Source organism: Globicephala melas, chromosome 1 (assembly GCF_963455315.2).
Source record: "Globicephala melas chromosome 1, mGloMel1.2, whole genome shotgun sequence".
NCBI lineage: Eukaryota > Metazoa > Chordata > Mammalia > Artiodactyla > Delphinidae > Globicephala > Globicephala melas.
Genome location: NC_083314.1, coordinates 172,646,108 through 172,717,429, shown reverse-complemented (window position 1 = coordinate 172,717,429; position 71,322 = coordinate 172,646,108). Strand labels below are relative to the sequence as shown.

Genomic DNA, 71,322 nt, shown 5'->3' with positions numbered 1-71,322 from the left:
TCTTTCACCAAGGAGAGTTTGGGAAGCACCAGATTAGACCAAGGATCTGCACAATTTTCCTGCAGAAGGACACACATTCTCTGTCGCAACTATTCGATTTTGCTATTGTAGCATCAAAGCAGTCATGGACAATATGAAACCAAATAAAACTTTGTTGATTGCCACTAAAATTTAAATTTCATATCATTTTAATGTATGACAAATATTATTCTTCCTTGGATTTTTTTCAACCATTTAAAAATGTAAAAACCATTCTTAGCTTGTAAGCTATACAAAAAGAGGCAGTAGATAGATTTGTCCAGCAGTCTGTAGTTCTCCAGTCCCTGGATTAGACTAGATTGTCTCTAATAATTAGTGTCTGTCTTAGGGAGAGGAATGTTTGTATGTGTTTGATGATCCTAATTTTTTTTGAATAGGAAATACATTCATAGGGCTAGAAAAGCAAAACAATATGAAAAATGACATATTGAGAAATCTCCCTTTATCCCATCTGTGCCCCCCACATTTCCCTATAGCCAGCCCTGCTCCCTATAGACAACCACTGAAATTAACTTCCTGTCTCTTTTATAACTGTTTATGTCAATATTAGCAAATACATGTTCATATTTCCACCCTTTCCTACATAAATGTAGCACACCATTTATATTCTTCCACCCTGCTCTTTTCACTTGCTGTCATATCCTGGAGATTTTCTATACTGTGACAGAGGAAACTTCCCTCATTAAACAGGTGTATTATATTCTATTTTGAGGTTGTATTATTGTTAATCTAACTCGTCCTCCCTACATGGACACTTGCGGTATTTTTTATTTTTATTAAAAAAATTTTTTTTGAATTTTATTATTTATTTTTTTATACAGCAGGTTCTTATTAGTTATCCATTTTATACATATTAGTGTATATATGTCAATCCCAATCTCCCAATTCATCACACACACACACACACACCCCGCCACTTTCCCCCCTTGGTGTCCATACATTTGTTCTCTCCATCTGGCACACTTGCGGTATTTCCAACCCAATTCAGAACAATGTGGCAATAATAAAGCTTGCTCATGAATCACTGTGCATGTGCTTGTGTGTGTGTGTGTGTGTGTGTGTGTGTGTGTGTGTGTGTGTGTGCCTTCATAGGGTACATTTCCAGAAGTGGAGTTGCTGAGCCAAAGGACAAATGCATCTCAAATTTTGATCGATATCGTCAACTTGCCCTCTGTGGGCGTTTTGCCCTGCTACCAGCCAGTCTATGAGAGGGCTGGTTCCCCATACAGCCTTGCCAATAGCGCAGCTAGTCACACTTTGGGATTTTTATCCATTCTAATAAATCAAAATGGTATCTCAGTGGAGATTTCATTTGCATATCTCTTATTATGAGTGAGAGTGAACGGGATCAGGGCTACCACTAGCAAATGCAGCCTCTTTTTGCAGAATTAGAAAAAGGCTCCCAGAAACTAACACAACATTGTAAAGCAACTGTACTCCAATAAAAAAAAGACTCCCATTCTGAGAAGATGAATTACAGAAAGGCACTATCTTTGGGTGAATGCAGAGCTTGCTAAAGTTCAGCTCCCATCCATGCCCCGTAAGCAGGGTGCCTTTGTGGGATCCACAGCCAGCAGCCCTGATGATGATTGTTAGAGAATTAGGTGTGGCTGGTCCAGGTGGGAGTATCTTAGAGGAACCCTGGATGACAAGAGGGGAAGTAGCATCCAGGTAAGGGTAGGACCAGCTATCTAATTTGTGGGTCCCAGTGTAAAATAAAAGGTAGGATTCTACGTCATTAAGAATCTTGAGGGCTTCCCTGGTGGCACAGTGGTTAAGAATCCACCTGTCAATGCAGGGAACACGGGTTCGAGCCCTGGTCTGGGAAGATCCCACATGCCGTGGAGCAACTAAGCCCATGCGCCACAACTACTGAGCCTGTGCTCTAAAGCCTGTGAGCCACAACTACTGAGCCCTTGTGCCACAACTACTGAAGCCCGCACGCCTAGAGTCCATGCTCCGCAACAAGACAAGCCACCGCAATGAGAAGCCCGCGCACTGCAATGAAGAGTAGCCCCTGCTTGTTGCAACTAGAGAAAGCCCGCGTGCAGCAATGAAGACCTAATGCAGCCAAAAATAAATGAATAAATAAATAAATTTTTTTAAAAAAGAATTTTGGGATGGCTGGGGCAGAGCAGTAAACTAAGTGCAGTGCCCACTGGGACTCTGCATGGGTCACAAGCCCAGGAAGCCAGCCCTGGGTGAGGGGATAAATGCCGTGAGAGTCCCGCTGGTGGCCAGCATTACGATGACCCACCTTCACCAGGCTGGCAACATAGAAGAACGTACCACACAGAACATGTGGACTATAGCACCCCCAGACGTCAAGAACAGTACTGCTGTTTTTCTCCAACAGGCCAGCAGGAGCTGCTCTTGCCCAGGGAAGGAGAGGTAGATGGCTGAGTTTTACTTGTAATAATAAGGACAGATGCAGACATGCCAGACTCAGTGCGTTACAACCATTATCCTTTTTACTTCTCCAACAAGCCCATGCACTTTGTACCAAAGCCATCTCCATTTAGATGAGGGCACTAAGGCTCGGGGAAGTGGAGGTGGTGGAGTTTTGACTCAGCCAGTCTGACTCTAAGGTTTGTATATTTAACCCCCTACACTCTATTGCCTTTTACTAGTTTGTTCTCACACCAGAAGTGCCTGGGGCAGTGTGTGCACCACACACACACACACACACACACACACACACACAGTCACATACAGTTTGCCAAATGAATTGCTTTATTCAGAAGAGCCCACCAGGATTGTAGCTGCTACCGCTAAACATGACATTGGACTTGAAGAAGAGTGGAAATGGGGAAAAAATCTCCTGCTGCCCAAGGAAGCAGGGGGAAGGGGCCAGGCATACACGCGCAGAATTGGGGCTTTTCCTTCTGGATAGAAGGCTTCTATCTGGGGAGAGAATGGCTCCTGGCTTGTCTTCAGGATGGGAGAGGCAGTTTCCTTCATTTGCCAGGGAACTTGCCTAGGGTGGGGAGTGGGGTGCTAGAGAAGGAAGTTCAGCACTGGGTGGCAAGGTCTCCGGGATCAGGGGCCTCTCAGCACCGGGGGGCCATCCCTTTGCCCTGCAGGTTGTAGTATTGGAGCTTTTGATTATAGGCCTTCTGGTTTCTCACAACACAATTGCCAGCTATTTTATCACATTGACACAGTTGACTCCTACAGTAGTCCTGATCACAAGAAAATAAACACGGGAGAGGGGTTCGTTAATGTTCTATGGTTTCTTGTGGGAATTCTGGGGGGAGAAGACACAGCTCCTGTTCTCCCTGGGTTTCTAGTCTGGGACAAGCACCTATGTCCCAGATATTTCTGACTGGTGGGGAGACAGAATTCCTGCCCTCAGGAAGCCCACACCCAGTCTGATGGGGACACCTGCAGCCGTGCACTGGGATTCTGTTAAAAGCCTTCCTGTTAGCTATTGTCTCTTTTTTCTCCCTAGCAGATGTGTTCAGGTGCAAAGCCCCTGGTCCCTGGGGTCTGGGAATGGGTCTTGGTTGGTGTAAACCAGTCATGGTCATCTCATTTCTTTTGTGGTGATTAGTCTCTGGGTAGCATGTGACCTTGCTCTGGCCATGGAGCCACAAGGGAAAGTCTGCTGTGGGCTTCCGGGAATGATTAATTTCCTCCCTCAGAAAGAGAGATATGCAAAGGGAAAGCCTCTTTTGTAGGGTGAAGCCATAACCCTTGGAGCTGCAGCCTGTGCCTTGGCATTACATTGCCAACATGGCAGAGTAGAAGGCTGGGAAAAGGCTGGGTCCTTGGCAACATAGTTGAGAAGGTGTGCCAGCCCTGGCACTGCCCTCTTCCAGACTTCTGTTATGGGAGATATAGACTTCCTCAATGTCTGAGCCTCTGTTAGTTGGACATCTTATCGCTTGCCACCCGAAGACTGCTAAAGACACATGACCTATGGAAAGGTCATGATGGGGAGACCTTATATCTGATCTTAGAGAGCTCAGGCTGTTGGGGAACTCACGCTTTCTCAAAATCCTACTCATGGGTCAACTGTCTGGGGGCACTGAGCAATCCCTTCTGGCCACCACCCATCTCTCTCCTCCCCTTCACAGCCAGATGTGCTCCAGAAGGGTGTCTACACTTACTACCTCTGCTTCGCTTCCCACCCACCTTCCAACCTGCTCTAATCTGGCTTTGGCCTCACTGCTCCATGGAAACAGCTCCCACTGGTGTCCTCAGTGGTCTTCCTGCCTCTAAATCCAAGGAGCCGGCTCAGCCCTTATCCTGGAGGACTCCTCTGTTAAACTGGCTGCCGTTAATCATCTCCTCTTGCCAACTCCTTGACCTTCTTGGTTCTTCTCCTCTCTCTCTGACTGTCCCTCCTCTGTCTCCTTTCTCGGCCTTTAAACATCAAATAAAGGAGTACATCCAACTCTCAGCTCTCTGCTGCCGCCTCCTGAATGTGTGTCCAGACCCTGCCCTTGAGCTGCGAGTTCCTTCATCCAGCTGCGTGCTGCCCATCTCCCTGGGTGTTCTGGAAGCCTCCAAACTCAACATGCTCCCACTGGAACTCCTCTTCCCCTCACCCAGGACATAGCCACTCTTGAAGGCAGCCAGCGATAAGGGACTGGGTATTAATTTCCGGGTATTTACTTCTCAGAGGATCCCAAGTTGATATCTCCAAGCGACTGCCTTGTTTCTTCTGAACTCCAGTTAAACAGCTGATCCCTCTGGGATCTTAGGAGTTGGTGGTGCAGGGGAATAGGGTGGGGGAATGGCCATTGGTGGACTCAGAGTTTGGCATGCCTCTGCCCCTAGGCAATCCTCATTTTTCCCCCTCATCAGCTGGCAGGACAGACTGAGGATGGAAAAACCTTATGTGCTGTTAGCTGATGCCAAAATTTTAGATTGTTTTTTAATCTTTCCCGTGGGCCTCTCTCCTGAGTGAATAAAGCCCCGTAACCAGTTCTGGGTATGACCCTCCTGAACCCACTTCCAGGAGAGGGCAGGGACCATCCGCTGTTGATCGGTTCCTTTCTTCGGCTAAATCTTATTCAGGAATAAGAAACAGGGCATTTAGTGTTATTCATTTATTCGATCTATCAGTCATTCACAGGAAGTACATACTAAGCCTCCGCAAAGTGCCAGGACCCATGAGAGCCTCTCAGCAGGTGATGAGACTTGCCCTTTCCCCAGGGACCCCGGGGACCCCAGCAGGGGAAGGAGTGCAATGGGGCAGATGGTCCCTTCCCATTGACTTGGATCAGCACCTCCACCTTCTCTTCTTACCCCTCTTTCTTCTCTTCTTCTTCCTCCTCCCCTTCTGGAAAAAGCCAGAGACCGTCCTGGAGTTTCCCCTCCACGTACAGCCGCCACCTCATCCCCAGGCCTCACCTGTTTGGAGACGGAGCTGATTGACGCTCCTTGGATCTATTGCTGTTTCTTCTTCAGCCTCAGGGAGACAGTGACTCTAGCTTTCATTTCTAAAACAGATGCCTTTTTTCCTGCCCTTCAATATTGCTAAGAATTTAGCTCCCATGGCCTTCAGTTAACTCTCCCCAACACCCGTCCCCAAACAGCCAGTGTGGCAGAGGCTATGGTGGTACCTGTCACCATTCCACCTGCTCCCCACATTCTCCAGGCCCCCCTCCAGGTAACAAGGCCAAGGAGAGTGAATCTGGCCAGCAAAACGTATGCATCAGTGCTGACGGCCACTGCCAGGCTGAAACAAGGTAAAAACCACGTGCAATGCTCCAATCTTTCTCTGCTCCTCATGGTGGAACCAAAAGATGGAGGCAGCTTGGATCCCTGAGTCACAGCATGGAGGACACCCGTCCGGGAAATTCCCGCAGGTGTTCAGCAGTCTTTGTGTGAGTGAGAAATACACTTTGGTTGTTTTAAACCACTGATATTGAGATCAGTGACTAGTAAACTGTTGCCTGGTGGTTTCAGCCTATCAATAACCAGTGTTTTGGCTGGACCAGCCCTTATGGTTTTTATGACTGCAAGATGCCCCTCAGCAATTACCATCCAAAAACTTTGACAGAATAAAGGTTTATTACTTACAGGACCTGGAAATTCCATGGTACACCTGGGTCCCCACAGCGAGGTCTTGGGTAGAGAGCAGGAGACCATGGGCCTGGGGTTCTGCTTTTATTGGGGTTGAGAGTGGGGGGCTAGGGTTTTGTGTGTTCTCTCTTTACAGGTGAATTTAAAACACATGAGTGGTAATGTAAAGCATGGGATGAGATAAAAACAGGTGGCCCAAATATTCGGATTAACCAAAATCTGTAAAACAAAGGAGCCTCAGTGAGGGGAGGCAGCCTGGCCCTCTATGTAGTCGTGTGTGGCTGGCAATGTGTTTATTCAAGATCGCCGTCTTTGAAGTGGACGCCTGGCAATCAGAGGTTATCAGGCACTAATCAAAGTTGTCAGGCACTAATCAAAGGTTAAGTCAGGCGCTTACATTACAAAAAACCAAACAAACCCCCAAAACAACTGTCAGGGTTTCCACTACAATAACCTAATCTACACCGACTAACCTCACCCCAGGCAGCTTTCATGTTGAAGATACAATTTCCTTGAAGTGCTAGACCTGTATTATGGGTTGAATTGTGTCCCCCACCCAATTCCTATGTTGAAGTCCTAACATCCAGTAAGACCTCAGAATGTGGCTTTATTTTGAAACAGGGTCTTTGTGGAAGTGATTAGTTAAGATACTGTTATTAGTGTGGGCCTTAATGCAGTGTGACTGGTGTCTTTAAAAAGGGGAACTCTGGGGCTTCCCTGGTGGCGCAGTGGTTGAGAGTCCGCCTGCCGATGCAGGGAACACGGGTTTGTGCCCTGGTCCGGGAGGATCCCCCATGCCGCAGAGTGGCTGGGCCCGTGAGCCATGGCCGCTGAGCCTGCGTCTCCGGAGCCTGTGCTCTGCAACGGGAGAGGCCACAACAGTGACAGGCCCGCGTACCGCAAAAAAAAAGGGGGGGAAATTTGGACACACACACACACTCACACACACATCTTCACTTGAAGATGCAGGCAAAGATCTGGGTGGGGATGCTTTTGTACACCAAGAAATCCTAAAGATGGCCAGGAAACCACTAGAGCCCCGGGAGTGGCATGGAACAGACACTCCCTCTCAGCTCTCAGAAGGAACCAACCCCAGTGGCACCTTGATCCTAGACTTCTGGCCTCCAGAACTGTGAGACCAGAAATTTCTGTTGTTTAAGCTACTCAGTTTGTGGTACCTGTCCCCTGGTTCAAATTCTTAGCAAATTAATACAACTTCCGGGGATCTCTGTGGGCCTTCACAATCTGGGATTTGTGGACAAAGAATGTTACCTACCATCTCAGCAAACAAAGGATGCTGTGGGCATCAAGCCATCGGTCACCCCTGGTGGTGCATCCTGAGGGGATACAGGATGGAGAAAAACAGGGTTCTGGCCCTCGATAGGTAAGGTGCATATCACAGGAGTGATTTCGTTAAGCATAGACGCTTGTATTCTCTAATACAGAGAAAAGCACTAAATTCATTAACTTGAGATGTCTGGTTTTTCTTTAATTAGCAGTAATCTTTTGATGTTTGACTACTATTTTTTTTAAACTCTTATTTATCCTGGGTCTTCCTTACCTCTTCAGGAGCTTTCTGAGAGGCTGTATCCTGAGCATAAGTCCTCAGTAATGCCCCAAATAAAATAGAATTCTCAGCTTTTAGGTTCTGCATTTTTTTTTCAGTCAACAGATTTTTGTTCCCATGCCATTTGTTTTAGGCCTAAATGAAGGTTCAGAGGTGATGGGCTAGACCTTGGCCTTTTTATAAGCACCTCAGCTTCAGAATACTGTTGTTTCTAAGACAGGTAAACTGCCTCCCCTCCGTATAATCTGGGTGAGCATTGCTACCTGGATATCACTGCTTCTGGGCCTTCTCAGCAGTCAAAGTTGGGAAATCACTCACACACACACACACACACACACACACACACACACACACTCACATGCACTCACACAATTAGTTTACACTGATATCTCCAATTCCAATCTGACACCGCAGGGTTCAATGTAACCTTCCCCTTTTTCCTGTTTAGAACTCCTTTCTCTAACAAGAGCTTCATTATCCACAACATATTTACTTATTTATTCAATTCTAGGACAAATCAAGTAGTTTCAGAATTGCAAACCCATGTCTCTGGGAGAAAAAAAAATTATTAGCTTTTGTAAATATTTTCTCAGAGTCTGTGTCTTGTCTTCCCATTCTCTTGACTGTCTTTTGAAGTATAGAAGTTTTTAATTTAATGAAGTCCAATCTATTTAAAAAGTCATCTCCAAACCCAGGATCATTTAGATTTTCTCCTCTGGTATCTTCTAATTTGATCGGTTTATGGTTTGCATTTAGGTCTATGATCCATTTTGAATTTTTACAAAGCGTGTAAGGTCGGTGTATAGATTCTTTTTTTTCATGTGCAAGTCAAGTTGTTCCAGCACCCTTTGTTGAAAAGACTATCCTTTCTCCATTAAGTTGCCTTTGCTCCTTTGTCAAAGATCAGCTGATTATATTTGGATGCATCTGTTTCTGAGCTCTTGATTCTGTATCACTGATCTATTTGTCTGTGCTTTGGGCAATACTACACCGTCTTGATTGCCGTAGCTTTATAGTTAGTCTTGAAGTCAGGTAGTGTCAGTCCTCCAACTTTGTTCTCCTTCAATATTGTGTTGGCTATTCAGGATTTTTTTGCCTCTCCACATAAACTTTAGAATTGGCTTTTCAATATCTTCAAAATAACTTGCTGGGATTTTTATTGGAATTGCACTGACTCTGTAGATCAAGTTGGGAAGAACGGACATCTTAACAGTATTGAGACTTTCTATCAATGCACACGAACTATCTCTTCATTTATTTAATTAGTTGATTTCTTCCATCAGAGTTTTGTAGTTTTCCTTGTTTAGGTCTTGGACATACTTAGTATGAGTTATATGTAAGTATTTCATTTTTTGAGTGCTACTGTAAGTGATATTAAAATTTCAATTTCTAATTGTTCATTGTTGATATATAGGGAAAGTAACTGACTTTTTTATTGAAGTATAGTTGATTTACAATATTATATTAGTTTCAAGTTATAGCATAGTTGTTCAGTATTTCTCCAGATTATACTCCATTTAAAGTTATTACAAGATAATGGCTATAATTCCCTGGAAAAGCAATTGACTTTTGTATATTAACCTTGTACCCTACAATCTTACTGTAATTGGTTATCAGTTCTAATAGTTTTTTGCTATTGTTGTTGATTCTTTGAGATTTTCTACTTAGACAATCATGTCATCTGTGAAAAAAGACAGTTTTATTTCTTTCTTCCTAATAAGTATACTTTTCTTTTTTTTCCTTATTACATTAACTATGATCTCCAGTATGATGTTGAATAGGAATGGTAAGATGGGACATTTTTGTCTTGTTCCTTTTCTTAGTAGGAAAGCATCTAGTTTCTCATCATTAAGTATGATTTTAGCTGTAGATTTTTTATAGATGTTCTTTATCAAGCTGAGGAAGTCCCCTTCTATTCCTAGGTTCTGAGAGTTTTTATCATGAATGAGTGTTGGATTTTGTCAAATGCCCTCTGCATCTATTGTTATGATCATGTGGTTTTTCTTCTTTAACCTGTTGGTGTGATGGAGCACATTGAGTTTCAAATATTGAACCAAACTTGCATATCTGGAATAAATCCCACTTAATTGTGAGGTACAGTTCTTTTTTAATATATTATTGGATTTGATTTGTTAATTTTTTTAAAGAACTTTGCACCTATGTTTATGACAGATGTCAGTCTGTAGTTTTCCTTTCTTGTAATGCTTTTGTCTGGTTTTGGTATCAGAATAATGTTGGCCTTATAGAATGAGTTAGGGAGTTTCTGGAAGACATTTTCTGGAAGAGATTGTAGAGAACTGGTATAATTTCTTCCTTAAATATTTGGTAGAATTGACCAGTGAAATCATCGGGACCTGGCTTTTTTTTTTTTTGGAAAGTTATTAGTTATTGATTCAATTTCTTTAATAAATATTGACGTATTCAAATGATCTGTTTCTCTTGTGTGTGTTTTCATACATTGTGCTTTTCAAGGAATTGGTCCATTCCTCCTAATCTATCAAATTTGTCACCATAGAGTTGTTCATAATATTTGTTTATTATCCCTTTAATATCCATGGGATCAGTAATGATGGCCCCTCTTTCATTTAAGACTTTTTTTTAATAGATATTTATTGGAGTATAATTACTTCACAATACTGTGTTAGTTTCTGTTGCACAACAAAGTGAATCAGCCGTATGCATACACATGTCCCCATATACCCTCCCTCTTGAGTCTCCCTCCCATCCTCCGTATCCCACCCTCTAGGTCATCGCAAAGCACTGAGCTGATCTCCCTGTGCTGTGCTGCTGCTTCCCACCAGCCAACTATTTTACATTCGGTAGTGTATGTATGTCGATGCTACTCTCACTTCGCACCAGGTTCACCCTCACAACCCATGTCCTCAAGTCCATTTTCTATGTCTATCTCCTTATTCCTGCCCTGCAACTAGTTTCATCAGTACCATTTTTTTTTTTTTAGATTCCATGTATATGTGTTAGCATATGGTATTTTTTTCTGTCTCTCTGACTTACTTCACTCTGTATGACAGACTTTAGGTCCATCCACCTCACTACAAATAACTCAATTTCGTTTCTTTTTATGGCTGAGTAATATTCCATTGTATATATGTGCCACATCTTCTTTAGCCATTCATCTGTTGATGGACACTTAGGTTGGTTCCATGTCCTGGCTGTTGTAAATAGTGCTGCAATGAACATTGTGGTACATGTCTCTTTTTGAATTATGGTTTTCTCAGGGCATATGCCCAGTAGTGGGATTGCTGGGTCGTATGGTAGTTCTATTTTTAGTTTTCTAAGGAAACTCCATACTGTTTTCCATAGTGGTTGTATCAATTTACATTCCCACCAACAGTGCAGGAGAGCTCCTTTTCACCACACCCTTTTATTGTTTCTAGCTTTTTTGATAATGGCCATTCTGACTGGTGTGAGGTAGTTTTGATTTGCATTTCTTTAATAATTAGTGATGTTGAGCATCTTTTCATGTGCCTCTTGGCCATCTGTATGTCTTCCTTGGTGAAATGTCTATTTAGGTCTTCTGCCCATTTTTTAACTGGATCGTTTGTTTTTTGATATTGAGCTCCATGAGCTGTTTGTATATTATGGAGATTAATCCTTTGTCTGTTGTTTCATTTGCAAATATTTTCTCCCTTTCTGGGGGTTGTCTTGTTTATGGTTTCTTTTGCTGTGCAAAAACTTTTAAGTTTAATTAAGTCCCATTTGCTTATTTTTGTTTTTATTTCCATCACTCTAGGAGGTGGGTCAAAAAAAGATCTTGCTGTGGTTTATGTCAAACAGTGTTTTTCCTATGTTTTGCCCTAGAGTTTTATAATGTCTGGTCTTACATTTAAGTCTTTAATCCATTTGGAGTTTATTTTTGTGTATGGTGTTAGGTAGTGTTCTAATTTCATTCCTTTACATGTAGCTGTCCAGTTTTCCCAGCACCACTTATTGAAGAGGCTGTCTTTTCTCCATTGTATGTTCTTGCCTCCTTTGTCGTAAATTAGGTGGCCACACGTGCATGGATTTATCTCTGGGCGTTCTATCTTGTACCATTGATCTATAGTTCTGTTTTTGTGTCAGTACCATACTGTCTTGATTACTGCAGCTTTGTGGTATAGTTTGAAGTCAGGGGAGCCTGATCCCTCGAATTCTGTTTTTCTTTCTCAAGATTGCTTTGGCTATTTGGGTTCTTTGGTGTTTCCATACGAATTGCAAAATTTTTTGTTCTAATTCTGTGAAGAATGCCATTGGTAGTTTGATAGGGATTGCATTGAATCTGTAGATTGCTTTGGGTAGTATAGTCAGTTTCACAATATTGATTCTTCCAATCCAAGAACATGGTATATTTCTCCATCTGTTTATGTCATCTTCGATTTCTTTCATCAATGTTTTATAGTTTTCTGAGTACAAGTCTTTCGCCTCCTTACGTAGGTCTATTCCTAGGTATTTTATTCTTTTTGTTGCGATGGTAAATGGGAGTGTTTCCTTAATTTCTCTTTCTGATTTTTCATTGTTGGTATATAGGAATGCCAGAGATTTCTGTGCATTAATCTTGTATCCTGCAACTTTACCAAGTTCATTGATTAGTTCTAGTACTTTTCTGGTGGCATCTTTATGATTTTCTATGTATAGTATCATGTCATCAGCAAACAGTGACAGTTTTACTTCTTCTTTTCCAATTTGTATTTCTTTTCCTTCTCTGATTGCTGTGGCTAGGACTTCCAAAACTATGTTGAATAATAGTGGTGAGAGTGGACATCCTTGTCTTGTTCCTGATCTTATGGAAATGCTTTCAGTTTTTCACCATTGAGTATGATGCTTGCTGTGGTTTTTGTCATATATGGCCTTTATTATGTTGAGGTAGGTACCCTATGACCATTTTCTGGAGAGTTTTTATCATAAATTGGTGTTGAATTTTGTCCAAAGCTTTTTCTGCATCTATTGAGATGATCATATGGTTTTTATTCCTTAATTTCTTAATGTGGTGTATCACATTGATTGTTTTGCATATACTGAAGAATCATTGCATCTCTGGGGTAAATCCTACTTGATCATGGTGTATGATCCTTTTAATGTGCTGTTGGATTCTGTTTGCTAGTATTTTGTTCATGATTTTTGCATCTATGTTCATCAGTGATATTGGTCTGTAATTTTTATTTTGTGATATCTTTTTCTGGTTTTGGTATCAGGGTGATGGTGGCTTTGTAGAATGAATTTGTGAGTGTTTCTCCCTCTGCAATGTTTTGGAAGAATTTGAGAAGGAGTGGTGTTAGCTCTTCCCTAAATGTTTGATAGAATTCGCCTGTGAAGCCATCTGGTCCTGGACTTTTGTTTGTTGGAAGATTTTTAATTACAGTTTCAATTTCATTACTTGTGATAGGTCTGTTTATATTTTCTAATTCTTCCTGGTTCAGTCTTGGAAAATTGTACCTTTCCAAGAATTTGTCCATTTCTTTGTGGTTGTATATTTTATTGGCATATAGTTGTTTGTAGTAATCTCTTATAATCCTTTGTATTTCTGCAGTGTCAACTATGATTTCTCCTTTTTCATTTCTTATTTTATTGATTTGCGTCCTCTACCTTTTTTTCTTGATGAGTCTGGCTAAGGGTTTATCAATTTTGTTTATCATCTCAAAGAGCCAGTTTTTAGTTTTATTGATCTTTGCTATTGTTGTCTTCATTTCTACTTCATTTATTTCTGCTCTGATCTTTATGATTTCTTTCCCTCTACTGACTTTGGATTTTCTTTGTTCTTCTTTCTCTAGTTGTTTCAAGTGTAGGATTAGATTGTTTATTTGAGATTTTTCTTGTTTCTTGAGGTGACAGTGTATTGCTATAAATTTCCCTCTTAAAACTGCTTTTGCTGTGTCTCATAGGTTTTGGGTCGTCGTGTTTTCATTGTCATTTTTTTCTATGTATTTTTAAATTTCTTTTCTGATTTCTTTAGTGATCTCTTGGTTATTTAGTAGTGCACTGTTTAACCTCCATGTATTTGTGTTTTTTACTGTTTTTTTCCTCTAATTGATTTCCAATCTCATAGTGTTGTGGTTGGAAAAGATGCTTAATACGATTTCAATCTTCTTAAATTTTCCGAGGCTTGATTTGTGACCCATGATGGATCTATCTTAGAGAATGTTCCATGTGCACTTGAGAAGAAAGTGTATCCTGCCAGTTTGGGGTGGAATGTTCTATAAATATCAATTAGATCTATCTGGTCTATTGTTTCATTTAAAGTTTGTGTTTCCTTATTTATTTTCTGTTTGGATGATCTGTCCATTGGTGTAAGTGGGGTGTTAAACTCCCCTATTATTATTGTGTTACTGTTGATTTCTCCTTTCATGGTTGTTACCATTTGCCCTATGTATTGAGGTGCTCCTGTGTTGGGCGCATAAACGTTTATAATTGTTATATCTTCTTCTTGGATTGATCCGTTTATCATTATGTAGTGTCCCTCCTTATCTTTTTTAACAGTTTTTATTTTAAAGTCTATTTTATCTGATATGACTGTTGCTACTCCAGCTTTCTTTTGATTTCCATTTGCATGGAATACCTTTTTCCATCCCTTCACTTTCAGTCTATATGTGTCCCTAGGTCTGAAGTGGGTCTCCTGTAGACAGCATATATATGGGTCTTATTTTTGTATCCATTCAGCCAGTTTGTGTCTTTTGGTTGGGGCATTTAATCCATTTACATTCAAGGTTATTATCGATATGTATGTTCCTATTACCATTTTCTTAATTGTTTTGAGTTTGTTTTTGTGGGTCTTTTTCTTCTCTTGTGTTTCCTGCTTAGAGAACTTTCTTTAGCATTTGTTGTAAAGCTGGTTTGGTGGTGCTGAATTCTCTTAGCTTTTGCTTGTCTGAAAAGCTTTTGACTTCTCCATCGAATCTGAATGAGACCCTTGCTGTGTAGAGTAATCTTGGTTTTAGGTTTTTCTCTTTCACCACTTTAAGTATATCCTGCTACTCCCTTCTGGCCTGCAGAACTTCCACTGAAAAATCAGCTGATAACCTTATGGGGATTCCTTTGTGTGTTATTTTTTGTTTTTCCCTTGCTGCTTTTAATATTTTTTCTTTGAATTTAATTTTTGTTAGTTTCATTAATATGTGTCTTGGTGTGTTTCTCCTAGGGTTTATCCTGTATGGGACTCTCTGTGCTTCCTGGACTTGAATGACTATTTCCTTTCCCATGTTAGGGAAGCTTTCAACTATAATCTCTTCAAATATTTTCTCAGACCCTTTCTTTTTCTCTTCTTCTGGCAGCCCTATAGTTTGAATGTTGGTGTGTTTATTGTTGTCCCAGAGGTCTCTGAGTTTGTCTTCAATTCTTTTCTTTCTTTTTTCTTTATTCTGCTCCTTGGCAGTTATTCCCACCATTTTGTCTTCCAGCTCACTTATGCATTCTTCTGCCTCAGTTCTTCTGTTACTGATTCCTTCTAGTGTATTTTTCATTTCAGTTATTATGTTGTTCATCTCTGTTTGTTTGTTCTTTAGTTCTTCTAAATCTTTGTTAAACATTTCTTGTATTTTCTCAATCCATGCCTCCATTCTATTTCTGAGATTCTGGATCATCTTTACTGTCATTACTCTGAATTCTTTTTCAGGTAGATTGCCTGTTTCCTCTTCATTTATTTGGTCTTGTAGGTTTTTATCTTGCTCCTTCATCTGTGACATATTTTTCTGACGTCCCAATTTTTTTTTTTTTTTTAATGAGTGGGACTGTGTTCCTGTCTTACTGGTTGTTTGGCCTGAGGTTTCCAACTCTGGGGTTTGTAGGCTATTAGGTAGAGCTGGGTCTTGATGCTGATCACTCCAATGAATATTCCCTGGGGTCTGAGGTTCTCTGTTAGCTCAGTGGTTTGGACTCAGAGTTCCACTGCAGGAGCTTCGGCCTGACCCCGGGCTTGTGAACCAAGATTCTGCAAGCCCCCTGAGGTGGCCAAAAAAAACAACAAAATAAACAATAACAAAGTAAAAAATAAAATTAGACTAGGAAACTAACAGATGTGTTAGGAAGAATATAAAAATAAAAATATAGATGAATCAACCACTGGAAGGTACAACAGTACCACAATAGTAAAAAGGAAGAGGAGGGAAAGGAAAAAAAAAAAAGTGGGGGGGGAAGGCCTTGGCTGTGGAGTGTGGGGCCTAAGCAAGGGTGAGTTTTGGGTAGTGTGCTGGGCCAAGGCTCAGGACTCACAGGGCTGGAAAAGGCCCTGGGGGGTGGGGCTTAGGCTCAAGGAACAGAAGGGGCCCAGGCCTGTCCCCCACCCCTGGTCTCAGAGGACAGGGGGCCTCACCTGGGAGCCCAGCAGGCTCCCTGGACCCGAGTGGGTGGGGCAGTCACCCTCAGCTCCTCTCCTGCTCTTCCCAGAGAGTCCCTCCCTCCTGCCTCTCCTGACTTCCCCAGCCTCAGGGGCGCCAATCCTGTCTGGCCTTCACTTCTCCTCCCCCCTCAGTCCCCCTACATCCTACCGGTTTACCTTGGGGTTCCTCCCATCTCCTTGGCTGTCAGAGTCCCTCACCAGCAGCCAGCAGGCGCCCTAGTTTTGGGGAGACGCTAACTCCACGTCTTCCCACGCCACCATCTTGACTCTGCCTCCTCCTTTAAGATTAATGTTTGTATATTCTCTCTTTGTTTGGATGCCTCACTAGAGGTTATTGATTTTATTAATCTTTTCTTTTTTTTTAAATAAATGTATTTATTTATTTATGGCTGTGTTGGGTCCTCGTTGCTGCACGCAGGCTTTCTCTACTTGCAGCGAGTGAGGGCTTGTCTTTGTTGCGGTGCGCGGGTTTCTCATTGCGGTGGCTTCTCTTGCTGCAGAGCACGGGCTCTAGGTACGGGCTTCAGTAGTTGTGGCGCAGGGGCTTAGTTGCTCCGCAGCATGTGGGATCTTCCCGGACCAGGGCTCGAATCCGTGTACCCTGCATTGGCAGGTGGACTCTTAACCACTGTGCCACCAGGGAAGCCCTATTTTATTAATCTTGTCAAAGAACCAGCTTTTGGTTTCATTGCTTTTCTATACTGATTTCCTGCTTTTAGTTTCATTGATTTCTCTCATTTTTGTTATTTCTTTTCTTCTGCTTACTCTGGGTTTTCTTTGTTTTTTTTTTTCTATTTCCAAAGGTGGAAGATTAGACTATTGACTTTAGATCTTTCTTCTTTTCTACTGTATGCATTTAATGCTATAAATTCCCCCCCCCAACACTGCTTTCACTGTATCCCACAAATTTTGAGGGGCTGTGTTTTCATTTTCATTTAGCTCAAAATGTCTTTTAATTTCTCCTGATGTATTATTTAGAAACTGCAGTGTTTAATTGGCAAGTGTTTTGAGATTTTTCAGCTATCTTTCTGTTGTTCGTTTCTAGTTTAATTTTAGTGTGGCCAGAGAGCATATGTTGTATGATTTCTGTTCTTTTAAATTTAAGGTGTTTTATGGCCCAGAATGTGGTCTATCTTGGTGAATGTTTCACAGGATTTGGGGAAGAATGTGTATTCTGCTGTTGCTGAGTGAAGTACTCTATAGATGTCAATTAGGTACAGTTGATTGATGGTGCTGTTCAGTTTTGCTGATCTGTTGATAGGGACATACACAATAAGGATTGTTATATCTTCCTAGAGAACGAATCTCTTTATTATTGTGTAAATGCCCCTCTTTATTCCTGATAATTTTCCTTGCTCTGAAGCGTGTTTTGTCTAAAATTAATATAGTTGTTCCTGCTTTCTTTTTATTAGTGTTAGCATGGTGTATCTTTCTCCATCCCTCTACTTTTAACCTGTATGTGTCTTTAAAGTGGGTTTTTGTAGACAACATTCCTGGACTCTTTTGCAGCTAGGTTTCTGAATTAGATATAGGTTCTGTAAATAAGTTACAATCATATGAGTCTTGAATTCAGAGCGGATTTAATGGGAGAGAGAGCTGGGGTCTGTGGCATCCATGTGGCTGGAGAAGCTTGTAGCAGGGGCATTGTGATTTGGGAACTGTAGCTCCAGCAGCAGCTTCTCGATCTGACAAGTCAGTTTCCTGATTGTGTCCGGGGCTGCAGGTCCCTCTGTGGCCTAGTTGGGAGATTAAAGATATTAGTGTCCAGGTAAGGAGTACCTTCACTAGGGTATGCAAAATTGGTTCAGTTAAACTGGAAGTTAGTTGCATATGGAATTACCACATGGTCATTTTGGGGTCCTTATGCCACTGGAACAATAGGCTCAAAGGGAGACCACTTAGTTGAAAGTGAAGTACAGATATGGGAAGAAGGGTGTGTATAGCACTTGAATAAACAAAAAGACAGACTGTAGAAGATATCTATGAACTGGCTTGCTCAGCATCTATTTCATCTCCTTCTAGTGCACTGCAGAGGCCGGAAAACTTAAATAAGACTTCCTTGCAGGTAAGATTCCATGTGTTTTAAGATTCTGCCTATCAGGTATATTTGCCTGAGATTTGAAATCAGAACTGAGTGAATGGGAAAAGAGCAAGATGTAAGGCATCAATCTACTGGCAGAGTGTTCTAGTGAAGGCGTGATGTGACGACAGCTTCACCGTTTGACAAACAGCTTCCTGTTGTGGCAGAAGCAGCAGCTCCCTTGGTAGATTAGTTCTGTGGTGTGACTCTGGGAGTCTTTTCTGGAAACTCAACCTGCTTTTCCAGCACCCCCACTCCCAATGATTGCAGGATGCACTGCCCTTCTGGAAATAGTTTTCTAAATAAATTAGACCTCCAATCTTAAGTGGAGCCCTAAGGGTAGTTTGTTGGGGCCAGTCTAGGCAGAGGAAGCTGTAAGCACTATGACTGTGTTCAGGAGAAAGTATGCTGTTGGAGGCAGTGAGAAAAGGCCAGATGGACAAAGCTCAGAGAGTGAAATAATGGTGGAGAGGTCGGAAGGGGCCAGATTACTGCAGCTCTTCTGGCCTTCTTGGCTCAACCTATGGCACATTGAAGCCATACTGTACAAGATAGAATTATTGTGGAAGATGGAATTATCACTCTGCCTTTATCTTCAACCAATTCAGTATTTTCAAGAGAGAGGCAGATACAGTATAATGACAGGTTTAAGCTAGATGTGACTCTCATTTTGGAGATGGCTAGTGTTGGAATGACATTTAGAAAGAGGCCAAGAGCCCATTTGGGAGCTAGATAAAGCAAGTCTTTCATTATAGCCAGGGGCTGGATTTAATGACCCCTCGTGGACCCTGCAGCTTGGTGATTCCTTACCTCTCTTCTGGGTTGGTTACATCTCTCCATTGCTCAGACCTCTCTCTGGGGTTTGATCCAGAGACACAGATAAAACCTCCTCTCCATCGTTTCCAGAGAACATACTTCATTCTGTGTTCCACTTTAAAATGTTGCCACTTAGAATGGTCGTCTCACATTTGCTCCACCCTGGCCTGCCTGCTGTACTTATAAATCTCTCAGCACAATTATGATTGTGGGCTTTTCCTTCATGCCTGAATTGAGCAGGGCCTAAAAGAAACGCTGTTTCCACATATCTTATTTCAAAGGACCTCACCTAGGGATTAGTCACCTCTTTTCCTTCCCTCAGCAGTAAGCCAGCCCACTGCTTTTTAATAAGGTGCTGCAAATCTTTGGATATTAGTATTTATGTATCCAATCTTTCCACCAAACAAGGAGCTCTCTGAAGTCTGGGAGCCCTCCAAGCACAGAGCTGTGTATCTCCCTGATGACTGAGAACCCCTTGGGAATATGGAATGACTTTCCCATTAGACATGAAACTCCCTGCATCTCTTAGTCTTATATTTCCTTGTGTTGTGCTCCAAGGAGGTGTAAGAAACTTGTCCCTTCCATTCAAACCACATGGAGAATGCCAGGACACCAGAGTGAGCAGGGAAGTCCTGTGCAGAGTAAAACCTCTGTCAGCATTAGGGAGATCAAGTTGAGCATACCCTTCTCTCCTGAGCTGAAAACTCAGAGGGGACTCGCTACGGGCTGACAAGGTGAGGTGGTCGGCTACTGTGATCTCATTCCCCTAGCACATAGCACAGGGCCTGTTGAATTTGGGTCCATAAATGTGTGTTGAGTGAATGAATGAATGAATGAACAGTAAATATGTTGGTACTGTGAATGAGAAACATTGCCGGCCATAGCAATAAACAAAGGACACGGCAGCCGTCAAGCCATCACATTACAGCAGCCTTGAGGGAACCCAGGATGGAGGCAGGTTGACCCCCCAACTAGCAGTCAGCTGCTGCCACCACCCCAAGTGGTGCACCCTGAGACTCAGAGTGAGAAGCCCAGATACTGGCCCCAGATAGCTGAGGTGCGTATCAAAGAAAAGATTTCAGTGAGCCCAACTCTTGCATCTTCCCATACATAGAAAAGTGCTAAATTCGCTAAATTCCTTAACTTGAGATATCTGGTTTTCTTTAATTAACAGTAATCTTTTGATGCTCCAACTACCTGGTCTTTGCTGCAAAAACTCCTATATATCCTGGCTCCCCACCTCGCCTCATTGGAGCAGTCTCAGAGTTATCTGAGATGCTGTGTCCTGGGCTTAAGTCCTCAGTTTTGTCTGCCGAATAAAACATAACTCTCAACTTTTAGGTTGTGCATTTTTTTTTCAGTCAACAGTACAGAGGGCCCATCCCAGACACCAAGTAGTAGGGCAACAAGATTAACTCTAGGCCCTGCCTGAGGAAGACTCTGAGCTGACTGATAAGCTGCTTCTCTGGGTCACAATTGGCTCACACCTGGACAGAACTATGGTCTGAAGTTTCTAGAGGCCCAGGACCTGCAGCTGAGAAGATCCAAGGAAGGTTCAGGAAATGCCCGCTCATGGCTTCTTGAAGCCATGGTTTGGTTTAAGTCAAGAGTTTGATTTCCCCATAGCAAATAAGGGCTCTGGTTTGAGCCAGCTGCCTCTCTCGTCGTTTCCTCAGTTGACTCTCTGAATCTATTCAATTGTAGCAAAATCTTCTTTGGTTCCAGGATGGACCCAGGAACTTCTCCAGCCAGATGTCCCTCAGGCCATCTGAGATCAGTGGAAAATGTGGTTGGAGGTATTCTATCTGTGATCAGCATCCTGGGGTCTGCCCAGGAGAGGCCACCTGTCCCGGGACTGGATTCCCCTTGCTTTTGAGACATGAAGTCAGGCATCTGGAAGGCCAGAGCCTCATCTGTCTGCTGCTCAATGGACCAAAGGTGGGATGAGCAAGGTGGGGCAGTGCGGAAGCGGGTGGAGGATGCAGCTGGAAACTTGAAGCATTTGCCCTGGAAAAGGAAGATCCAGGCCCTTATTTGGAATGAATGTGCTTAGAATAAAAAGAAGGAATGCAGAGTTAGAAGCACCCTTAACTAGAATGGAGTGCAATCATCTTATTTTACAGATGGGGAAGCTGAGGCGCAGCAAGTTTGTGGCAGGACCGGAACTCTAATCCCCTGAGTCCTTGCACCGTGCTATGGCTGTCTGCAAACATAAGCTTTGTTCACTGCAACCACCTCCCTCTCATCGTGTTTGCCACCTGGCTTAAGACTCTCATTCAAGTAAGCAGCATGTTCTGACTAGCCCCAAAGCAGCCATTGTCTGGGTGACCCCAGCTGTGACCTTCACAGCCTTTAGAACACGGTATGCTCTTGACTTATACAAACACAAATATTTGTTGGCCCAATCGACTGCCGTGGGGTGTTATAGACCTTCTGTTGAGTTTCATTCAGACATACAAACTTCCAATCTCAGATGACTCATTGAGTTGAAGCAAGGAGTTCCAGCGTCTTTGGAAATAGAAACTGAACGTGATTCAGAAAGAAAGGGCAGTGAAAACAGCCCTTTAAAGATGGATTTAGGGGCTTCCCTGGTGGCGCAGTGGTTGAGAGTCCGCCTGCCGATGCAGGGGACATAGGTTCGTGCCCCGGTCCGCAAAGATCCCACGTGCCGCGGAGCGGCTGGGCCCGTGAGCCATGGCCGCTGAGCCTGCGCGTCCGGAGCCTGTGCTCCACAACGGGAGAGGCCACAACAGTGAGAGGCCCGTGTACCGCAAAAAAAAAAAAAAAAACGAAACAAAAACAAAAAAGGTGGATTTAGAAAAAAACACAAAAACACTGGTAGCATTGTCATGAAATTAGATATTTCTTGCCCCTTTATTTAGGAACCAGATTGTAGAGGGCAGAGACTGGGTCTTCCAGTCTTGTTTGTTTGTCTGTTTGCATGTCATGCTCCTCCAAGTATGGACCACATGCCCACAGTATTGGGATCACCAGGGAGCTTGTCTGTAAATTTTCCAGCCTCACCCAAGACCCAGGGATCAAAATCTGCATCTTAAAAAGATCCTTGTGTGATTTGTAGGCACAATAAAATTTAAGAAACACTGCCCGAGAGCATGGAAGCCAGTCAAACACAAAATGGGCTCTGGGCAAAGAGAGAAAATAAAATCTTCGCCATACTTGTGTTGTAATCAAGATAGTCATCACAAGTCATCAGGGAAATGCCAATCAAAACCACAATGAGATATCACCTCACATCTGTCAGAATAGATTTCATCAAAAAGACAAGGGCTTTCCTGGTGGCACAGTGGTTGGGAGTCTGCCTGCCAATGCAGGGGACACGGGTTCGAGCCCTGGTCCAGGAGGATCCCATGTGCCACAGAGCAACTGGGCCCTAGGGCCGCAGCTGCCGAGCCTGCGCGCTGGAGCCCGCAAGCCACAACTACTGAGCCTGCACACCACTACTGCTGAAGCCTGTGCACCTGGAGCCCGTGCTCTGCAACAGGAGAAGCCACCGCAGGGAGAAGCCCATGCACTGCAGGGAAGAGTGGTCCCCACTCCCTGCAACTGGAGAGAGCCTGCGTGCAGCAACAAAGGCCCAACACAGCCAAAAATAAATAAAAATAAAATAAATTAAAAAAAAAAGACAACAAATAGCAAGTGTTGGCAAGGATGTAGAGAAAAGGTAACCCTCCTGCACTGTTGGTGGGAATGTAAATTGGTGCAGCCAAACAGTATGGAGGTTCCTCAAAAAATTAAAGATAGAACTACCATATGATCCGGTAATTTCACTTCTGGGTATTTACCAGAAAACAAAAACACGAATTTAAAAAGATATATGCACCCCAATGTTCATTGCAGCATTATTTACAATAGTCAAGATATGGAAACAACCAAAGTGTCCATCAATAGATGAATGGCTAAAGAAGATGTGGTGTACACACACACACACACACACACACACACACACACACACACACAATGGAATATTACTCAGCCATAAAAAAGTAAATCTTGCCATTTGTGACAACATGGATGGATCTAGAGGGTTTTATGCTAAGTGAAATAAATCAGACAGAGAAAGACAAATAGTCTATGATCTCACTTATATGGGGAAAGTCAAAAAAACAAAACAAAACAAAATGAAAACAGACTCATAGATACAGAGAACAAATGAGTGGTTGCTAGAGGGGAAGGGTTGGGGGTTGGATGAAATAGGTGAAAGGAATTAAGAAGTACAAACCTCCAGTTATAAAATAAATAACCCATGGGGATGTAACATACAACATAAGGAATATGGTCGGTAATATCGTAATAGCTTTGTATGGGGCCAGATGGTTACTAGATCTATCATGGTGATCACTTCATAATGTATGCAAATGTCAAGTCTCTATGTAATACACCTGAAACTAATGTAATATTGTACATCAACTGTATTTCAATATTTTAAAAAAGAATGTGTATAATCATGTAAAAGCACACATTACAATAACAGTTCTTTATAAGTTAATAAACTTTGGTTTTGTTTTTGTATTTAGGAAAGGTTTTAGATTTACAGAAGAATTGTACAGAATTCCCATAAACCTCCTCCCATCCCGGACACAGACATAGTTCCCCCTACTATTAACATCTTACGTTAGCGTGAGACATCTCTTACAATGAATGAATGAATATTGATGCATTATTATTAACTAACGTCTATAGTTTGCATTCAGGTTGAGTCTTTGTGTTGTATATTCTCTGGATTTTGACAAATGGGCAATGTCATGTATCTATCATCACTGTATTTTACAGAATGGTTTAACTGCCCTAAGGATCCCCCTGTGTTTCACCTACTCATGTGCTCTCCCCATCCCAAACTCTTGACAACCAGAGATATTTTTACTCTCAATAGTCTTGCCTATTCCAGAATGTCATATAGTTGGAAACATACAGTATGTAAACTTTTCAGATTGGTTTCCTTTACTTAGTAATATACTTTTGGTTCCTCCATGTCTTTTTGAGGCCTGATGGTTCATGTCTTTTGTTGCTGAATAGTATCTCACTGCATGGAAGAAAAATCATAAAACCTTATTGAAGGACATATAAGAAGACCTAAGTAAATGAAGAGTAAGCCCATGTCATGTTCAGGGTTAGCAAGACTAAATATCGTCACATCATCTACAAAATTCAATGAAGTTCCAATAAAAATTCCAATGGGAATTGTCATAGAACTTGAAAAACTGATTCTAAAATTCATGTGGAGGAATAAGTGTTTAAAAATAACCAAAACGTTCCTAAAGAAGAAGGAGGAAGAAGAGAGATGTCTTCAGTATACATGAAGACTTAAAAAGCCATAGTAATTGGGCAGAGTGATATTAGGGCAAGTGTAGACAAATAGATCAAAGTAAAATAAAGCAAGCCCAGAAACAGATCCAAGCATAGGTGGAAACTTAGGTGATAGAGGGAGCGTTAAAATCAGAAGGGAAAGATTGTACTGTTTGACAAAAGGTATTGAAATCATCAACCTTCCCTACAGAGATACGGAATTCCTACCTCATACCATACTCACCTCCCACCTGACCTATGGAGTATTCTTACCAAAAACGTTTAACCTGATTAACCATGAGGAAACAATCAGGCAAATCCAAATGGAGGGGGATTCTGTAAGACAGCTGGCCTGGATTCAAAAATGTCAATGTCATAAACACAAGCAAACAAAAAAGACTGAGGAATATTCTAGATGAAAGATTACCAAACAGACACAACAGATTGCAACTAAATGTAATGCCTGATTCTTGTTTGGATTCTGGATTGAAAAAAAAATGAAAAAATTGGTTATAAAGAGCATTATTGAGACAACAGGGGAAAATTGGGTATTAGACATTTTTAATGTATACCAGATAATAGTATTCTATCAATGTTAAATTTCTTGAGTGTCATAACTGCGTTAAGTTATGTAAGAGAATGTCTATCTTTAGACGATAGATGCTGAATTATTTAGAATGAAGTCGCTGCAACTTACCCTCAAATGTGTGTGTGTGAGACAGGAGTAAAGCAATTATAGCAAAATGTCAACAATTGGTGAATTGAAGGATTTATGAGTATTAATTACATGAATCTTGCAACTTTTCTGTCGATTTCAAATTTTTCAAGATAAAATTTTAAGAAAACATGTGGATAGTCTATGACCCAACATTGCCTTTTTCATTATTTACCTTCAATCAGTTGTATAGGGATCAATGTGGAGAGAGTGAAAAAAGCACCTTGCAAGATGTTAAGTTCACTATTATTCCATTTGTGTAGAAATAAAAACCAGGAAATAATGTTATTAATTTTGTGGCTACACCTCAATTTCATGATTTGTTTATCTGTGGATAGGGAAGGAAGGCTGGAAATAGGGCAGAAGAAGCGTCAAGGAAGAATTCCAATTCAATCTTTAAGGCTTTAATTCTAAAAAATAAAATAAAATAAAATAAAAGCCAATATGGACAAAATCTCAAAGAAAGAGATAAAAATTATTATTATTTTTTTTTAATTTGTGCTTTTATTTGCCAGTATAACTACAGTAACCTGCAAACTTTTTTATTCTAAAAAGCACATTTTACATTACAGTCCAACAGACACATATATAATGTGTATACATATATAAAAGTGAAACAAAGGTTTTGCCAAAAACGTCTACCCTGAGTGTTAATTCTTTTTAAGACTTTTTTTTTTTTAAACTAAGGCTGAACTGCACTGACATCATAATCACCAAAGTCCCTAGTTCATCTTAGGGTTCGCTTTATGAAGTGAATAGTGTTGCACGTTCTATGGTGGATTTGGACGATAGTATGATGACATAAAATCATTATAGTGTCATACACAGTATTTTCACCGCTCATAAAAACTTCTGTATTCTATGTATTCGTCTCCCCTCCCCCGCAAACTCCTGGCAACCACTGATCGTTTTATTGTTTCCATTGTTTTGCCTTTTCCAGAATGGCATATACACAGAATCTATTTTTCTTTTTTCCTTGAAGAGAGGGGTTCAAAGTCTTTATGCCTATAACACCACTCATGGCCCAGCCACACGTGGACCGGACAGGCTCCAGGTGGCAAACTCCCCCACTGAATACTGTAGCTTTCCTTCCAGTACTGAGCCCTGTCCCACTGGTCCTGCCCAGCAGCCACGTGCAGGTGAAGGGGGGATATGTGTTGGGTATCTGTTCATAGGAAGGCCACAAGTTTTGTGCCCCTTGTCACAATGAACCCTGATTCCTGTCGGGTGTGTTGTAAACAGACGAGCCATTTCTTCAGACTCCCTGCTCTGATCACACCCCAAAAATTATTTTTAATCAGAGTTATTTTAAATATTATTCTTAAGAATAGAAATCATTCTGAAAAGTGGTTATCTTGAGTGGACTATGATTCACTTTTAACTTTATGCATTTCTGGATTGTTTTTTAAGGCTTTTATCTCCCTCTCTGATGATGAGAAAAAAAAAGACAGTATCTGTATTGTGTCAAGGACTATACCAGTCAAAGCAGGGCCTGCCGATCTGAATAAAGGGTTCTTCTAAGCTCACGGGAGGCTCTGGTTAGCTGTGTGACCTTGGCCAAGTTCCTGGATCACTGTCTGAATAGCCCTTTCCCCCACGGAGTTAATGCCTATGTTAGACGGGATAAATCATGTGTTGCACTTAGCAGGGTGCACAGTAAGTACCCACGAACGTTAATTCTACCATCATTATTGTGGCTGCTGAGTTATTAGTCCCCAGCCTGTGCTGGCTGGGCGGGGCCTCCCTCTCCCCGTTGCTGCTCCGGGCGTATCTATCCCGGCACTTCTGCAGTGTTTTCGGTGGTGTGCTCATTCCTGCTCTGTCTCCAGCATTAAACTCTGAGTTCCTTGAGAGCGAGGACCTTCCTGCACCGCCCCCTCCATTATTCATCTCTGTACCTGCCTCTCAGCCCAGCAGCTGGCACACAGTAGGTCTTCAGGAAATAATGATGGTAGGTATTCAGAAATGAATGACACCACCTGATTTCTGGCCACTGGTCCCCACTCTCAGAACTCACTTCCAGAAGTACATTTGCTTCCCTGACGGCTCCAGTACCTCCCCCTCAGACCACCTTCCTCCCCATCTGTTTTCCTAGGCATCCCATCCATCCCCAGGCTCTGTGTTCAGGCCTCTGCCTCCGTCAAGACTGACGACCCCAGGGACTAAAATAGTCGAGTTACTTAGCAGACTGTCGGATCCTTAAGAAAGTTCTGAGCTCAGGACCGAGGAGGTGGGTGGGTGGGGGTGATCCCTCCAGGCTTGAGGAGATTAGCAAAGCCTGTGAAACCGGATAAGGCTGTGACCTGGATAATTCAGGACTCACATCAACCCTCATTGGAATTCTCTGGGTGACTGCCCAGGCTTGTTTGGCAGGAGAGCCAGTTCCAGGCTCCAGGCTTTTGCTGGACTTCCTGCACCTGCCAGGGCAGCTGTGGGCTGAGCAGGCGGATGCCCGGCTGGGTCTGGGCAGAAGTTCCTTCTCACCACCTCCAGGCCTGTCTTCACCACTCGTTCTCATTCACGACTTTAAGAATCTGGAAGCCTAGAATCCATTGGGATCCGCAGCCCGTGGACCCCAATGTTGTGGCTGCAGGAGGGGAGCCAGCAGGGCCTGGGGCTCCAGGCTCTGCCCGATGACGCTGCTCGTGGGAACAGGAGCTGAGGCCAGGCCAGAGAGGTCAGTTGCGGGCATGGAGGCTGCAGGCCAACCAGCTGGAGTGGGTGAGACTGGAGAAGATGGGGTCCAGGAAGCCAAAGAGGGGGCCCTGGGAGGGGTGGGCAAGGCACAGACCCTGTAAGAGGAGATCCCTCGGACTGCAGGGTCCTTTACCCAGAATGTGTCAAACCTTGTGAGCTGTGTCATTCTTAAAGATGCAAGGCCATACCTAAAGGGAGATGGAGGTTACCCAGAAGATCATTCCTAAGATTAGGGGCAAAGCTGGGCAGGGTTATCCGTAGGATTCAAGTTGGGACTTCTGTTCGTGTTAATCTGAGGCCTTGCCGGAATTTCTCTTTAACTTAAACCACACAAAACTATTCCTTTTTGGGAAAAGGAATCATCAACATCTACTTAATATTCCTTAACTTTTACTAAACTTCTCTGTATGCCATACACTTTGGTACATGTGGAGAGGAATACAGAGATGGGGAAGATGCTGTTCTTGGCCCGTATAGGGAGATCTTTCTTCTCCTTTCCTCTGTCTCTCCCTACCCCTCCCTCCCTCCACTCCCAGGCTGTCTTCTCTGGAAGGCAGTTTAGCTTTGGGCTGAGCAGACATGGCCTTGGGAGTCAAACTAATGAGGTTCAACTCAGAGCTTTGCCACTTAGCAGCTGTCTGGTTTGGGTGAGTCATTTCTTTTCCTTTGAGCCTCGCTGTCCTAATCTGCAAACTGCATCCGACAGTAGTGCCTCCCTCATAGGATCACTTTAAGGAGAAATGGGGTAAGCCACATAAAGGACTTAGCATGGTGTCTGTGCTTAATAAGCATTAGCTATTTCTATTAGTCATTCAACAAACATTTTTTTTCTAGGGCCCAATCTGTGCCATACTGTGTACTAGATGCTGCCAGGGGTAGAGATGAATGAGACATCCTCCAGGATTCATAGCCTAGTTTGTTTATTCATTGATTGATTCCATTAGACAGTCAATAAATATGTATTAAGCCCTATGCTGGGTGCTGGAAAGTCAAAAGTCCCCAAGTTGCTCCCTGTCTGGTGGGGAGACGTTGTAATGTACTGTGATTGATGCTATGATGTGGGAGCTCACAGGCTGCTGGGAGAACACAGAGAAGCAGAACTTTTCCAGTTTGGGGCAGGACGATGGCTCCAGAAGAAGGCTTTTTGGCAAAGGTAGACCTAATTTCCTTATTATTTCTCCAACTCATAGGCATGCTTCTGTTCCAGGACCTTTGTACTTCCTTTGCCTGGAGCCTTCTTCTCCAGGGTGTCCCCACAGCCTGCTCCCTCCCCTCCTTTATGTCTCCTCTGCCCTGAGATGTTTCCTGGCCACCCTATTTAAACTGTCTGCTCCCACCATCAGCCCTCTTCCCCACAACACACAGACACACACACACACCACTCTCCTCCTTTCCTGATTTTTCTCCACAGTGTTTATCAACACCTGCCAAACTCTATATATTTTATTTATTGACTTGTCTATTTCTGTCTGCTCCCACCAGAATGCAAGGTCTCTGGGGGCCATGAGCATGGAGTTCTCATCTGTTTTGTTCATTGCTTTTCCCCAGAACAGAGCTTGGCACATAGTAGGTGCTCACAAAAGAGTTACTGAATGCTAAGCATGTTAAATCTAGAAAGAGGAGAAGGAATAAAGGAAGAGAAGAAAGTGGGGGGGGGTAAAAGAAGAAAGAGAAGGAGGAAAAAAGAGAGAGAGAGAGGGAGGCGAGTAGGGGGTGGAGAGAGAGAGAGAGAGAGCACAAGACGGTGTGTCTGAGAACTGGAAGGGGTTGGCATCAGTCTTCTTCCCAGCAAAGCGCTGGGTTGTGTGCGGATCCAAGGCAAGCCTGGAGAGGCGTGGCAGCAGGTCCTGATCGGCCACGGACCTGCCGGGGTACTTTGGCAGCTTGTGGCCCGTGCTATCATAGAGGTGAGACCGATCGACCCAGGAACAGGAGGGGAGGCCGTGAACTCTGCCAGGCAGATATCAGGGAGGCGTCTGGAAGAGGTGGCTCCTCCTCTTAAGCTCTGGGAAGGAGTTCAAACGTCCTTCTAGGTGCCGCGGGCATTCTAAAGCCCTGTTCTCATCTCCCCCATGCTAACAGGCGCCGGATCACCATCTCTTGATTTCGCTTTGCGTCTGTTTCCTTAGTGTCTCACTGCAGCTCTGTCCGCAGGACTTGCTCAGGAAATGGTTGCTGGGTTGGATTGGGGTTGAAGACAAGCAGATTGGCCTGGAATCGTGAGTATCTCAGGATCAGGAGCCTAGAAGCTTTGCTCTTAGGTCTCAGATCTTGCCAGTCAGAGCCATAGGTTGTTCTAGGGTTTCTCCTGCCTCCAAAAAAGAGGTGGCATTACGGCATGGAAGAACAGTAGGCTTTTACCAGGTGAAAAAGAGAGTGATGTTGGTCCCTCCATCGGAGGGACCAACAGAAACAGAGTCAGAAAGGAAGACTCGTTCAGGGAATGTTTCCCGAGAACGAACAGCTGAATTGATTTTTCAAAGATAAAGCAAAACATGTCCTTGCTACCAAGTAGGTGTTTGGATTGCATTTTTAGCAAAAGTTTTGGTGAAAGTTGAACTTGAGCCTGTTACATATGTACCAATAAACTGAGACCAAGACTGGGCTGGCTGTGTGTGTCTTTAGAGCAAACTGCCAACCTACAGAATGGCTGAAATCCAGTGAGGCTGCTACTCCCTCCGGAGTTAATTGGTTTACCGATCCAATTGCTGTTACTCCACAAATAAGTATCAACCAGCGAATATGTATTAGGCTTTGGGCTAGTGGCTGATAATGTGATGAAAAGCAAGACTGACAAGTTTCCTGCTCTCTAGGGGAAGGGGTAGGAGACGGATGTCATAAACAAGTAAAGAAATACATCAAAGAGAGTGAAAGATGATGTCAAAGTGCTGTGAGGGCTGTCGAGTTGTAGAAAGGTGAAATGGGCATGAGAAATTGCTAAATTACTTAGGTTTGGCTAGGTTAATGGGAGAAGTTAAAGTTAGCTGAATGTTGATAATTGGCAAAAGCTTATAAAGGGAAAAAAATCCAATTTAGTAGTTTGTTGAGTTGGGTCAGAATATTTCTATGATTTGTTGGTTTAATCTTAAGGAATATGATCACTGAATGTGAAATCATTTCAACTATATAAAATTTTCATCATTTGTACCTAAGTAGATAAATCATCTGTATATTTGCAGAAAGAAAAAAAATTTTTGTTGAATAATATATTGCATACAACATCAAAAAAAAAGATGGTGGTAAGTGCTGTGCAGGGGGAAAACAGTGATATAGGATTAATGGGAGGAGGAGGAGCTACCTTGGGTAGATGGTCAGGGAGGGCCTCCTGGAAGAGGTGTCATTTAAGATGAGACCTAGAGGATTAGGAATGAAGAGCACCATGTCTTGCTAAGTATCAGTATTCTAGGCAGGGGGAACGGCAAGTGCCAAAGTCCTCAGTAGAAAAGCTTGGAATGTTCAAGAACAGGTTAACATGAGAGCACCCACTGTCACAGAAGGTCGGCCCTGGAGCTCATGCAGCCCGTGTCCGACTTAATGTTGCTATTCGCAACATCCCTGGACATGACTTGGGCGTGAATCAGTGCTGGGGCAGGACCCCCAAGAAGGTGGGGAGCAGAGAATATTTGACAGCTTTTTCCATGCCATAGAGCAACTGAAGGGGTCCTGAGTTTTCTGGGTTTTTTTTTTCTTTTTAATCTTGGTAAAATGTAATATTTTTTCTACACTTTTACAAACCTATGAACCTAATCTTCGTAACTGGCATGACTGACTTCATGTGTTTCTGATGAGGCTCTCGTGTTCCCAACACCTAAAGAAAGCTCCTTTTCCTGTGGAATCATGTGAGGGCGTGACTCCCCCCCCCCACTCCATCCCCCCTGCCCCTACTACAGTTCTGTTCCTAAAAAGTGGTAAATAAAAAGTGCCCCTGGGGACAGGAAACTCACCACTCCCAAGACAGCTCATTATTTCCCCAGGACCCTGGAGTTGCTAGAAAAATCTTTCTTGTGTCTAGCTCAAACCTGACTCCTTGAGGTGCCCACACTTGGGGCCAGCTCTGCAGTGGAGCCACGTGGGACAACGATGCTGCTTTTTACCCCTGAATATCCTTCAGAAGTTTGGAGACAGAGGCTGGGTACCCCAAACCCCCTTCCAAACACCAGTCGGCCCCCATTCCGTCTATCTGACAGGCATCCTGTGACCCAGACACCCCCAGGTTTCAAGAAGCCCTCCTGGAGATGGGGCTCGGGAACAGGCACTCCCCTCCAGGTAAGGTCAGCTAGGACCTCATTCTGGGCACCCACTCCTGCCGTCACTGCCGACACAGCTGTTGCTTTTGTGATCTGACTGGTACCAGGCTTGGGGACCATACATATGACTGCTGAGCTGTGTCACCCACCCCTGTCCTTGTGTGCTTCAGTTCTGGGGATCTTAGGATAAGACCTATTCAGTCTCTTCTTACTGAAGTCACATCATCTTGCTATTGATCGAGGTCATTCTGGGACACTCAGCAGAAGAGTAAAACTCCTTAGCCTGACACCCAAGATTCTTTGTTGACACACCCAGTTGCATCTCTTCAGCTAGCCTTTCCCACCATTCCTAAATTCCTACTGTACACGTAGGAACTTCCCTTTTCTGAGAAGTCAAGAGCGCGCATGTCCGTCTTTCCTAGGAAGAAGAGCAAACATGAATTGAGCCTTTACTCTGTGCCAGCACAATTCTAAACGCCTGCCATGTGTCAACTCAGAACATAGGGATGAGGCAGGTAAAATGATTCACCCCATTATTCAGGTGGGTAAACTGAGGAGCAGAGCACTTGCCCGAGGTCACAGCTAATAAGTGGCACTTCCAGAACGCGGGCTCTTAGCTACCAAGCATCCTTGCCTGGTAATTGTGTGTTCCCAGCTCTACATTCAGTGACATGATGTGAGTTGCATGAAATTGCTCAGGGTGAGAGTATTTACACGACAGAAATTGGCAAATGTTAAAAATCAGGGCTTTTTACCCCCCTGGAGGGTCATTTATTAAATATTTAATAGAATATTGCTGCCTAATACCCTCAGCTACCCCGTCTGTTTGCAGTTCCCTGAATGAGCCCTTATAATTCATGCCTATGAGTCCTGCATGTGCTGTTCCTTCTACCTGAATGCCCTTCCTCACATTCTTGTCCTGGTGAACTCCAATCCACTTTCTCTCGCTCTCTTTTTTTTTTCATTTTTAAAAATTGTGGTAATATACACATAACCTAAAATTTACCATCTTAACCATTTGAAGTATGTAGTTCAGTGGCATTAACTACATTTATAGTGTCGTGCAACCATTACCACCAGCCATCTTCATAACTCTTTTCATCTTATAAAACTAAAACTCTGCATCCATTAAACATTAACTCCCCATTCTCCCTCCCCCAGCCTCTGGCAACCACTATTCTACTTTCTGTTTCTATGATGTTGATTAAGTATCTCACGTAAATGGAATCATACAGTCTTTTTTTTTTTCCATCAATTTATTTTATTTTTGGCTGCATTGGGTCTTTGTTGCTGCACACGGGCTTTCTCTAGTTGCAGTGAATGGGGGCTACTCTTCGTTGCGGTGCGCAGGCTCTCGGCGCGCAGGCTCAGTAGTTGTGGCTTGCGGGCTCTAGAGCGCAGGCTCAGTAGTTGTGGTACAAGGGCTTAGTTGCTCCGCGGCATGTGGGATCTTCCCGGACCAGGGCTCGAACCTGTGTCCCCTGCATTGGCAGGCGGATTCTTAACCACCGTGCCACCAGGGAAGCCCAGTCTATGTTTTTCTGTGACTGGTTTATTTCAGAATTCCCTCCTGTTTAAGGCTGAATACTATTCCATTGTATGTACACACCACATTTTACCTATGCATTCACCTGTCTGTGGACGCTTGGGTTGCTTCCATGTTTTAGCTACGTGAAGAATGCTGCTATTGTACAAATATCTCTTTGAGACTCTGCTTTCAATGCTTTTGGGAACACATCCAGAAGTGGAATTGCTGGGGTGTATAGTAATTCTACTTTTAACTTTTGAGGAACCGCCATATACTGTTTTCCACAGCAACTGTACCGTTTTACATTCCTACCGACAGTGCACAAGGGTTCCAATTTCTCAAACCTACTTTTAGAGATTCAGTCCAGGTGCCTCCTCTTCTAGAAAGCCCTCAGTGACCTCTTCATCCTGGGATGGGTTCCTTTAATGTGCTTATAGTACATTTACTGAGCAACTACTATGGACTAGGCTCTGAGCTGAGCACTTCAAACACGTGTTTGCAGAAGAGATGGTTTCTGCTCTCAAGGCACTCCCTGTCCCATTACCGATGAACACATGTGGGATCTTCCTGGACCGGGGCACGAACCCCTGTCCCCTTCATCGGCAGGCAGACTCTGAACCACTGCACCACCAGGGAAACCCTACTAATTCCATGTTTTAAAGTCACTTGGTAGGACAAGCAAAGCATTTCCAAGGTCTGGGCTGGGAGTTTATTGTTGCCCTGGGCTGAATGTTTATTGTTGAGTGAGAGTTAGTGCCAGATACTGCTTGACCTGGGATATCTTGGGACATCTGCCTAGAAATAAGACCTAAATCCCTGTACACGGATAACTCACCTTGAGAGAGGGGTAGAGAGAGAGGAGCAGGTCCCTTGAAAACATCTGCATTTGGGGGTCAACAGAGATGGGGGGTGAGCCGCCGGAGGAGAGATGGCAGACTGTGGCCTCTTGAAGGCCAGAGGGAAAGAGTTTCAAGAAGGAGGAGGTGATCAGTGGGATGGAGTGTTCAAGAGAAGCCCAAGCTTGGGCAATGCCAGGCTTTGGGGGATCCCTGAGAGCCGGCTTAGGGATGCAACAAAAGGTACACAGCAAGGGGTTCAGAAGAGAGTGGGTGATGGACAAGAGGAGGTGTCTCTGTCCTGAATTTTGGCTTTTAGAGGAAAAAGAGCTGGAGAGAGGTCAGCAGAGGCAAGCGATGTTTTCCTTTTTTTTTGTTTTGGCTTCCTTTTGTTTGGTTTAGGATGGTGAAGCTTGTATATACCTGTAGGCAGCAGAAGGAATTGGTTGAGAAAAAGAAATGAAAATGCAGAACAGAGAGGACTTTTCCCCACAGCGGTTACTGCCCTTGGACGTACTGTATATTTACTGGATGCCTTTACTATCTGTTTTCCCAACCAGAAGAGAAGCTGTCCTATTCACAGTGGATCCCCAGCAGTAACCTGGCAGGGATTAGACACTCGATAAGTACTTTCCGTATTGAAATGAATTCACAGCGTTCCTGCGGGTGCCTCGTGCTTAGGTCCTGGGAAGAGAAGGGCTCATTGGAGCCCAAGGAGGGGCTCCTCTCTGATACTGCCGTGAGGGGAGGGGGAGAGAAAAGGGAGTCAAGAGCAAGGAGAGGAAGGAGCTCACACCCACATCTTCTCAGAAAATTATGTGTTGGGGGGGGTGTCAGGGAAAATGGGCCATGGATGGAGAATAACCCTGACTGTGGTTATTCCCTCCTCTGTGTCTCTCCCGGAAGCCTCCCAGGCGTCTGGCGTGCTTCAGGAAATAGCTACTTCTGAGCGCAGATGGGAAAGATATCCCCAGGGGTCTTGAGGGGTGAAGTAAGGCTTTCTGTGGGAGTTACCATGCATCCTGGAGCTGGCCCAGGTGGGGTGTAAGAGGTGGGCAGGGAGGCCCTTAAAACCAGCTGGGCCCAGCTCCTGCCTCTACTCCAGACCGAGGACAGAGAGAAGGTGTCACTGGTGAGGAATCTCATTCTGGGGGCTGCCTTGCCCGAGGGGGGTGGGGTCAGGGCCTATAGAGGGATGGGGCTGTGAGAGGAGACCCCTGGCCCCTCATGGCCTCCCCTAGATTTCGGGGAGGTCTCAGTAGCACCTTCTGTGTAGTGGGGGTTTGGTGCTGTTGATCATCTCCATCCAGGAGACATGAACTGGGATGCAGGGGGGTGGTCCTGGGAGCAGGGGGGCCGCTGTATGTAGACTTGGAGGACCTGTCTCTCCAGTGACCCGGCCACTCCCCGGCCCCCATGTCTCCATGCTTCTGTCAGGCTGTCTGTCTCCACTCTCCCCACCTCACATTACCGCAGCCAGAGCTCCACTCCACAATTATCTCTTGGCCTCGCTCATTCTCCTCCGTGGTTGCCTGATAAAAATATCCAACCCCACATCCTTCTGCTGGAAGCCTCCTTTGGGATCCATCGATGGTGCACTTTCCCGGCCTCCAGAGCAGCTATTTCAATGCCTCTGCCACGTCCTCTGTGAAACTTCTTTTGTGCACCTCCTGACTCCTCTGTGTGGGACCTGGCACTGCTCCCTCACGTCAACAGCCATGTCCCAAGATGATCTAATGTGCACCTGGGATTTTGGTTTTCTTCAGGTATGATGAAGGCAACAGATCAGGAGACGATTGCGTTTAAAAGCTAGTTTGTTACAGTTTCCAGGAGAAGGGGACGTACCACACCTAGCAGGGCCACACAGAGAAGCACCAGGGTTGATCAGGAGACAGAAGAAATGAGGGAAAGCATGGCCCAGAGCCGGCATTGTGTCTTCTGTGGCTAAGGCAAGACAGGCCAGGGTAAACAGTTTAGGACAGGCTAGCTTGAATAATTTCAGTGGACTTCAGGCCGTAGGGGTGGTGCCCGGTGGTCTGGTCCCGGCCCTGGGGCGATTTAGGCCAGGGGGAATATTGGCTGGGAGTGTGGAATTGAGATAGAGGAAGTGGTTGGGCATGGGAGTTTAGGATCGGTTAGTTTGCACTTGAAAGCCATGTTCACAGGAGAGTGTTTTGCTTTATCTAGGGATTAGCTAGTCTTGGAGGGGCTGTCTCTTTCCAGCCCAGCAAGGTCCCCAAGATGTTAAAGTGTCATGAAATATAGAAAATGAACAAGATGATTAGTACCCAGGGGCTGTTCAGAAGCAGCGGAGTAGGGCCAGTCAAAGGAGTAGATTCACAGTCCTGAGCTGAATCCTTGGGCAACTCACTTTCCCTTCCTGAGGCTCCATTTCTTCACCTGTAAAGTCAACAACTGCTATTCTCTCTTTCAACAAATGCCTGTTACAGGGCAGACACTGCCAGTAGGTTTCACAGTACCCACGTGTTAGGGTCATCTGCAGGTTTAAGGAGACAGTGGATGGTGTCTGGCACGTCTTAGGTGCCCAGTACATGGTAGCTGGTGTCCTCCTCCTGTCACAGCTCCAGGAAGCAGTGAGGAAGATTGGCTTGGAAGGGTAAGGTCTAGGGTCATTTTCCTTGTCTGTTTAGAGCCCTCAGAGCGGAGGCTGTGGGCGGACAGAACCCTCAGGAATGTTCTTGGAACTCAGAGGAGCTGCTGGACAAAGGATGGCATGGAGAGGCCAGCCCAGCTCCTGGGAGCCCTGGGGAGTTGGAGGTTGTGTGTTTGGAGCCAGGCCACAGGAGGTACCAGGGGCCCGGTGCAGAGCTCTCAGAGTGACCACGGAACTCGGGGATCGGAGACAGCAGGGCATCGGAGTGGAATCCTGGCAGACTATAGGTCAGCTGAGCAGCTCTGGGTGAACAAGGACTTTGGGATCCAGAGAGGGAAGGGAAGCAGGCAGCCACTGGTAAGGAACTCCTAAGAGGCCAAGTTAGAATCCATCACTGGCCCGAGACATAAGGAATTTCCCTTGCCTTCTGGATGTGATTGTTTTGGACTTGCGGCTAGTGATTCATGCGTTTGTCAAAGGTAGATGCTGGGGAGGGAAGCTGGGGCCTCCAGGTCCATGGGATAGAGCATGTGAAGGACCCCAGCCCGCTCCGCTCAGAGGGGAACACATCGCTCTAGGGAGGGAGGATGTATGGGGCAGTGAGCGACGCGCCAGGCTTGGATTTGAACGTCACCTCCACTTTTTATCAGCTGCGTAACTTCTGGCAGGTTGTTTGAGCTCTCTGAGCCTCCATTTCTGCACTGGCAAAATGAGAACTGTTGGGGAGGAAGACATTTTCTACCCTTCTAAGTTCTCTTGGCTGGTCTAAGAATTAAATCGACATGGGATACACTAACAGGAGAAAATCAAACAAAAGTTTAGTAACACGTACACATGGGAGAGACCCAGGAAAACTAAGGAACTCACCAAAATGGCCCAAGCCCTTATCTTAAATACCATCTTCTGCTAAAGACCAGAGAGGATGTTGGGGGTAGGGCTTTGGGACTTCAAAGGGGAGGAAGGCAATTCACATAGAGTTGGAAAAGCAGATGTTTGTTATGCAAATGTTTGCTGGGCCTGCAGAGACTATGGAACACAGGGTCGACTCTGGTTTCTAGGCCCTGTCAAGTTTCTCCAGCCACAGCTATTCCCGTATTCCTTACAGATACCTCTATAATAGTTCTGTTCCGGGAACAGAACCTTTATCTAAATTCTTAAGGCAGCTAAGGGAGAGGTAAAAAGAAAGACTCCCCTAATCTTCTGTTTCTTAAAATTCATCAGCCTAAATTAATCCTTATGCCAAAGAGACACACTTTGGTGTTCAAATTTTGCTCCCCTACAGAACAAGGATACCTACCCTTCAGAGCTGTTGTGAGTACCCAGGGTTGACTTATTTTTGTAGGTAGACATGGTGCCTCGGGCCCATGAAAATGTTTTAATTTTAAATTCTTTTAAAATCAGGAGAAAAAATAATATAATATAATGAACGTATAAGAATGAATCCAGCCTGGATTGTTTTTATACCAACACAGCTGTAAAATATAATTGAAAAAGAATTTTCAGGAAGGAGCGATTGTGTTGGGGGTATTTGCCATGGGAAAATTCTCTCCCATCTCTAATGGGGACAACGACCCAGGGTGCCCCTCTCCTCCCAGGGACCCCTTGGGTCAACTCCTTGAGGTTTTTGCCTCATTTTTCCAGCTAGTATTGCCTGTTTACTGCCCAACTTGAGAGGGTGGGGCCTGGTGGGCCATGGAGTGGCCCTCCCCAGCCAGAAGTGGGTCTGAATGGGCCATGAGGGCCTCTCCCGATCGACATGTCATGGGCTGTGTTTTCTTTTCCAGAACCCTGGAGATGAAGGGCCTCCTCACACTGGCTTGGTTCCTGGCTTGTAGTAAGTGCTTGCCCCAAGACCTCTGAACTTTTGACCTTTCACCCCACAGAAACAATAAGGTAGTGGAAAGGAGACCAGTCTTGGAAGTCCTGACGACCTGATTTTGAATCCTGGCCCTACCCTGACCATGTCGATTTCAGCAAGAGCCTCTGTCTCCTTATCTGTGACACAGAATAATAGTCGACCGGTTGGGCTGCTGCAGGATTCTAGGAGGGGATATGGAAAGATTGTGCCATGTGGAAGACATGGGGCTTGTAGACATGGGAGGCAGATTTTTTACTTTGATGCCAAATAAAATACGATAAAACTATCACAACACAAGATCCTTATATAAATATTCCATTCCACAATTCCTGGGCATTCTCTGCTCAGGCCTGTCCAGGTTTTCTACATGTCCCACCTGCTGCCACCTCCCAGCTGGAGGGAACTGCCCAGCGTGGGGGAGCCTGGCTTTAGGCCTCCCCTGCAGCCCCGTCACCGTGTACACAACCTCTGACAGGCTGTCCTACTGATGCCTTGGCAGATCCCTGGAGACTGCAGGGAGAGTGGGAGAGTGCCTCTGGCTCCCTGCAAAACCCTGGGCAAGTCACCTTCCCCTCTGAGCTACAGTTGCCCAACTGTAAGATGAGGGAGCTGCCTCCAGTGATCTCTACAGGGCCCACACTGCTCTAAGATTCTGTGCCTCCCGTTCCAGATGGTGTCAACCGCGGGGAGGGACGGGTGTATCATCAGGAGACACAGGAAGTGCCTGTCTGCCTGCTTCATACTGATACGATATTCATTATCCTGAACATTTCTTGGTCACTTACTATGTGTCTGTCACTGTGCTAGAAATTTACATACTTTATCTTTTTTCAACCCTCATGACACCTCCAAAAGGTAGGCGTTCATTTTAGGCACCCCCCCCCCCGCCCCTGCATTTTGCAGATGAGGAAACTGAGGCTCTGAGAGATGAAGTGACCTATTCAACATCATACTGTGAATTAGTGGCAGAGCTGGGATCGTCCACGTCCAAACTTCTAATCCCTTCTCTATCTGTTTGCCCTCACGTTTCTCATTCCTCTCCCATGAATGGGGAGGATAAAAAAGGGACACATTGGTCCCTCCAAGCCTCAAGGTGAGAGAAAGGGAGGGAGCACGTGGGAAAGTGGGCCTGGAGCGGGTTTGCCTGGGCTGTCTTTCAGGTGTGCCTGCTGTCCCAGGGAGCTTGCTGCAGCTGAAGGTGATGATTGAGAAGGTGACTAGGAAGCCCGCCCTGATGAGCTATGGCTTCTACGGCTGTTACTGTGGCTGGGGGGGTCAAGGAACCCCCAAGGATTGTACTGATTGGTGAGTTAATTGTCATAACTGCCCTTTATGCTCCAGGCTCTGTATCCACATTATCTCATCTAATTCGATATCAATTCTGAAAGATGAGTATTAAAGCACCATTTTATAGATAAGAAAACTGAGTCTTAGAGAAGTTAACTGACTTGCCAAAGATACATCTAGTAACTCCCTGAATCTCAGTGCCTAATATATCAGTTGATCTATCACTACATAACAAACCACCCCAAAATGTAGTAGCCTAAAGCGATGACAACCCCTTATTTTGCTAAGATTCTGCCACTTGGGCAGGGCCTGGCGGGATGGCTTGTCTCTTCTCCACCTGGCTTCAGCTTGGGCCGCTCCGCTGAGGCTGGGCGATCTGCTTTCTAGAATGATTGATTACTCCTATGGCTGGCAAGTTGTTGCTGTTTGCTGGCTGGGAGCTCAGCTGAGGCTGTGGGCCAGGGGCCTCAGTTCCTCTCACTTAAGCCTCTCTCTAAGGTTCCTCACAGCACGGTGCCTCTTGGGTTTCAAGAGTGAGTGTTCCAGAACGGCATGACAAAAGAGCATGGTGTTTTTGTGATCCAGCATCAGAAATTCTACTGTGTCACTTCCACTGTTCTCTTCCTCAAGGCAGTCACAAAGGCTTTAAGAGAGAGGGGGCCTAGTTTCCACCTCTTGATTGGGAAGTGGCAATGTTCTAGAAGAACATGTAAGATGGGAGAGATTGCTCTTTGAAAAATACAATCTGCTGGGTTAACAATTCTTATACAGCTAGACACGTATAAGGGGATGAGGGGCTTAAACAAATGGAGGGCAGATGGTTGGAGCCAAGCTTGTCGCTGCTGGAGTGGGAGTTTACAGACCAGACAAGCAGGGACAGGAAGCTAGAATGATCTATGTGATAATGGATTAGAGTTGGAGACTTCAGTATAAACTCCTAGTTAGCTGTATATAGATGCAGATGGTTACATATAAAAATATGTAGAGATATGTGTAATTACGTGGGTTAATATAGACACATATTTTTTTTACTCTGTCGTCTGAGAGGCCCTAAAAGAAACAATACCCCAGAAGCAAGAAGCAGCACCTAGTGCCCAGACCTGGTTTCTGACACCATTCTCCAATAAGAGGAACCAAGGCTCCTTGGAGAGATGGCTGATCCTAGGACGAGGGCAGGAAATATACAAGAAGAACCTGGAGCTTTTTGTAGTGCCCCAAATTAAGGAAGGGCTCGAACGAAACAAACCCAAACCAAACCCCTCATTGATAGGAATATGTCAAAGAGCACAGGAGCCAACTGGGAGAGCCCCCTAATGGCCAAAACTGGAACAACATGGGCAGCAAAATAAACCCATAACCCATCTCATCATGACAAAAACATCAAAGAAATCCCAGCATCCTACAAAAGACTTGACCACCATTCCTCAGAATTGTCAAGGTCATCGAAAACAAGGAAAGTGTGACAGACGGCCACAGGCAAGAGGAGCCTAAAGAGATGGGACAAGTACATGTAACATGGTGTCTATCACTGGATCTTGGAATAGAAAAGAACATTTAGGTAAAAACTAAGAAAATCTAAAGAAACTATGGACTTTTACAATTAATGAATCAATAGTGATATATTATTATTTAATTAGTTAACATTTATTTAATAATATATCAGTATTGGTTTGTTAGCCGTAACAAACATATTATACTCATAAAAAGTGTTGATAATAGGGGAAACTGGGTGTGGGGTAAAAGGGGGCATTTGGTACAATCTTCTCAATTTTTCTTAAATCTAAATTTTAAAAAAATGCAGTTGCCCACAGCTATCACAATTGAAGTTTAGTTTTTGCTCATTTGACCATGTGAATCACATATCAATTCCAGGACCCAGGTTTCTCCTGTCTCGTGACTTTCCCCATGGCCTCAGAGTCCTTGGCTGGGTCATCTCCATCCAGCTGAGATGGAGAGAGAGAGAGTGGAGGACAGAGTGGGAATTCTTTTTTTAACATCTTTATTGGAGCATAATTGCTTTACAATGGTGTGTTAGTTTCTGCTTTATAACAAAGTGAATCAGTTATACATATATCCCCATATCTCCTCCCTCTTGCGTCTCCCTCCCACCCTCCCCATCCCACGCCTCTACGTGGTCACAGAGCCCTGAGCTGATCTCCCTGTGCTACGTGGCTACTTCCCACTAGCTATCTATTTTACATTTGATAGTATATATAAGTCCATGCCACTCTCTCACTTTGTCCCAGCTTAACCTTCCCCCTCCCTGTGTCCTCAAGTCCATTCTCTACGTCTGCGTCTTTATTTCTGTCCTACCCCTAGATTCTTCAGAAACATTTTTTATATTTTTATTTTTTTAGATTCCATATATATGTGTTAGCATATGGTATTTGTTTTTCTCTTTCTGACTTACTTCACTCTGTATGACAGACTCTAGGTCCATCCACCTCACCACAAACAACTCAGTTTCGTTTCTTTTTATGGCTGAGTAATATTCCATTGTATATATGTGCCACATCTTCTTTAGCCATTCATCTGTTGATGGACACTTAGGTTGCTTCCATGTCCTGGCTATTGTAAATAGAGCTGCAATGAACATTTTGGTACATGACTCATTTTGAATTATGGTTTTCTCGGGGTATATGCCCAGCAGTGGGATTGCTGGGTCATATGGTAGTTCTATTTTTAGTTTTTTAAGGAAGCTCCATACTGTTCTCCATAGTGGCTGTATCAATTTACATTCCCACCAACAGAGCAAGAGGGTTCCCTTTTCTCCACACCCTCTCCAGCATTTATTGTTTGTAGATTTTTTGATGATGGCCATTCTGACTGGTGTGAGGTGATACCTCATTGTAGTTTTTTTTTTTTTTTTTTTTTTTTTTAAATCTCATTGTAGTTTTGATTTACATTTCTCTAATGATTAATGATGTTGAGCATCCTTTCATGTGTTTGTTGGAAATCTGTATATCTTCTTTGGAGAAATGTCTTTTTATGTCTTCTGCCCATTTTTGGATTGGGTTTTTGTTTTTTGATATTGAGCTGCATGAGCTGCTTATAAATTTTAGAGTTCCATCCTTTGTCAATTGCTTCATTTGCAAATATTTTCTCCCATTCTGAGGGTTGTCTTTTCGTCTTGTTTATGCCTTCCTTTGCTATACAAAAGCTTTTGTTTCATTAGGTCCCATTTGTTTATTTTTGTTTTTATTTCCGTTTCTCTAGGAGGTGGGTCAAAAAGGATCTTGCTGTGATTTATGTAATAGAGTGTTCTGCTTAGGTTTTCCTCAAAGAGTTTTATAGTGTCTGGCCTTATATTTAGGTCTTTAATCCATTTTGAGTTTATTTTTGTGTATGGTGTTAGGTAGTGTTCTAATTTCATTGTTTTACATGTAGCTGTTCAGTTTTCCCAGCACCACTTATTCAAGAGGCTGTCTTTTCTCCATTGTATATTCTTGCCTCCTTTACCAAAAATAAGGTGACCATATGTGCGTGGGTTTATCTCTGGGCTTTCTATCCTGTTCCATTGATCTATATTTCTGTTTTTGTGCCAGTACCATACTGTCTTGATCACTGTAGCTTTGTAGTACAGACTGAAGTCTGGGAGCCTGATTCCTCCAGCCCGTTTTTCTTTCTCAAGATTGCTTTGGCTATTCGGGGTATTTTGTGTTTCCATACAAATTGTGAAATTTTTTATTCTAGTTCTGTGAAAAATGCCATTGGTAGTTTGATAGGGATTGCACTGAATCTGCAGATTGCTTTGGGTAGTATAATCATTTCACAATGTTGATTCTTCCAATCCAAGAACATGGTGTATCTCTCCATTGGTTTGTATCATCTTTAATTTCTTTCATCAGTGTCTTATAGTTTTCTGCATACAGGTCTTTTGTCTCCTTAGGTAGGTTTATTCCTAGGTATTTTATTCTTTTTGTTGTGATGGTAAATGGGAGTGTTTCCTTAATTTCTCTTTCAGATTTTTCATCATTAGTGTATAGGAATGCCAGAGATTTCTGTGCATTAATTTTGTATCTTGCTACTTTACCAGATTCATTGATTAGCTCTAGCAGTTTTCTGGTAGCATCTTTAGGATTCCCTATGTATAGTATTATGTCATCTGCAAACAGTGACAGCTTTACTTCTTCTTTTCTGATTTGGATTCCTTTTACTTCTTTTTCTTCTCTCATTGACGTGGCTAAAGCTTCCAAAACTATGTTGAATAATAGTGGTGGGAGTGGACAACCTTCTCTTCTTCCTGATCTTAGAGGAAATGGTTTCAGTTTTTCACCATTGAGGATGATGTTGGCTGTGGGTTTGTCATATCTGGCCTTTATTATGTTGAGGTAAGTTCCCTCTCTGCCTACTTTCTGGAGGGATTTTATTGTAAATGGGTGTTGAATTTGTCAAAAGCTTTTTCTGCATCTACTGAGATGACCATATGGTTTTTATCCTTCAATTTGTTAATACAGTGTATCACATTGATTGAATTGCGTATATTGAAGAATACTTGCATTCCTGGGATAATCCCCACTTGATCATGGTGTATGATCCTTTTAATGGATTCTGTTTGCTTGTATTGAGGATTGTTGCATTTATGTTCATCAGTGATATTGCCTGTAGTTTTCTTTCTTTGTGACATCTTTGTCTGGTTTTGGTACCAGGGTGATGGTGGCCTCAGAGAATGAGTTTGGGAGTGTTCCTCCCTCTGCTATATTTTGGAAGAGTTTGAGAAGGATAAGTGTTAGCTCTTCTCTTAATGTTTGACAGAATTCACCTGTGAAGCCATCTGATCCTGGGCTTTTGTTTGTTGGAAGATTTTTAATCACAGTCTCAATTTCAGTGCTTGTGATTTGTCTGTTTATATTTTCTATTTCTTCCTGGTTCAGACTTGGAAGGTTGTGCTTTTCTAAGAATTTGTCCATTTCTTCCAGTTTGTCCATTTTATTGGCATAGAGTTTCTTACAGTAATCTCTCATTATCCTTTGTATTTCTGCAGAGTCGGTTGTTACTTCTCCTTTTTCATTTCCAATTCTATTGATTTGAGTCTTCTCCTTTTTTTTCTTGATGAGTCTGGCTAATGGTTTATCAATTTTGTTTATCTTCTCAAAGAACCAGCTTTTAGCTTTATTGATCTTTGCTATTGTTTCCTTCATTTCTTTTTCATTTATTTCTGATCTGATCTTTATGATTTCTTTCCTTCTGCTAACTTAGGGGGGTTTTTGTTTTTCTTTCTCTAATTGCTTTAGGTGTAGGGTTAAGTTGTTTATTTGAGATGTTTCTTGTTTCTTGAAGTAGGATTTTATTGCTATAAACTTCCCACTTAGAACTGCTTTTGCTGCATCCCATAAGTTTTGGGTCATCGTGTTTTCATTGTCATGTGTTTCTAGGTTTTTAAAATTTTCTCTTTGATTTCTTCAGTGATCTCTTGGTTATTTAGTAGTGTATTGTTTGGCCTCCACGTGTTTGTATTTTTTACAGATTTTTTTCCTCTAACTGATATCTAGTCTCATAGCATTATGGTCAGAAAAGGTACTTGATACGATTTCAATTTTCTTAAATCTACCAAGGCTTGATTCGTGACCCAAGATATGATCTATCCTGGAGAATGTTCCATGAGCACTTGAGATGAAAGTGTATTCTGTTGGTTTTGGATGGAATGTCCTATATATATCAATTAAGTCCATCTTGTTTAATGTACATTTAAAGCTTGTGTTTCCTTATTTATTTTCATTTTGGATGATCTGTCCATTGGTGAAAGTGGGGTGTTAAAGTCCCCTACTATGATTGTGTTACTGTTGATTCCCCCTTTTATGGCTGTTAACGTTTGCTTTATGTATTGATGTGTTCCTATGTTGGGTGCATAAATATTTACAATTGTTATATCTTCTTCTTGGATTGATCCCTTGATCATTATGTAGTGTCATTCTTTGTCTCTTGTAATAGTCTTCATTTTAAAATCTATTTTGTCTGATATGAGAATTGCTACTCCAGCTTTCTTTTTTTTTTTTTTTTGCGGTACGCGGGCCTCTCACTGTTGTGACCTCTCCTGTTGCAGAGCACAGGCTCCAGACGTACAGGCTCAGCGGCCATGGCTCACGGGCCCAGCCGCTCCTCAGCATGCGGGATCTTCCCGGACCGGGATACAAACCCACGTCCCCTGCATTGGCAGGCAGACTCTCAACCACTGCGCCACCAGGGAAGCCCTCCAGCTTTCTTTTGATTTCTATTTGCATGCAATATCTTTTTCCATACCCTCACTTTCAGTCTGTATGTGTTCCTAGGTCTCTTGTAGACAGCATATATTTGGGTCTTGTGTTTGTATTCATTCAGCCAGTCTATGTCTTTTTGTTGGAGCATTTAAACCATTTACATTTAAGGTAGTTATCAATATGTATGTTCCTATTACCATTTTCTTAATTGTTTTGGGTTTGTTATTGTAGGTCTTGCCCTTCTCTTGTGTTTCCCACTTAGAGAAGTTCCTTTAGCATTTGTTGTAAAGCTGGTTTGGTGGTGCTGAATTCTCGTAGCTTTGTAAAGCTTTTGATTTCTCCATTGAATCTGAATGAGATCCTTGCTGGGTAGAGTAATCTTGGTTGTAGGTTTTTCCCTTTCATCACTTTAAATATCCTGCCACTCCCTTCTGGCTTGCAGAGTTTCTGCTGAAAGAGCAGCTGTTAACCTTCTGGGGATTCCCTTGTATGTTATTTGTTGTTTTTCCCTTGCTGCTTTTAATATTTTTTCTTTGTATTTAGTTTTTGATAGTTTGATTAATATGTGTCTTGGCATGTTTCTCCTTGGATTTATCCTATATGGGACTCTCCGCCCTTCCTGGACTCGATTGACTATTTCCTTTCCCATATTAGGGAAGTTTTCGACTATAATCTGTTCAAATATTTTCTCAGTCCGTTTCTTTTTCTCTTCTTCTTCTGGGACCCCTATACTTCAAATGTTGGTGCATTTAATGTTGTCCCAGAGGTCTCTGAGACTGCCCTCAATTCTTTTCATTCTTTTTTGTTTATTCTGCTCTGTGGTAGTTATTTCCACTATTTTATCTTCCAGGTCACTTATCTGTTCTTCTGCCTCAGTTATTCTGCTATTGATTCTTTCCAGAGAATTTTTAATTTCATTTATTGTGCTGTTCATCATCGTGTGTTTGCTCTTTAGTTCTTCTAGGTCCTTGTTAAACGTTTCTTGTATTTATTCTATTTCCAAAATTTCTGTTATCTTTACTATCATTACTCTGAATTCTTTTTCAGGTAGACTGCCTATTTCCTCTTCATTTGTTTGGTCTGGTGGGTTTTTACCTTGCTCCTTCATCTGCTGTGTGTTTTTCTGTCTTCTCATTTTGCTTAACTTACTGTGTTTGGGGTCTCCTTTTCACAGGCTGCAGGTTTGTAGTTCCCATGTTTTTGGTGTCTGCCCCCAGTGGCTAAGATTGGTTCAGTGTGTTGTGTAGGCTTCCTGGTGGAGGAGACTGGTGCGTGTGTTCTGGTGGATGAGGCTGGATCTTGTCTTTCTGGTGGGCAGGACCACGTCTGGTGGTGTGTTTTGGGGTGTCTGTGACCTTATTATGATTTTTGGTAGCCTCTCTGCCAATGGGTGAGGTTGTGTTCCTGTCTTGCTAGTTGTTTGGCAAAAGGTGTCCAGTACTGTAGATTGCTGGTTGTTCAGTGGAGCTGGGTCTTAGCTTTGAGATGGAGATCTCTGGGAGAGCTCTCGCTGTCTGATATTATGTGGAGCTGGAAGGTCTCTGGTGGACCAATGTCCTGAACTTGGCTCTCCCACCTCAGAGGCACAGGCCTGACACCCAGCCAGAGCACCAAGACCCTATCAGCCACACGACTCAGAAGAAAAGGGAGAAAAAAAAAATTAAAAAGTTATTAAAATAAAAAAAATTATTAAAAATAAAAAATAATAAAAAAAAGAAAGAAAGAAGAGAGCAACGAAACCAAAAAAGAAATCCACAAATTATAACAAGCGCTAAAAACTATACTAAAAAAAACCCAAAAAACAAAAACAGACAGAACCATAGGACAAATGGTCAAAACAAAGCTATACAGACAAAATCACACAAAGAAGCATATACATACACACTCACAAAAAGAGAAAAAGGAAAAAAAAATATATATATATGAAAAAAATATATATATATAAAAAAGGAAGAGAGCAACCGAATCAATAAAGAAATCTACCAATAGTAATAAACTCTAAATGCTAAACTAAGATAAACATAAAACCAGAAACAAATTAGATGCAGGAAGCAAACCCCAAGTCTACAGTTGCTCCCAAAGTCCACCGCCTCAATTTTGGGATGATTCGTTGTCTCTTCAGGTATTCCACAGATGCAGCGTACATCAGGTTGATTGTGGAGGTTTAATCACTGCTCCTGAGGCTGCTGGGAGAGATTTCCCTTTCTTTTCTTTGTTTGCACAGATCCTGGGGTTCAGCTTTGGATTTGGCCCCACCTCTGTGTGTAGGTCTCCTGAGGGTGTCTTTTCCCTTTTGAGAAGTGTGAGGTCTTCTGTCAGCGTTCAGTAGGTGTTCTGTAGGAGTTGTTCCACATGTAGATGTATTTCTGATGTATTTGTGGGGAGGAAGGTGATCTCCATGTCTTACTCCTCCGCCATCTTGAAGGTCTCCTAGAGTGGGAGATTTTTATGGGTAGGTCTAGAAGTGCTGTACATTTTCCAGGGTGCCAGCCTCGTCATGTGACCACACGTACCTGCAAGGGGGGCTGGGAAATGTAGTCTCACCGTGGGCCCAGGAGGAAAGAGCTGGTCCGTGAACTGGTACATGTGTGGGACAGACTTAATGGAAGAGCAGGAAGGACTCAGCCATATTATGAGATTCTGTCTTGGTCAGATCTCACCAACCATGATGGCCTCTGCTCAGGGGACAGGCCCATTCTGCTCAGGATCTAAACCTCTTGCATTGACAGGTGCTGTTGGATGCATGACCACTGCTACGCGCGGCTGGAGAAAAAAGGCTGCAATGCCTTGACACAGGTGTACAGATACAGAATTGCATGCGGCCTGGTCACCTGTGGTAAGCCTGGGGCTTCCATTCAGGCCACTGGAAGAGCCTGGGTCCCTGCTGCCTCTGAGGTCAGGTGCCCCAAGAGGTCAGCCAGTCTATATCTTGGTGGGGCAGAGATGGGGGCAACAGGGGCAGAATTATTGCAGCTGTATCTGACCTCTAGGGGGCGGGCGGAAACATCTTAGACTCAGCATGTATTAGGAGTCAAGTGCTTTCCATATATCCTTTTGCTCGCTGTGGGGTGGCTTTAGTGTCCCCACTTTACAGATGAGGAAACAGACTCAAAGGCTTGCCAGTGCACACAGCTAGAGTCGGGATTCAAGCTCAGGTCCTTCTGAGTTCAAAGCTAAATCTGGGGATGGTGTCTCCTCTCTGAGAACTGAAGTTCCTCCAGAGACAGGGCTGTCTCCATCACCAGACTGAGAGCTCCCAGTCTGATGGGGAGGGAATGCGTGTCCTCCATCAGACTGGGGACTCCCTGAGGGCAGGAGCTGAAACCTCGCCCTGGGCAGCAGCTGTGCCTCTTCCATCAGGTTTTGCACCCCCAGTGTAGATGCTGTGCCTCCCACGTTAGACTGAGGGCAGGAAGGAGACTGGGGAGTCTGCTCAGGCTAGCAGCAAGTCCGGACTGAAGCAAGTCCAGAGTCAGTGTCACAGAGCATCTCTTCTTCCTCATCCTGCATTTGGTGTCCTGTTTGCAGGACGTGGGTCCCTCTGCCAGATGCAGCTCTGCGCCTGTGACCGGCATTTCGTCTACTGCCTGAAAAGAAACATGAGGAGCTACAACCCTCTTTATCAATACTTTCCCAACTTCCTCTGCATCTAGTCGCCTCAGTGAGCTCCTCCTGGACCAAGATTCTTACACCCTCTCCTACAGCACAGAGCTTACCCACTCTGCTGGAATCCCCAGAGAGGCTCCCAGGTCTGGGACCTCATTCTTTCTTGATGTTCCACTGGGCTCGGAGGAGGCCCACAGCCACACTTCATCCTCCAGAGTTCCAGGAGCGTGACTCTGGTCATTAGACTTGGCAAGGTCAGGGTCCCCGGCCTCCACTTGTGAGATCAGCCGCTCTGGTGCCGAAAGCTCGCCCTTCACTCCAGGCCAGCTGTGTTTCTCCTCATCCCTGAAGACAGCCCTGCTTCTCCAGGAGGGAGGCTTTCCTGGGATGCATTGACTTTTCAGTTCTGCAGTTGGGTTATCACTACCATCCTGTAGAGAATTTTCACAGAAGTGGAAGCAAAAGTGACTCCATAATTCTGCCACATAGCTATTAAATAAAATTCCTTCTCAAGACTAATAATAACCACACAGGTATTTCCCCTGCTGTGGAGGATTGCCTGCACCTCTTTCTCTGCTGTTGGGGCACCAGACCCAGCATTAACCATGTTCCCTCAGAGGAAGAAGGTACAGATTAGTAACTAGAAGGTTTCCTGGGATGAGTACCGAGCCTTCTTTGGGGCTCATCTCCTTAAACCTTGGGTCCACTCGAGCCAAGCACTGGACCTCATTCTTCCTCCAGGGAGCGGGGAGAAGATGATTGGCAATCGTGCCGTCTTGGGCTTCCAGACCAGCGAGCGCCGCATTTGAATGCCAACTTGGCTTCTCCAGCTGTGTGGTCTCAGGCGCATTACTGAACCCCTCTGATTTCTGGTCTCTTTAAAAAAGAAACTGTAGGGCTTCCCTGGTGGCACAGTGGTTGAGAGTCCACCTGCCGATGCAGGGGACGCGGGTTCGTGCCCCGGTCCGGGAAGATCCCACATGCCGCGGAGCGGCTGGGCCCGTAAGCCGTGGCCGCTGAGCCTGCGCGTCCGGAACCTGTGCTCCACAACAGTGAGAGGCCCGCGTACCGCAAAAAAAAAAAAAAAAAAAAAAGAAACTGTAATGTTTTTTGCGATGTAAATTGGGAATCCCAAAGCTACCTTGATGATGACCTGGCGATGCTGAGGTTCTGGGATTTCACAGAGCAAGACATTAAAAAATAGAGTTTGGGCTTCCCTGGTGGCGCAGTGGTTGAGAATCTGCCTGCCAATGCAGGGGATATGGGTTCAAACCCCGGTCTGGGAAGGTCCCACATGCCGCGGAGCAACTGGGCCCATGAGCCACAACTACTGAGCCTGCGCGTCTGGAGCCTGTGCTCCGCAACAAGAGAGGCCATGACGGTGAGAGGCCCGCGCACCGCGATGAAGAGTGGCCCCCGCTTGCCGCAAATAGACAAAGCCCTCGCACAGAAACGAAGACCCAACACAGCCAAAAATAAATAAATATTTTATATATAAAAAAAAAAGTTCAACTATGGGGTTTATTTTTACCAAGGAAGGACACTAAAGAGCCCACCTCATCTATCTATTCATAAAAGAAAGGGTGTTCTAATACCCAGACTGCAGGAAGAAAGGACATATCCCAAAACAAAGGAGAGTCCTTCCAAGAAAGGACATTTGGCTTCCTTCCATTGACAAATCCCAAAATAACCACATGATAAATGGGATCTATATTTAAAAACCTCCAATGTTGAACATTTTCAAAATAAAATTTAATTTTATGCAATTACCCTGAATGTACTAGTGTTTTCCAAAAGTTTGCCATGGACTCGCGTCTAAATTTGACAGAGTAACAAAGAAAGCAATTCAAATGTCCAATTCGCTCATGAAATTTTTTGATCAGAGCCATTTTCCAAATCCATTTTTAAATAGGTATGTAAAGGAAATTGGGAGCTTCACTCTCAATGCCATTTCTCTTCAACTGCGATATTCTGGACAATGGAGAAGAGACCTCAGCCCAGGCTTCTCCCTTCTCTCGTCAGGGTCAGGTGGCAGGCAGGGTGGTGTCTTGCTGGTAAGCTCTGCAGGAGGGGGATGCATTCAGGCCCCTCTTACTGGGGCATCCAAGTAAGCTCAAAGCACTGGTATTCAGACAGGCATTTGTGGATGAGGGATGTTGCAATATTATGAAAGCAACACCACAGGCTGACACGGGTTTGAGCTGGAAGGGCTCATGGAGAGCCTTCATTTATCTACCAAGAAACTGAGGCCCAGAGAGGTTAGGAGACTTTCCCAAAGTCACACAGCACATCAATAGCAGAAGTAGGTTTACACCTCAGATCCTCGTTCCAGACTCTAGGTTCTGACCACTATCCCACTGTCTTCGACTCTGGCCCCAAAAGAGAGAAAATGGAACCTGGAGTGGTTCAGGGACGCACCCACATTGGCAGTTCTTAGGAGAATCCCCTGGATTCAGCCTGAGAGCCAGCTCTATTCTCTGCTCTAACTCCCTCTGGGGATTCCAGAGTCTGTCCTTTGGTGGTTAGACTCGCTGGTGCACTGGTTTCATCCTCAGTAGAGGGGACCCCACTGAGGTCCTCCATGGTGCTCCCCTGCCCCACTCTCACTGCAGTCAGCAGCCACGGGGAAGTGATGGAGTCACGCGATCCCTGTAACCTGGGAAGAGCTGGTCTCCTTGACTGCTCTCTTGACTATTCCTTGGCTGTAAAGAGAACCATCGGGAAGGTCTCCCTTTCAAAATCACATCCCCCACCCTTTCAAGGGAGATACTGTAATGTACAGACCAGACCATAAATGCCTCCCTGGATAGATCTTTATACAGAAGTTGGCAGATGACACAGATACACAGACACTTAAGGACAGGTTGCCTTGTAAGTACAGGCCCTCACTGGCATTTGAAAGTGGGCTTCAGATACAACTGGGACCCCCTCAAACATGAAAAATCATCTGTAGAGCACACGTACATGGGGGTGTGTTAATTATAGCTGTTACCAAACTGAAAATGCACAAGAGACCCAGCAGACCAATGGTTGTTGAGTGTGTGCAGGTAGAAATGTCACATGGAAGATTTCACAGGGCCCTACTGGTAAAGCACAGGGTAAACCCTTAGGATTTTGGAGCAAAGCCCCTCCATTAGCTGCAGATAACTGTTCTCCTTTTGAGAAACAACATCTGGCTAATGGTTCTTCAGGGAGACTGAATTCTTGACCTTGGGTTAACAAGTTATCATGAGACTGGCTGTTATCTGACCCACCAGGTTACGAAACTGGGTGTGCATGACAGCAGTTACATCATCACATCATAATATCTGGACCTAAACAGGAGCTGAAGGCCCAGGTGAGCTGCATAAGTAAGGAGCACAGAGGTCCACGGCCCCTAGACCTGCTGTATTGTCTCCTTTTTCTTAATCTATACCAGTGACTTCATGGGCGAGTTCCCCACAACCAGATGCCCAAGGAAGAAAAAGTTCTGGGCCTGTCTTACAGATGGTTGTCCACAATGTGCTGGCACTCCACGAATGTGGACAGCTGCAACGTTACAGACCTCCTCTGGGGTGGCCCTCCTGTCATGCAGAAGCTGTGTTCATGCAGCTAACCTTACATCTCAGTATCTAAATCAGAGAATATCAAAAGGGGGTTACGACCCAACTGGAATAGAAATGAGCATGACCCAATGATGTGTAAAAGGACTTGGTATCCTCTTTAGGGGATGTTAGTTTGTTTCAAGTTGTACTCGTTATGTTAGGCAGAAACAGGATTTTGCTATTGTCTTTATTTGGAGGTTAAGAGTGGTTGAAAGAGATGTGTGTGGATGCCAAGTCAACAAGGGTAGACTGTCATGGGTCTCTACTGTGTCACTTAGCTATGCTGAAGCTGTATTTCCCAGAATTTCCATCCCTGCAGAGTTCCAGGTTAGCATGGGTCTCTTAAGAGATGTTTGGCCTGAGATTTGGAAGCAGAGGTGGACTAGACGTCACTTGATTTGTACAATCAGAAAGTTGGAGCCCGGCATGGGATACATTTGCGGCTAATGCACGTTGTCCTGTATCTGCTGGCTCACTGTGCTGTTGTGGCGAAGAAGCCAGGGCTGCAGCAACTCTGGGTCCTGCCCGATCGCCTCCTTTATCTTCTCTGGGTGAAGACTTGAAGGTGGTGAGATGCAGAAGGGTGTTCTAGGCTTTCCTCTTGGGCTCCACCTATCCTTGCAGTTCCAGTTTGCCCTGCCACTTGGGCTGTAAGATTTCAGGCAGCCAGCAACAGCACAGAAGGGAATAGCCTCTCACAGACTGTTTCATGGGCTCCCAGCATCACAGAAAGACAAATCCCTATTAAAATCCCTCATTTTGGGCTTCCCTGGTGGCACAGTGGTTGAGAGTCCGCCTGCCGATACAGGGGACACGGGTTCGTGCCCCGGTCCGGGAAGATCCCACATGCCGCAGAGCGGCTGGACCCGTGGGCCATGGCCGCTGAGCCTGCACGTCCGGAGCCTGTGCTCCGCAACGGGAGAGGCCACAACAGTGAGAGGCCCATGTACCGCAAAAAAAAAAAAAAAAATCCCTCATTTTATATCTAGGTACCTCTTAGTAGTTCTGCCACTCTGACCAAACCCTGGTTGATAACAGTGGGATTCTGAGTGCCTAACAGCGTGCTTGCCACATGGCAGGTGCTCAACAAGTGTTCGCTGAATGAATAAGTGACTGAATGAACAAATGAATGAATGAATGAGACACAGTCCCTACCCTCAAGGAGTTCACAGGCCAGTGTGGGAGCACAGAGAACTGAAAAGTTGGGCTGAAAATGCAGTGGTTGTGCCATTTTACCTCCTTGGTGGAGCAGTCTGGACCAGCGCTGGGCCCAACCTTTGGCCTCCCAGTCACTGATGTCTCCCTGGTCTGGGCCTGCACTGGACGAGGGGATGGGCACTTTATTAGACAGCCATGCTAGGTGGTATCCTCAGAGGGCCGGGGGGATGGGAGAAGATAACTCAGTGTCCTAATGTCCACTAGGGGAACATGGACTTCCTGCATGGCTTGCTGTTGAAAATGAGGTTCCAGCCATTGGATGTGTCCAGAGGCTGGCTGCAGTTGACACAAGGGCAACTTCTGGTCACTTCTGCAGATCGGCTTCTGGCATTTGCTCCTGGGACCTGTAGCAGCCCAGCAAGGAAACCGGAGTGCTCAGCTCCGGTTAGCCAATCAGAGAGACCCAACCCATCCCACCCAAGTGGCAAGAGCGTCCTTCGGGAACCTTAGATATCCTGCCACCTCCTGGAAGCCTCCCAGGATGCTGACAGAATCCCATTTCCTGCTAATTTCCGAAAGCCACAACTATAGGATAAGTGAACTCCTGGCAGGGTTTGCTACTATCAATCAAGCGTCCTCTATCCATCTATTCTATCATGCGCTCCAATTACATCATTCCCTTCCTCCAAGGCCTTCAATGGCTCCCTATTGCCAAATTCTTCAGTCTGACAATGGTCTTTCCGCCTGTGGCTGTAGTGTGCTTCCAGTTTGCTCTCCCGATTACTCCCTACTTCCAAAAACATCTGTTCCTCGAATCTTGCCTTATGCTTTCCACTCTGCCTCCGCTCATGCTGTTTCTTCCCTTCTGGAATGTTCATTCCCTATCTATAACTGTGAATTGCATCCTCTTCTTATCAGTAATAATAATAAAAGCTACCACTTGCTGATTGCCTACTATGTGCCAGGGACTTTCATAGAGGTTATCTCATTTGATCCTCCCAAACAACCCAACAGGTGGGGGTGATTACCCCATTTAATGGATGAGTAAATCGAGGCTGAGCATGTAATCTTGGCCATGCAACCAGAGAAAGGCAGAGTGAGGGTTTGACCCTGAGACTGTGCAAATCCAGAGGCTGAGCTCACAGGGGCAGGGCGCATGCCTCATTGCTCTCAGCACTCCCTGCCTTGCTTGCTACAGGACCCGGCACAGAGGGGGCGCCTGGTAAATGTCCATGAGTCAGACCGCCTGTGCATTGCTGCCTCATTTGCTTCCACCGGTGCTGCCTTAGATCACAGACACCCAGAGAGCAGGGGTCACATCTACGTCTTCTCAGAAACCACAGCCCAGAGTCAGAATTAGGAACTCAATACAGAAGACTGGGTTTGGGGGGTGCCTGGCCACCGACACTCCCATGGATCAGTGAAACCTGATGGACACAGAAGTGACCCAGAGGCACTGAGCTTCTGAGCCCTCCAAGAAGCACAGTATGACCCTGTCTGGCTGTAGGGATTCTGAAGCCCAAAGCATCCAAATACCTCCTACACGCTCACCTGGGTTAACATTCTATTAGTCAGTATTTTGGATAACTAGAAGTATTGGGAACTAGACACCAGATTCTAGTCTGACCTTGCACACGTCCTGGGTATCCTTAGGCAGGCCTCTTACCCTGCCTGCCCTCAGCTTTCCCACAGGCGCAGGTCTGAGAGGGAATTTTCACTGTAGCCCTGCTCCATTAGTGGATCGTGACATGAGTTTAGAAGGCTGCTTCTGGCTTGTGCACGCGTGCGTACGCTTGTGTGCATGCATGTGTGTGTGCGTGCTTGTGCCGATATAGCACAAGTCATAAAGTGCTGCTTCAGCAAACCGTGTTTCTATCCTGGGAGTGTATATGTGGGTTGACTGGGTCCCGGTGTCAATTTTATTACATTGTGCGGGCTGCCATCAAAAGGATTTGAGAAACCCTTGTTCACGTGACCTCTCAGGGCCCGCCTGGCTCTGAAGTTGCAAACATCTAAGTGGCTTCCATGTCTTAGCCTTAATTTTACGAAACCCCGTAAAGTCTCCCATGGGGCTCGATGTCTGACTCCCTCACGCTTCTCTTCAAATATTAGATTTGGACTAGGCTTTTGACAGTGGATCTCCAAGCCTGTGATAGCATCAGTCCCTAAATTTTCACTAACTTCCCAGCAAAGGAACAGGACATAAGCACAGGTGTGTGGCACCTGATTGGAAGACAGAGACCCAAGCCACTGAGCTTCAGTCATGGGGAGCTAGCGGGTACGGGCTTTGGGATCCGAGAGGGACCCACATCGTAGCTCTGCGGATTTCCTCGCCACATGCCTTCCGGGCTGCGAGTTCATTCCCTAAGCCTCAGCTGTCAAATGACTGATAACACCTTCCTCGCTAGGTTGTTGGGAATATTTGATGATACGATGCACATAAATTACCCACTGCAGTGCCTGGCATACAGTAGGCACTCAATAAATGGCCCTTGTCATGGGAGAGTACCATTCAACCCAAGCCCAAGAGTTTTGACTCCAAACACAAGCCCTAGGGGCCAAGGTTGGTGTCCAGGGCAGAAGGTGGTCTTCTCCTCGTCTTCCCAGGTTGCCCCGTGAAGCCCTTACCACATTGGATGTGGCAACTGGTGATGCAGTGGTTGTAGTGGTCCCATTTGGGGGAGCGCCGTTGAGCTCTCCGGAAGGAGTAGCTGCAGCTGTGGGTGAGAGGCAGCAGCTGTGAGGGAGACCCAAACTGGGCCTGGGACAAGCGGTCCTACAGCCAATCCAGGGGCTGTGCGTTTCTGAGCCTGGAACATTTGTGTCCCCGTCCCTCCCACCCACCAAGGCCAGGCCTAAATGCCGCTTCCAGGTGACACCTGTCCCAGCTTCCCCAGCACAGGTCATTGTTCCTCTTTTGGGTCCCCATAGAGGACAAGTCAATAGTTCTTCAGTGCACGTTTATGGAACGCCTGCTTGTGCTGGGCCTGGCTGGGCCCCGGGGACACAGAGATTCGACAACAACAACATATAAATCTCTCTCTCTCTCTCTCTCTCTCTCTCTCTCTCGAAGCTTGGTCTAGGGAAGGAGACAGACAAGCAATAGACAAGCGCTCCATACGTGATGAGGATGGGATGCCTGATGAAGGAGTTTTGAGTTAAACCAGGAGGCTATCATTTAAGGAGGCATCATTTAATGCCATGGGCCAGCAGCCTCCCTACAGGTTCTACTCCATCTCCCTCCACCAGGGCAAGCAAAGAGCACGGACACTGCGCATAAAGGACCCGGGTCATGCACTCTCAGGCCATGAAGAGGTCACTCAGCCCCACCTACCAATACAGGGGGGCCTGGTGACTCCAGCTGAGAGACCACAATTTCCCAGTGTCAGGTACGGTCTCTATAGCGATAGAAAGGGTTAAGCATTTCGTCCTAGTGGGGAGAAGAAAGCTCTGCACAGGTGGAACCCAATGCCTTCTAAGGCTGCCCTAGGGACTGACAGGTAGAAGGGCTGTCTCAGAATCACCTGTGGTTAAAAATACACCTCCCCAAGCTGAATCAGCACTTCTGGTTTGGGGACCAGAAATCTGTATTTATAAACCGGCTCCAGGGTGAAGCAGATAGTGGTCAGGTATGGGGACGCTGGGAGGTTGTATAGGTCAGAAAAGATGAGCAAAGCTTACCTTATGTACTCACATGTATCCATGGGGATAGCCTGATGTCGACCCCAGAGGCCGGGACAAGCTGTGGTCCTGGTCCTGATTTTGTACATTTCTAAATTTACAACAGTGCCCCCAGGGTAAAGACGTGTTCTCCTAATGAAAACAGAATTATGTGTCCCTGTCTTTGTCCCCCAAATGTGTGTATGTTTTATAACTTTCTCTTTTAATTAAAAAATTATTTTAAAAAATTGTTCATCTTTTACGAGAGAACATTCTCTTCAAACGTGTTACATCTCTGCCTTTTAAAGTTGGGACTTTGTTACTGACAGGGACTTTCTTTGACCAAACTTGAGTTAGGCTCCTCTCGGTCCTTTTTTGACGGGACCCTGTCCTCGGACATGGTCCTCCAAAGCAAGAATCATAATACAGTTTACCGAGAATCCCCTACCCTACATATCTGATCAGATGTCCAATCCCCACCATCCCCAGGTAATGTCTGATTATCCTGGGCGGCCTTCAGCAAGAATCCCCCCCTTACCCATGATGTCTCTCTCCTCCTAGTAATTTTCCATCCACTGACCCCCACCCTGCTCCTTGGTTGTCAATCCCCACTTGTCCATGCTGTGTTTGGACTTGACCCCAGTTCTATATGAAGTCTCTTTTCTTCTACTGAAATCATTCTTGGTTAAAAATCTGCTTTTCCTGCTATGACTACTGTCCAGCTCTGGTTTTCTTTAACGGTTAAAGTGCTGGAGACTCAGATAGGATCAGATTCATCAATGGGCCCCCAGACTTCTCACCCAGGACCCTGAGTGGGTCTCTTTGAAGCCTTTGTCTTCACTCCTGACTCATTGATTGGGGACCCATTGACGAGTCTGACTCCTGAGCCTGTGCTCCAGACAAATGTTCACTGAAGCACAGTAAGGACAGATTTTGGTTCCTAAGGTTCTGAGTATATTCCAGAAGCTGCATTGGAGCCCTAGGCACACAGAAGCTGGGCTGGAGCCCTAGTTATCTCTGTTCATAAGTCTAATTAAGTCTAATTGATAATTAAGAACATGGGAGCTTCTCAGTCAACTGAAAACTCACTTCTCAAACCCCTGCTGACGATATGCTCCACCAACTTGGTTGTAAGTGTATTGATTGTTCACCTTCAGGATCATGTTGTTGACTGGGAGCGGCAGTGGCAGCCACTGCCCAGCATCACGCGAGAGCATCACACTATATATCGCTAGTCCAGGAAAAGGTCAAAGTTCAAAGTATGGTTTCTATTGAATGCGTATGGCATTAGCAGCATCGTAAAACAAAAAGGTCGTAAGTCGAACAGTTGTAAGTTGGGAACCACCTATAAAGAAACGTCTCTAGAAATTGTGGCACGTATGTGTAAAATTGGCTAGTCTGCTACAGGATGCTGGTATATGACAGGTCACTATTTCGCAGAGAAAACTTTGTAGTTTTCTCTGTAAAATAAAGGTTACTAGTGGCTAAAAATTATAATCAAAATATGACAATAAAACTACTAAAAATAATAAGGGGAACAGTGTATGCAAGGAAATTAGGATATGTTTTTGATAAGGAAAAATATACAAGGTATGATGGCTGTGTTTTTCTCAAGAAAAAAGAGAGTAATTTTGTCTTAAATTAAGATGACTGGTTGTTCCAGAATGAGAAGGAGAGAGAGAGAAAAAAAAAGGACAAACCTAAATGGATGTAGAAAGTTGTAGGTTTGCAGAACATGGATTTTTATATGTGGTCAAGTGGGTAAGACTGAATTGATTTATTTATAAAGTTTTTTAAAAAATAAATGTTGATATCAAAAGTGCACTGATGCGGGCTTCCCTGGTGGTGCAGTGGTTGAGAGTCCGCCTGCCGATGCAGGGGACGCGGGTTCGTGCCCCGGTCCGGGAGGGTCCCACATGCTGCAGAGCGGCTGGGCCCGTGAGCCATGGCCGCTGAGCCTGCGCGTCCAGAGCCTGCGCTCCGCAACGGGAGAGGCCACAACAGTGAGAGTCCCGCGTATGGCAGAAAAAAAAAAAAAAGTACACTGATGCAAAATTAGACTTTGGTTTTGTCTCTGCTAAAATGACAACGATTTCTTGGAATATTGGTCTGTTCTTAATGAGATTGTAAAAGGTAATCTGCCTGGGAACCAAAATTTTGCCTTATCAGAATCATTTCCTGTGGTTTATGTTAACGTTTATTATATCCTAGATTATTTAAGAGAATGAGACTTCTCACTTTTAAAAAGATCTAAGGCTTTCTACATTTTTGACACTCTAGCCTTCCCCAAACCAAGCACTAAATGAAATCTTTTATTTTTAATTTTTATTGCAGTCTACTTATTTTACAATGTTGTGTTTGCTTCTCCTGTACCGTGGAGTTCCCTGTGCTATACAGCAGGCTCTTATTAGTTATCTATTTTATACATATTAGTGTATATATGTCAGTCCCAATTTCCTGATTCATCCCACCCACACTTCCCCCCTTGGTGTCCATACATTTGTTCTCTACGTCTGTGTCTCTATTTCTGCCTTGCAAACCGGTTCATCTGTACCATTTTTCTAGATTCCACATATATGTGTTAATGTACAATATTTGTTTTTCTCTTTCTGACTTACTTCACTCTGTATGACGGTCTCTAGGACCATCCATGTCTCTACAAATGACCCAATTTCGTTCCTTTTTGTGGCTGAAAAGGAATCAATGCCCATGGCTGTCCACGGGCATTTAGATTGCTCCCATGTCTTGGCAATTGTCACTAGTGTGCAGACTCCCATTCTGTGTAGAACACTCCAGACCTTCTTTTTTTAACTGAAGTATAGTTGATTCACAATATTGTGTTATTTTCAGGTATACAGAAAAGTGATTCAGTTATATATATACATTTTTTGATTCATTTCCATTATAGGTTATTACACTGTATTGAATATAGTTCCCTGTGCTATGCAGTAGGTCCTTGCTGTTTATCTATTTTTATATATAGTAGTGTGTATCTGTTCATCCCATACTCCAAATTTATCCCTCTCCCCTTCCCCTTTGATAACCATAGTTTGTTGTCTATGTCTGTGAGTCTGTTTCTGTTTTGTTAATAAGTTCATTTGTACTATTTTTTAGATTCTACATGTAAGGGATATCCTATAATATGTATCTTGCTCTGCACCCCAGACCTTTTAATATTTTATGCTCTTCAAAATATTTTCAAATCCATGATCCAATATAGCCTCAAAACATCCCATTTTACTGGGTGGGAAACCGAGAGACAGAGAGAAAAGTGTCTTGCTTAAGGTCACACCCAAGTTAGTGGCACTTGAACCAGGTTCTCGGACCCTGAAGCTTGGGGCAGTCTCCCCAACCCAAGCTGGTTCCCTGTAGCAATGTTCGAGTGCCTCGTGTGAATGGTGAGCTCTCGAGGACTGACTGGGACTACTTAATGAATCCCGCTGCCTTGTCTGGTGCCTGACACGATGGAGCAGAGCCCAGTCTAGACGGTGTCTGAAGTGTGCTTCACCACGGTTCCACGGAACCCTCATATTCACTCATGAGGGAAGTACTGTGAGTGCCCCCATCCTGTGTGTGAAGAGATTGAGGCACAGAGAGGTCAAGGAGCTTGCCCCAGGAAGCACAGCTGGTAAACAGGGCAAAAGGGTATGAACCCCAGAGCCTGCCCTCTTTGCCCAGGAACGGTGTGCTGAATCGATGTGGCTGCCCCTTGCTCACATGATGCTCAGGGAAGATTTCAGTGTAGACCTCAGCCAGCCTGCCTGCTGTCCCCAGACAGGAGAGTTACCTGTCGGTATCAACCATAGGCTGCCCCTGGCCCCCCAAGCCACTGTGACTGCCGTCGACTGAAAAAAAGTGCGCAACCTAAAAGCTGAGGGTTATGTTTTATTCAGCAGACATTCTTAGGACTTCAAGCCCAGGAGGCAGCATCTCCAGCAACCCTGAGAAAACTGCTCCTAGGAGGTGAGGGGGGAGCTAGGATATATAGTTTTTCAATAAAGGGCAGGTAGTTAATACTATTATTTAGTATTAATTTATTATTATGACTATTATTTATTAACAGGCACAGTTAATAAAAGAAAACTAGATATCTCAAGTTAAGGAATTGAGCCCTTTTCTATATGGGAAGATGCAAGCGTCTGAGCTCACTGAAATCATTCCTTTGATATGCGCCTCAGCTATCTGGGACCAGTATCCTGTGTTTTCACATCCTGGGTTTCCTCAAGCTGCACCTTTGCGGGTGGCTGCTGTCTGCTGACTGCTAGATGGTAGGTATTCTTTGTTTCCTTCCTGAGTTCCCTCAGGCTTCACCACTGAGGATAGCTGCCTCAGGAAACTGAGGCTCAGAGAGGTTCAATGACAAAATCCCATGCCCAGGAGTCAGGAGACCCTTGTGTGTGGGACTGATGCCAAAAACTTGGCCTCTGTGCACAGGTGCCGAATCAAATCTCAGAGACAGAGTTTTGGGTGAACTAGAAAAGCATTGTTCATTCCTTTGCCAGGCAAAGGGGGACACGGCAGGCTCCTGCCCTTGAAAACTGTGTGTCCCATCCTGGGAGGATTTGTTGAGGAGTTTTATAGCAATACATCAAGGGTGGGGTTGCTGATAAGATTAAGGTGTGTGCAGGGCCTGCACTCCTTTTATCTGGTCTCAGGTAATTTCTTGATGAGCTTCTCTGGTCCCTTGAATCTGGACTCAGATGGTCTTCTCTGGAATGAAGAATGCTGACATCTTTCATTTGTTGGGGGTTTGGTTCTATAAAGAGCTTAAAGATATTGTTATATGTATCCCTTGAGGTGGAATCAGGACCGAGCCCCGAGGCTGCACTATTGTTTCTTGGCTGCCCCTCTCTTGTCTGTGTCCCCTCCCTTCCCTGATTAGCAACTGTTTGAATCTGCCCTTTGGGACTCAGGGAAGGTCATGGAGGCCGGAGTCTGTTCCCTACAAACAAGGAACGGAGGACACAGAAAAACTTCGGTGCCCAGGATCCCCACAGGATCATGCTCAGTTTCAGGACCCTGAACACACACTTTTGACTACTATGTTAGAGCATTTCTCCTGCCAACCTTTCATGTGGCACATTTCCCCAATACAGTCAAGATGAACATACAGTTGTGCTTCTTGTTTTATTTTTCCATTTAACATGAGCTTTTTCACCTTGGTCACTTTGGTGTCAATGGGGAATGGCAGACCAGCGTTGGTGAGGAAAAGCTTTTCCTCTCCCCTCTTAGGTTTAGTGCCTGGGGGTCTGCAAATTAAACTAAGAAAAGACAGATAAATAGGGGAAAAGGCACATGATATTTATTAATATTTACATGCACAGGAGTTCACAGAAAAGAAGTGAAACTCAAAGAAGTGGTTAGACTCAGGGACTCATCTACCTTTTTTGCGAAGGAAAGAGGGTTTAGATTTCAAGGGACAGTAAATTGTAGGGAAATAACCTGGAAATATATGGGGCGGAAATGGAAGGTAAGAGCTATTTTAGTAAAGTCTGCTTATGCAAACTCATCTTGGAGCTGACTCCCCGTCTTTGATGATCAAAGTTGCATTTCTCTCCCTAGTTCAAGGGTGGTGGGCAGAGGGCATCTTCCTCAAAGGGAAATTTTTATCTGCTTTTAGGCAGGTAACAGGAGGAAAAAGAACTCTTCATGCATCTGTTAATTCTCAGTTGCCTTCAGCTCAAAATACTTCTATGCTAAAGTGGCATATTTTGGGTGGCATATTCTGATAACTTTCAAGGCCATGCAGCGGAGGAGTGAGAAAATCAGGCTTAACATTGGGGTCTTTTGTCTCCCAGCACAGTACTCCTTCCCTGCCCCCTTCCCTTGCCATGCTTGGGCTCTCCAGGAGCAGACCCCATGTTCCTCATCCTCCATTTCCAGGACCTTCTACAGCATCACCCGGCCCGGCATTTCCCCCATTGTGGGGCTTCCCAGAGGAGAGGACACATAACACTGGCCCACAGGGTGCCTCACTCTTTCCCTTCTGGTTCCTTCCCAATCCTTCAGACAACATCAAGGCCAAGGTGGTCTCAGCTTGGAGGCTGGATGTCCTCAGCTCCTCTCAAGTGCTTGCTCTTTCACCCAACAACTATTGGTTGTGCATCTTGTCTGTCTAATCTGTCACACAGAGTGAAGTACGTCAGAAAGACAAAAACCAATATCGTATACTAACGCATGTATGTGGAATCTAGAAAAATAGTACAGATGAACCTATTTGCAGGACAGGAATAGAGACCCAGATGTAGAGAAAAGACATGTGGACATGGCGGCAATGGGGAAGGGGTGGGTGGGATGAACTGGGAGATTAGGTTTGACATAAATACGCTACTATGTGTAAAATAGATAGCTGGTGGGAACCTGCTATATACCACAGGGAGCTCAGCTTGGTGCTCTGTGATGACCTAAATGGGTGGGATGCAGGGGGGAGGGAGGTCCAAAAGAGGGAGGGGATATATGTATACATGTGGCTGATTCATTTAATTGTACAGCAGAAACTAACACAACATTATAAAGCAATTATACTCCAATTTAAAAAAAAAAGAGTTTTATTTTCATGGTCACCTTCTGTTTATGACAATTGATGCTAGTTTTCCCTTTGCCAGGGTGCTGTAAGTTCCCTTCTTAAATAAATTTATTTAGATTAAGAAAGCTTTAAAAAAATAATAAAGTAGGGAAAGTGGTTAGGACTCTGCGCTTTCACCGCTGAGGGCGTGGGTTCAATCCCTGGTCAGGGAACTAAGATCCAACAAGCTGCATGGTGTGGCCAAGAAACCTGAAAAAAATAGAGTAAAAATGAAATATTAAACCAAACACCAGGAAAGGGATGTGTGAAAGGCTGGGGAATGTGTGAAAGGCCGTGTGCACACGTCCGTTCTCTACCCCCTCCTGTCTGACAGATGATGCAGTGGAGGCCCATAGAATGGGGTTTACACAGAGTCTGAGCTGAGATGTGGGTCTCCAATCTTTCAGTCCAGTGAGCTGGGCAGGCACAGGAGGAACAACCTTGGTATTAATGGGCTGGTCAGCCCTTGGGTTGGTCATGGGGATGGACTCCACCTGCTCTAGGTGCCAAGCATAGGGAATGTGAGGGTCATGGAGACCCACTGAGAGAGGAGAGGGGGAGTGTGATTCTCATCCAGATGCATCAGAATCTCCAGGAGCACTTGTAAAAAAATGCAGGTCTCTGGGCCCCGCCCCAGACCTACAAAATCAGATCCTCTGAGTGTGAGGCCCAGGAAACTGCATTTTAAGCAAGCCCCCAGGGGATTCTTGTCCGCCATAATGATTTAGAAACACACTGCCTTAAGCAGTGCCCCATCTGGGCTGGAGAAGGCGGCGCCAGGATGGCTTTACTTCCCGCCCCCGGCCTCTGCCACTTCCTGCTGAGCGAGTCACCTCTGGCAAGATATTTAACCTGTCAGAGCCTGTTTCCTCATCTGTACAGTGAGGCAGGGCCATGTATAACGAGGTGTAAATGAGAAAACATATGTAAGGTTCTTAGCGCAGGGAAATCCAGAAAATGGCATCTTCCCATCTCCCTTTCGGGAAGCCAGGAGCTACCACAGCTGAGTTTTTTCTTCTACACTGTGGTTCCCAGACCTGGGGTGTTTGGGGCCTGGGAGGGGCAATCTGCCATAGCAGAACCAGGAGCACAGGCGGACTTCATCTCAGGGCTGGATCCTCAACAGGAGGGGACAGCCTTAGCTTCTGCTGGCCCCGGCCCAGCCCGGCCCCTGGAAGGGGCTCCAGATGAAGCAGCCCACCTGGAGAATGACCTTTGACCTCACTTCTATGGCCTTCTGGGAGTAGGGGAGTGTTCTTGGCAGAGAATGGGTGGCTGATTTCTGATAGTCTGAGGGAGGAAGCAGGGAGGTGATAAAACACGCCCCCTTTCCAATCTGGGCACCCCACCCCTTTCACTCTGTCTCAACCTTCTCACCAACTGGAAGCGCTCATCGGGAAAGAGATGAAGATTTGGTCAAAAATTCCCTTTCGTGGGAATCATAAACAGTCTTAAGAGGTAGGTGTTGTCACCCCCGTTTGATTGATCACAAAGTGAGGGTCAGAGGAGTAAAACCACTAGCCCGAGGTCACACGGCTGGGAAGTAGCCAGTTGAGAGAAACAGGGTAAGTTTCCCTATCAATCCTCATTCGTTCAGCAGCTAGTTCACGTGCCTCTGGCGTCATTCTGGATCATTCTGGGTGCTGGTGAGGTGGTGGTCCCTCCCTGAGTTTGTCGTGTTTACGTCTTAGTGGACCTCTGGGGTGATATAGGCAAGTGGATGAGGAAGTGACGAGGAAAACCATCAGAAACTGTGAAGCAGAGAAGATAAGGCAGGAGACAGGGAGCAAGTAAGGGCGGAGAGGTGGTGGCTTCAGGTTGGCAGGGCAGGGGTAGGGGGGGGGCTTTGTCTGAGGGAGTGACTATCAGCTGAGCTCGGGGTGACAGAAGGGGCCAGTTTTGCAAAGAGCTCAGGAAAGTGCCTTCCAGAAGCCCCAAGGTGGGCACGGCTTGGCCAGGAACCTACAGCAGAGGGAACAGAGAGGCATCCCCCGCACCGCCTTCTCTGACCTGCTTCGAGTTTTCACAAACTGTCTTAAAATCTCTTCTTTATTTTAAGTGAAAAAAATGAGAGGGAGAGAGACAGCAGGTCCTGACTCTGGGTCATCCAGCTGGCCCGGGGTCAGGTCAGCTCTCGGACTGACTTTAGCAAGGATGTCAAGGACCCCAGGTGGGAACACCCTCATCCCCCTTTCAAGGCGAGGGGGCAGAGACAGGGGCCCCAGCCCCACCTGCACAGCCCAGGAAAGAAGGAAGGAGCAAGATCCAGCAGGAAAAACTGGCAGAGACATGGAGAAGTCGTCGGCCCATCACTGCCCTGGGCTGGGCTCCTGCCCTATGGAGGTGGAACCCGACATCCAGGTGAACAGAGGACCAGCCCCTGGTGGGAAGGGGATTAGTGCAGGATAAAGTGCTCCAAATGTGAGGGCTCGAACTGAGAGCAACTGTTATTGTCAATACGATTATTACTCACCATACCTTCCTCCAGGATCCCTCCTTGCCATACCCCAACCTCGCTTCCTTGTCCCTGGGGGTAGCTGCTCCCCTCTGAGGGTCACGGAGGGCTGAGTCAGCAACTGTTCTAATAAAGAGTGTGGGAGGTAGGGTGAGACATGGCCCTGGAGCCAAAGAGACCCGGGTTCGAATACCAGCCCTGCCATTTATCAACAAGTGACTCATCCTCGAGTTTCAGTTTCTGCAGCTGGAAAATGCAGGTGACAATTCCAGTGTTCCGAGTGAGTTAAGAGGACCGCGTGAGTGGACGCCACAGGTGTTCAGTGTCAGGGGTTCATTGTCCACCGCTCCCAGCCCCTGCCTTTTCCGAGTCTGACTCTGGAGGAAAGAGGAAGCATGGTGTCTGTGTCCTTCCATCTGCTTCCTTCATCCTGGGGTATGTGAGACAGGAGGTGGAGGACAGAAGCTGCCTGTGAGCCTCTCCTTCCTTTGTGCCTCTTATCCAATTCCAGTAGCTGGAAATTGGCCCAGAATGAGAACTCACAGGGCAGGAGGTTCTCCCCTTACTTTGGGGACTCTGTCCTGGCTACCCTGAGACCCCATCTGCCCATCCCACCTCATGGTCCAAAGTCCTATGTCTTTACCAACCTGGGATTCATTCATTCAACAATCTATTGATCACCTACTATGTGATGGGCAGGCACCAACACTAAGGTGCTTGGCTCACAGAGGGTTCTCCAGGCAGAGTCCTCCTCCTGACCCAGCCCTGGACTTGCCCGTCCAACACCAATCCCATCAATAACCCCAACAGCCCTGATTCTGGCAGTTCTCCTCCCCTCAGGGACATTGACAGCCCTGATTCTGGCAGTTCTCCTCCCCTCAGGGACATTGACCTTGTCCCTTCTCAGGAGTAAATAAATCCTGAGGAATCTAAACCAATCATGGTGATTCCATGGTGGTCTGGGGCCACCATGGCTTAACGTGGCCAGTCCTGAGCCAGAGGTCTGCTGGGTGGTGGTGGTAGGGCTTACTAAAGAGAGACACGGAACAGACAACACTTTCTCCTCTGGATGTTATCCTGCCTTGGCTTGAGGGCTGAATGATGGCTGCCATCTTGGAGCGGGAAGGGGAGCCACCCAGAGGACAAAGCCAGCACAGTGAGGGTGGCCAGCCGAGACCAGGAAAGAAACCGGTGCTGATGACATCATCAAGCCACTGAAGGGCCACCTTCCTCCTGGATGTCTTGTCATGTGAGGTGATAAGTGCCCTCATTGTTGAAACCCATCGAGTCACAGTTTTTGGATGGAAGCTTCCTGATCGGTACAAATGGGAGGGGGTGCCAGGGAGCAGAGGGGGAAGAGATTGGGGTGGCATCCTGGCTCTGCCTTTTGTTGGTTGTGGGACCTGTGGAGGTTCCTGTTCCCATTCTGAGCCTCAGGTTGCTCAGCTGTAAAATGGGGATAATAATGTCCGTATCTGCCAACACTGATATTGTCACAAAGCCACAGAGCCTAGCACAGGGGACCTCTGATGGGCAGGTAGGGTCGCCAGCTCTTGACTGTGTGTCTTGAATAAATGGACCTCGTGTGTCATCATCTAACATACACAGCTTTCATGCTGAAAGGAGAGAGGAATTGGGTGGAAAGAGGGCAACACTGATTAACTATTTTCTCCTCCTGTTTCATTCTGGGGGTGACTTCAGATCTGGCCTCTGCATAACGACAACAACAACAACAGTAATAACACAGTTAATTTTAAAAGAGGGATTACTATGGGCCAGGCACTGTGCTAAGGCTTAATATGCATTAATCTTGTTTAATACATTAGCCTCATCTTCTTTTCTTTTTAGTATTTCCATCTATACTTCACACACGAGGAAACCTAGATTTCTCATATAAGGTCACCTGGCTGACTAGTGGTATAATGGAATTTTTTTTTTTTTTTTGGCCGCAGGGCGCAGGTTGCGGATCTTAGCTCCCCCACCAGGGATCGAACCCGGGCCCTTGGCAGTGAGAGAGTGGAGTCCTAACCACTGGACCGCCAGGGAATTCCCTGGAATTCGAACCCAGCACCCATAGTTCTTTATTCCTATTACGGTCTCCAGCATGAGCCACTGAGCTTCACATGGAAGGAAAACCCCTTGGTCAGCTGTTTCACAGATGTGTGTTACGGGCAGGAGGGTGTGGGTGGCTCCAGGTGCCCCAGCCGCGTAGCTGGAAATACCGCTAATCACATATGAATGACAGATTGTGACTCCTTATATGAAAATGTTATCCATCCATCCATCCATCCAAAGTTAGTTTCCCTAAAAGCCAAGCCTGAGATGGGAATTCTTGTGCAAGTGAATGATTTATTGAGGGAGTGGTCTCAGGAGAAACCTGTAGGAGAACAAGGAAAACAGGATAGGCCAGGGGACAAAGCAAGACATCTAGCCTGACCCCACGAGGAGCACTGGGGCACACAGCGTGTGACCCAGATGGTCCTGCACGAGGCAGGGGGCAGTTATGCCCTACATGGTATTATTCTCCCAACTCATTGGTTAGAGGTGGGCGGGGTGGGGTGGGCGATGGGCACGGTAGCTCCCAGCAGCCAAGGGCAACCCTCAAGAGAAGGAGGCCGATGTGAGCACGTGGCAGCCAACACCTGGCTTAGCTGGCACGAACGCCACCCGCCCCCACCACCATCTCTCCATTATGGGCTCCTTTGATCTCAAAGCATTGATTGAGCACCTATTACGTGGGGCAGCAGAGGAAACAAAGATGAAACTGATGTGGCCTCCATCTTCCGGGAGCTCCAGTCTGGCTCAGGGAAGTCAGAGCAGTCTGGACCATCATAGGCCACTCAAGCGAGAGCTTGGCAAGTTGTAGACCCATACAGTGCTGTGGGAGCTCAAAGGCGGGAGTGAGCCCTTAGGACTGGGGAGGAATCAGCCAGGGAGGACTCCTGTAGGAAGTTGCCCTTGGACCCCAAGGAGCCTAGCGTGGGCTTAGCCACCTGGAGACGGCAGGACAGTGGAGCGTCGCTGTAGAAGTCCAGGCTGAGCAAAAGCCTGGCAGCGGGAGAGGAACGGGTGCCTGGAGGACACATGGCCTGTGGACCAGGTGCCTGGAGCAAAGGGGGTGGGCTGCTTGGTCCAGCCTGTCAACAGCAAATTGACACTTGCCACTGGCCCTTGCCAACTACCTCTACAAGGACTCAATCACGAGCTGCTGCAGCCTCTGACCTTCAACACCCCTTGAAAGGAGTTCAGGGTGGAGAGCAGAAATGAGGCCCTCTGTGCTCTGGGAAACACTGGCAGAACAGGCCTTTAGATAGTTAGATATTTTCAGGAGCTGATTTTATGAGCCCAATACTTGCATCTCCTCAAATCTAGAAAAGCACTAAAATACTTCACGGTGATTTCTGTTCCTCGTGACTGGCCGTAACCTTCACGAGACTAGCAGCAAACTTCTGCAAAAAAATGTGCTCGATGGCCTGTGCTCCCCCTTCACCAAAATCACATATATATTGATCTTCCCCCCTACCTCTTTGGAGCAGTTTCTCAGAGCTATCTGAGGTGCTGTCTCCCAGGCTATAGTCCTCATTTTGCTCCAAATAAAACTTAACTCGCAGCTCTCATGTTACGTTTTTTTTTTTTAAGTCGACAAGCCCTTCCCTCAAGTATTTACGGAGTCCCTTCTGGGTTCTGGGCACTGCTTTGGGCACCAGGGATGCAACTGAGTCCAAGACAGACACAGGCCATGCCCGCAAGGATCCCCAAGCTTCCAAGGGAGAGGGACACAGTGCCAGACAGTGCAGGTCCCAAACTCCGCCCCTATCCTGGGTGGTGGAGGACCTTGGGGTTTTAAGAAGTAGAGTCATGCAGACAAAAAGATCAATATCACCCTTTAGAGAGGCCACTCCAGTGGCAGCTTGGACGGTGCATTGGACTGGTGGGGGGGGACCTGGGGAGGGGGGTGCCTGGAGCGGCAGTAGAGGAAGAATCTGCTGCACCTCGCCCCCAGACCCCACGCCCAACGCCCGCTGCTTTGGCCTAAACACCATCCCTGGGGGCTCCCTGGCCTTGGCTTTTCCTAAGACCCCATTCCACCCTCAGGGGAGACAGCTGCTGCCTTGGCTGGGAAGATTTAGAAGGTCCAAGAGGCAAG

At 45.3% G+C, this 71,322-nt stretch overlaps 1 protein-coding gene and 1 non-coding gene across 10 annotated transcripts; one reads left to right on the top strand and one right to left on the bottom strand.

Moving 5' to 3' along the window:
* Window positions 1–26,035: 26,035 nt before the first annotated feature.
* On the bottom strand, window positions 26,036–26,165 carry LOC115867344 (small nucleolar RNA SNORA11). The gene has a single exon (XR_004045078.1). It is a non-coding gene; the product is annotated as a small nucleolar RNA SNORA11 (small nucleolar RNA).
* A 1,155-nt stretch (window positions 26,166–27,320) lies between these two features.
* PLA2G5 (phospholipase A2 group V) lies at window positions 27,321–58,387 on the top strand. 9 transcript variants are annotated; one of them, XM_060310177.1, is made up of 6 exons: window positions 27,321–27,560; window positions 35,629–35,957; window positions 38,590–38,639; window positions 39,824–39,968; window positions 48,877–48,983; window positions 49,676–51,473. In XM_060310177.1, the coding sequence occupies exons 3-6, from the start codon at window positions 38,600–38,602 to the stop codon at window positions 49,798–49,800; spliced, it is 417 nt and encodes a 138-aa protein (XP_060166160.1). In that variant the 5' UTR covers window positions 27,321–27,560; window positions 35,629–35,957; window positions 38,590–38,599; the 3' UTR covers window positions 49,801–51,473. The 9 variants fall into 9 exon arrangements, with proteins under 9 accessions (XP_060166160.1, XP_060166136.1, XP_060166169.1 ...); XM_060310183.1 differs by lacking the exon at window positions 27,321–27,560 and adding an exon at window positions 35,242–35,323; XM_060310153.1 differs by lacking the exon at window positions 35,629–35,957.
* Window positions 58,388–71,322: the final 12,935 nt, after the last annotated feature.

Coding starts and splice junctions, on each gene's coding strand:
- PLA2G5 (XM_030876297.2), top strand. CDS start 28,181: ATGAGGTTCAACTCAGAGCTTTGCCACTTAGCAGCTGTCTGGTTTGG. Junction 28,228..38,589: donor TTAGCAGCTGTCTGGTTTGG/GTGAGTCATTTC, acceptor TTTCTTTTCCAG/AACCCTGGAGATGAAGGGCC. Junction 39,969..48,876: donor CCCAAGGATTGTACTGATTG/GTGAGTTAATTG, acceptor TTGCATTGACAG/GTGCTGTTGGATGCATGACC.